General features: G+C 36.2%; 4 protein-coding genes and 2 long non-coding RNA genes across 7 annotated transcripts; 3 read left to right on the top strand and 3 right to left on the bottom strand.

Annotated features, from left to right (window-relative positions):
- Positions 1-16,772: 16,772 nt before the first annotated feature.
- On the bottom strand, positions 16,773-27,458 carry LOC122307472. The gene is made up of 7 exons (XM_043120372.1): positions 27,204-27,458; positions 20,649-20,942; positions 20,056-20,451; positions 19,891-19,987; positions 18,415-18,626; positions 17,886-17,981; positions 16,773-17,756 (listed from the first exon to the last, which is right to left on the bottom strand). Exons 1-7 carry the CDS (start codon positions 27,456-27,458, stop codon positions 16,773-16,775), a joined length of 2,334 nt encoding a protein of 777 aa, XP_042976306.1.
- Positions 27,459-27,508: 50 nt separating this feature from the next.
- LOC122306767 (calcium-binding protein CML24-like) lies at positions 27,509-28,414 on the bottom strand. The gene has a single exon (XM_043119280.1). It carries the CDS (start codon positions 28,306-28,308, stop codon positions 27,874-27,876), a length of 435 nt encoding a protein of 144 aa, XP_042975214.1. The 5' UTR covers positions 28,309-28,414; the 3' UTR covers positions 27,509-27,873.
- Positions 28,415-39,134: 10,720 nt separating this feature from the next.
- LOC122308280 lies at positions 39,135-42,066 on the top strand. The gene is made up of 3 exons (XR_006241969.1): positions 39,135-39,348; positions 39,477-39,580; positions 41,809-42,066. It is a non-coding gene; the product is annotated as an uncharacterized LOC122308280 (long non-coding RNA).
- Positions 42,067-45,522: 3,456 nt separating this feature from the next.
- Positions 45,523-47,815, top strand: LOC122307470. Its single transcript, XM_043120370.1, has 4 exons — positions 45,523-46,351; positions 46,502-46,655; positions 46,816-46,903; positions 47,012-47,815. Exons 1-4 carry the CDS (start codon positions 45,523-45,525, stop codon positions 47,813-47,815), a joined length of 1,875 nt encoding a protein of 624 aa, XP_042976304.1.
- Positions 47,816-49,023: 1,208 nt separating this feature from the next.
- Positions 49,024-50,501, top strand: LOC122308450. The gene is made up of 5 exons (XM_043121778.1): positions 49,024-49,061; positions 49,156-49,365; positions 49,477-49,569; positions 49,824-49,919; positions 50,034-50,501. Exons 1-5 carry the CDS (start codon positions 49,032-49,034, stop codon positions 50,421-50,423), a joined length of 819 nt encoding a protein of 272 aa, XP_042977712.1. The 5' UTR covers positions 49,024-49,031; the 3' UTR covers positions 50,424-50,501.
- A 10,018-nt stretch (positions 50,502-60,519) lies between these two features.
- On the bottom strand, positions 60,520-62,992 carry LOC122306966. 2 transcript variants are annotated; one of them, XR_006241596.1, is made up of 2 exons: positions 62,034-62,992; positions 60,520-60,830 (listed from the first exon to the last, which is right to left on the bottom strand). It is a non-coding gene; the product is annotated as an uncharacterized LOC122306966 (long non-coding RNA). The 2 variants fall into 2 exon arrangements; XR_006241597.1 differs by having other exon boundaries at positions 62,038-62,992.
- Between the last annotated feature and the right edge of the window lie 9,097 nt (positions 62,993-72,089).

Genomic DNA, 72,089 nt, shown 5'->3' with positions numbered 1-72,089 from the left:
TCATCTGGTCTACATAAAGCTAGCTAGCTGTTGCAGGCTGTAGTTCCCTTGGTCCCATGCGTACTGTCAAAATTATCTTTTCTTTACCAACATAGTTTAAATATATAAACATTTATCGACTTCAATTTTTTTTTAATTATTATTTAATTCTTATAATTTTTTTAAATATTTAAATAAAACAAAAAAATAATTCAAAACTTTAAAATTTTAAAATTAAAAAAAATATATATTAAAAAAATTATATTATAATAATATTTTAACTTTATAATATTTTTATTTAATTTTTACTTTCTCATTTTTCAAAATTTAATAAAATATATTAACTCAAGTTATTTCATTCATATTTATTGATTATCTAAGATACTCTTAGTATCCAAACGGAATTTGAAGAAATACTTGGAGAGAAACATGAGATAAAAATTCTGTAAATAATAATAAAATAATCTAAAGATAATTAAGAACAACTGTATTTCCAAACATGTCCAAAATTTCTTCTTTGCATATCAAAATATTCAGCTACAAAATACATAAGTAGGGTATTTAATTAATTTCAATATTATATATATGTATATCTATATAAGTATTTCTTGTGTCAGTACGCAGATACGCTTTCAAACCTACTAAAAAAGGCGAACCTATTTTTTGGGCAAATGTATTTCAATGATTTAGATATCTAGCTTGTGCAGATGTTTCATGTCAAAACAGTTATAAGAGACCCCAAAATCATTTGTTCACTCAAATCAAATGATATCTATACTTAATTCTGTTTGTTCGCACAAGACAAATTAAATGATATCTATACTTAACTCTGTTTGTTCGCATGAGACAAATGTGTATTCAATTTGACATCTGGGTGCACTACTAGCAGTCCCACGTCGGCTTTGGAGTCCTGGATCTCCGACAATTTTTTAAAATTTTAATAAAAAAATTTAGTTACAAATATAATTGTATATTAATATGTATATTAATTTAATGTAATTAGTTAAAAAGTAAATTTTATTAAAAATAGTGTTAATTTAAATTTTATATATGAAATAATCAGTATTAATATATAAATTAGTACGCAATTTTAGTTCTACTAATAAAATTCAATTTTAATATACATCTTAAATTTTATTTATTGTTTTATAAATAAAGAAAATAATTTTAAAAATTTATAACCTTTATTTTTAAAATTCATGGATGCCGTACTGGCGGAGCCACGTTGACTTTGGACGCCCACAAATTTTTGAAATTTCAATATGTCGTCTAAATTTTATCTATAATTCTATAAATAGAGAGAATATCCACCCAAAATTTATAATCTCCATTTTCTAAAATTCTCTAAGATTTTAACATATTTAGAAATGTCTCTTTAATTTTTTTCTATAGTTTCAAAATTTTGTATCATTTTTATATATTATTTATTTTTTCTAATATTAATTTAAATTAAGTTTAAGAAAAATAATAAATTTATTAATATGGATTCTAAAGTGTTTTGTTTTCTAATATTAGACTTTTTAATTTAGAATTCAATATAAAAATACAGGAAAAATTATTTAAAATTAATAATTTATATAAAAAATAATTGAAAGATTTTATCTCTTGATAAGTAGCTAGATAAACCTGACGTGCTTCTTCAAATCGAGCGAGTTGACATCAATTAATCTAGTACCTTACGAATGTATAATAAAAAATTTAGAAATATAATTATAATATATATTAAATTCTCATTTTATTTTTTTTCACTCGGTATTTATAATTATGTGACTGTATTGTCTATCAATTAGTACAATAACTAATTATATGATCGACTCTCATGTCTTAAAATAATAAAATGAAACATTTGTATATAGATGATAATGCATGCATAAACATTAAAGACGTGGTCAATTAATTATTTTTAATTTATTTTAGACAAATAGTAATGTGGAAATTGATTGGTTCTGCATGCCCGAGTCCCGGCCCTTTCAATATAATTTGACCTGGCCTGCTTGCAAGTGGAGACATATACATTTAATAACTACTAACATCAATCAATTTACATCATGCATGCTTTTTCCTCATATTATATATGAACGTTTGAAAAAATTAACCCAGAAATTAGTAATATGAGTTGGTAATCAGTACTTATCATAGCCTTGCGTGGATATTAATTATTGGCTTGTACATGTGTCACTTAAATGATAAATTAATACTAGTACTACAACTACTTGATGATTAATACAGCTATTACATGGTGCTCGATCTGATCTCAATGGCTATAGGGGCGAGTCCATGAATACCCTAATATCTTAAGATCATTTTGATAAACTAATGATTATTAATCCTGAATTTAATTAATTAATTGATTTATTAATTTCAAAATAATCCAACCAAGTTTCAACATATAGCTAAGGGGGAAACAACTAAGATTAAGTTTGGAAGATGAACTGAGATAAGATTAGTTGAGATGAAAGTTAAAAGTTAAATAAATTGAAATTTAAAAAAAGTTAAATTATTTATTAAATTTTACGTGCATAAAAAATTATAATGATAAGATTAGATAAAATGAAATAAATTGAGATACATCCTAATCCAAACGAGCCTAGAGACTAAAAGAAGGTGGCAGCCCGTTTTTCTCACCTAATTTCCAGCAAAACATCTAAGACTCCTAGCCTATATCTTGGCGCTTTAAAAATGTGCAAACTCATGCAAAACTTGAAAAAAAAAAGAAAACAAATAATACAGTCAAAATTAAATTGAGATCTCAAATTTATGTTAAAATTGAAGTGATGTTAAAATTTTACAAAAAGGAGAAGTGAATTGAAGAGTGGAAGAGATCATGGATATACGTGGTGTGAGACTGAATGTATAGAACGGCAAAAAAGGGTAGCACTGTAGCCATCGATAATGGATTTGGAGAGATTCTTCTTATCAATACATTTCTTGTTTTTTTTTTTTTTTCATATAAATTTTTAATTGTCTTTAACATTTAAAAAATCATAATATCATTAAAATATATTTTTTAATTATTCAATAAAAAAATAATTAAAAATTAAATTTTTTTATTAAACCTAACATTTTATCATGAGCCGAAACATTTTCGGAAGGATAATAGTAGTGTTACTCTATCATATTACTAATTTACTATTTTTTCTTGTATTTAATTTTCTTTTTATTTAATAGTGAAAAAAAATGATTATTAGTAAAATTTTATATATTTTTTTAATTTTTTAATGATTAAAAATATTAAAAAAATACTTAAATAAAATGATAAAAAATAAAAAAAACTTCAAATACATTCTAAGTAGTAAATTCGAAAACTTCAAATACATTTTGGGACGATATCGTAGCACAACTTTACATTTAAATGGTATTCACCGTTATAGTACCGTATAGTATCTAGAACCTTCCCAAAATTGACCTACGTGTTAGAGCATCCATTGCCCAATGCAAGTCCAAAATGGAGCACAAATATGCAGAAATTCACTGCAACGGCCTAGCTAAAACTTTAAAGTTTAACATAATTTCTACAATTATTATATCCGTTCCTCCAAACTTGGCCAGCGATTGCAGCCTAGCCAAATGTTATTTTATTATTTCCGCTCCCCCCTCTCTTTCATCTCCCTCTATCTGCTCCACATTTCCATTTCTTTCATTTCTCTCTTTCTTTCATTTCTTTCTTCTTCTTCTCTATGCCGAATTCAGATGAGGTAGAAGTTGATTTCCAGAATATTATTTCAGCTCCCCCCAATTTATGTTTATTTCTAAATTGAGGTAGAAGTTTATGTCCAATGATTTTGATGAATATTTACCTATTCCGATAGAATTGAAAATACTTGAATTTGATTTAGTTGGTCAAATTATCTATGTTTCAATCTCATAGATAAATCTGAAATTTATATTGCAAGACTGGTGGTGTAATTTTTTGTTTTGTACAATGACCTTTCGTTTGTTCGAGTGAAAACCTGCCCATAGCTATAGATCATTGGACCGCTTCTGTAGTTGTAAGACTAAAGTTATGGAACACATCGTGCTGTCATTGACCAATGACCTCTGTTTTTAGGAAAGAAAAATAGAGCATGTGTGAGCTCCACATCGCTGCACCGTTGCATGTGTGACCTCTATTTTTAGGAAAGAAAAAAAGCTCGTTGCACAATTGGAGCCTAGCTATGCCACTGCACCTCCATATTACCTCAGAAGATCCCGTCGAGTACTACATGTCAGCCCCACTAACGGTCGCGTCTCACGGTGAGGTTCTTCCCCTTGACGCCGTGCCCACTCTCTCCTTTCTCTCTCTCCATTCTCTCTCTCATCACTCTATCTCTCTCTCAGTTACATGGCCATGCAGATCGACAACAATTTCATCTAGCGTAGCTGACCTTCGTCCAACCACTTGTGAGCCCGCCCAGCTCCGTCGCATGTCAGTGTTTTCATTTTCATCTTTGGAGAAGCTCTGCCGCTCAAATGGAGTGTTATTTCGTGTGCATTTGTATATTTAAAATTATTATTTAAATATGTAATATTATATTATTATTTTTACTTCAAAATAACTAGTTCAATGTGGATTAACTTAGCTAAAAGTTTTGGCTCTAGCTAAAACTTGAAATTCTAGCTAAAATTTAGACAATGCCCTTAGGGTGGACAACAAGGCTTCACCCCTGTCCTCCGCTCCACTATGTATATAAAAGTATATTTAATATATTTATATAAATATTTAAATAAATAAATATATTATACATAGATATGTATAATTTGTTCGAGACTTGAAATCGCATTCAAGTCGTTGGATTGACTTGACCCTTTAGGCCAACAGAAATAATTTTATAAATTCAAGAACTAGGGTGTCATGTACGCTGCAAATGCAAGTTCATGTTTCGCTGTTTATTAAAGCAACTTAGCTAGGTAATTGGTGGGGGCGGGGGACCATGTGAAGTGTTGCTCGTATATCTAATAGTGAGTCTAATATTGTTTAAATAAGACTCTTGTGATGATCCGCTTTCGCGTGTATTTTCGCTGAAGGGTTGTTTTTATTTTAATTAATATATTAGTTTATTTATTTTAATTTATTGCGTTTTAATATTGGTTTTTAATTTATTTGATATTGTGTTTTATTTATTTTAGTCGTTTTGAGGTTTTTAATCTCTTTTTCGGCGGTGATGTTTTGTTTTCCCGGAGTGAGGATTGGACCTCATCTCTTTCCTACATCTCTTTTTTTTTCATTTTTTTCCTTTTTCATTTTTCCTTTTTCCTCTTTTCTTTTTCTTCTTTCTTTTTCTTCTTTTTTTTCTTTCCTCCCCGCGTCGACCTCGTCTCTCTGTCTCTCTCCTCTCCCACGCCGTAAACCACCTCACCCCTCGACCCACCGCCGTCCGGCCGCCATGCGGCACACCGCCTCCACCGGTCGAACCCCCTCCCTCCGGCGCAACCCCCCACCAAATCCCAGCCCCATCCGGCCAGCCGTTTAGCCGGAAAACGCTCTTGAAGCTCACACGGTTTTTGCCTCGATCCGCCGCCGTCGCTCCACCTCCGGCCACCATTTCTTCACCACTTCATCACCGGTCCCTTGCCGTCCTAACCCACCCATTTCCGGCCTCCAATAGTCACCGGAACAGCTCCCACGAGCTAGCTTTTCATTTTGGAAAATCCGGCCATCAACCTCCATTTCCGCTGCCACCCACGGCCAACCACCACTTCCAATAGCTTCATAATCATCCCTAGACCATTCCCTATCAATTTCAAGCCCTGGTTTGTCCCCGTTCAAAAGTGGGTATTTTACAACCCACGACCACAGTGAATTTTCACTGTTACGTTACTTTCCTTTCGTCGTTTGCAACGCCGCAAGCTTTCTAAAAATACCATATAGCGCTGTAAGTATTTTCCAAACCCTATTTTCAGATTTAAAAATATATTGCTCATTCAATAATTTTATCTGCTGGTTGGTTGATTCCGGACTGAGTCCGAGGAGTTCGGAGGTCGGATGGATGGAGGACGGAGTTGCTTGTTTTATTGATTTATGTTGGTTGATTATTTTTGTGCATTGATATGGCATTTACATGGTGCATGCACGTGCATTTTTATTTAATTGAGAAAAGCCTGTTTATTGGCGTAAGTGGACTTACGGGTGCGTGTGTATCACGACCCCAAGCCGGGATGAGGTATTATCTTGGTGGAGCTCCTCTGGTCACTCGGGAGCGAAATAAACTGAGTGATGTCTTCTGGGTTGTCGCTGGGCGACAACGGGAGTGGGGCCTAGGGGATGCTTGGCTACGAACGCGCCGGGCACGGAACCGGGCATCACCCTATGCACCGACTCCATGGCCCTTCGCTGGTGAGGGCTAGAGGATGCTTGGCTACGAACACGCGGGGCGTGGAACTGAGCATCACTCGTTAGGTGTCACATGCGTGGTGGTACTCTGCGGTGTGGCACTGGAGCCAGGGTGTGCGGATGACCCCTAGGGGAGGTCATGGTGCATACAGATAAAATAGATAATGGTTTGAGTTAAATAAAGGCCAAAGGGGATTTTTGGCGTGTGTAGAAAAATATGTTTTTATGGGTTTGCGCATTGGCATCACTTCATGCATATTGTTTGAGTTCTATATGCTTTTATCTGGTGGTGTTTGGATTTTACTTACCTGTGGTACTATTTTTGGTTCCGTTGATTTTGATGCAAGATTCGAGGAGGATGAGGAGGCTGAGCCTGAGGATGCGGCTCCGCCGGAGTTTTGAGTCGAAGTTATGCTTTATAGTTTGGTTTAAAACTATATTCGTGTTTTGTAATATTTTATTTATGTATGTTTTAAACAGCTTGTATTATATTAAGAACATTCTGGTACTTAGTATATGACTTTCGTTATCCGTTGCGTGTTCTTTCGTGCACATTTGTTGCTTTCGCACACACTTGGCACTCGTCGATAGGGTGGTGACCCGGGTTGTCACCATCCGGACGTCTCGATTTTCCCGTGTTCGTGCGTGGGGATTTGGGGGCGTCACAGGTGGTATCAGAGCAGTTTGACTCTGGGTAAAACCACATGTCCCGTAGGTAGTACCAGAATGCTTTTAAAGTTGTGTTTTAAAAATTATGTTAAGTACAGCTATTTAATTTGTTTTATTTGTTTGAGCTTGTTTGTTTGTTTTTATTTATTTATTTAGTTATGTTTTTACAAGTTGGTTTCTTTTGTTTTCTGTGATGTGGTGTTGGTCTGTGGTTCTGTTTTATTTATTGTTGGTTTTATTTGTTTTTGTTTTCTGAAAGGGGGTTAAAGGTTGTGGTGACAGGAAAAAAAATGGGGAGACCAAGGAAATCTACTCAGGAGCCACGGGGCAATACCTCAAGAGATGACTCCATAGCCGAAGCAATACGGCAGATGACAGAGTTCATGTAGCAGAATATTAAGCCACAACAGACAGGGCCTTGGCCACAACAAGGAGGACCTTGGCCACCACGGTCCACAAGGGGGTCCCTGGCCACAACAAGGAGGGCCTTGTCCACAACAAGGAGGGTTTTGGCCACAACTAGGAGGTCCTTGGCCACATCAGGGAGGGCCTTGGATGTACCCAGGAGGGTCCAGTAGCATGGTGCAAGCCGGATGCACCTATGAGCGCTTCCTGGCGCATAGAACCCCACACTTCACTGGAGAAGAGAATCCACTTCAAGCTGGAAAATGGATCAAAGACCTGAAAAGAACATTTGAGGTGTGTGGATGCACCGAGGCGCAACAGGTACTCTACGCCAGCTATCTGTTGCAAGGTACCGCGTCTGATTGGTGGGATACCAAGAGGGTGATGCTGGAATCAGAATTGGAATCTTTCGCTGCTGTGACCTGGCAGCGCTTCAAGAAAGAATTTAATGACCGCTTCTTTCCCGCAGTGGTAAAGAAGTAAAAGGCAAGAGAGTTCTCAAATCTGGTCCAAGGGGGCGCGACAGTGGAACAGTACGCCCGGAAATTCATAGAACTTGGGCGATTTGCTCCCCACCTTATCGCCACAGAGGAGATGCGAGCTGATCGTTTTCAGGAGGGACTACGCCCTGATATACGCCGTATGGTGGTCAGCCATCGGATATCCACTTTTCAGGAATTAGTGGATGTGGCCACCCTTGTGGAGCGAGAAAATAATCTGAGTATGGGCTCCCCTCCAAGACATAAGAGGCGGAGTTTTTCTGGTGAAGGAAGCAGCTCGGGTTCACCTCAGAAATTTGTTCAGCGGACTGGAACTCGACCTTAAACGTCCTCAGGTGTTCGTATGGGAGGACGGGTGCCAATTTGTGGAGCATGTAATAGAGCTCATGAGGGCGAGTGTCGGCTGAGTAGTGGACCCCAGTGTTACCGGTGCGGCCAAGTGGGACATATTGCTCAGGAATGCCCCGTCAGAGTTCAAGGAGGCCGTGGAGGTAGACACGGTGGAAGAACCAATCCGAGACAAGCAGTGCAAGCCCGGGTTTATGCTGTCACACCCGGAGAGGTGGATGATGAGGCGCCAGCGACCCATGATGCTGGAGTAATTATAGGTATGGAGTAATTTAATTTTAAGTTGGATTTAATTTTTGGTGTATTTGGTTTCTCTTTTGTTTTTTGGATTTCATGGGTTGTGTGTTTGGTTCAGGAAGAGTCCGTTTGTATGAGTTTTATGCTTGCACTTTGTTTGATTCCGGTGCGTCACAGTCGTTTGTATCTTCTACTTTTGCTCGGGTGTGTAATTTGGTCACGGAACCGTTGCCGAAGTCTATGGTAGTGGCTCTACCCAATGGTGAAATGGTGTGGTGTTCCAAGGTTGCTTTGGGATGCCCGTTAAATTTTGATGGAAGGTTCTTGGATGCTGATTTGGTGGTGTTTAAGTTGTTGGGTTTTGATATCATCCTCGGGATCGATTGGCTATATCGATATTCTGCGAGTATTAATTGCAGAAGTCGGATAATTAGCTTTCAGCTTCCAGATGGTGATTGTCTGGAATTTGCGGGGAGTACATTGAAAGAAAACCGGTAATTATATCGGCAATTCAAGCAAGAAGGGAGATTGCATGGGGAGCGGATGCATTCTTGGTTCAGATGGTGTCCACGCCGTCCGAGGAGAAGTCTTTGGAAGACATTCCAGTTGTGGAAGAATTTTCCGATGTGTTTGTGGATGACTTGCTCAGACTACCCCCTGTGCGGGAAATAGAATTTGTTATAGACTTGGAACCTGGAGCGGCTCCTGTGCATAAAGCTCCTTATCGCATGGCACCGGCTGAATTAAAAGAGTTGAAGACTCAGTTGTAAGAGCTGGTAGAGAAGGGATTTATTCAGCCTAGTACTTCACCGTGGGGTGCACCAGTTTTGTTTGTTAAAAAGAAAGATGGAACCCTCCGTATGTGCATAGATTATCGGGAATTGAATAAGGTGACCATAAAAAATAAATACCCTCTCCCGCGGATAGATGATTTATTTGATTAGTTTCAAGGAGCAGCCATGTTCTCTAAAATTGATCTGAGGTCGGGATACTACCAGATGAGGATCAGAGACAAGGATGTGCCTAAAACTGCCTTCAGGTCGAGGTATGGGCATTATGAATTTAAGGTGATGCCGTTTGGGTTAGCTAATGCCCCTGCTCCTTTCATGGATTTAATGAATCGAGTATTTCGACCTTATCTGGATTCCTTTGTGGTAGTATTCATCGATGATATTCTGATTTATTCCCGAGATGTTGAAGAGCACGTGTATCATCTTCGTCTGGTACTTGGGAAATTGAGAGAACACCAATTGTACGCCAAGCTCAGCAAGTGTGAATTCTGGTTGGAAGAAGTTAGATTTCTTGGGCATGTAATTTCCCGAGACGGAGTGGCTGTTGATCCTAGTAAGGTAGAAGCCATTTTATCAGGGCAGCGCCCGACTACAGTGCGCGAGATCCGGAGTTTCTTGGGACTCGCCGGATATTACCGAAGATTTGTGGAGGGTTTTGCTCGCCTATTCGGACCTCTCACAGCTTTGACTTAGAAGAATACAAAATTTGTTTGGTCAGATAACTGTGAGAGAAGCTTCCAAGAATTAAAGAACAGGTTGACGACGGCACCAGTGTTAGCACTCCCAGAACCGCATAAGCCATTCGTAGTCTTCAGTGATGCGTCTAAGTTTGGTTTGGGTTGTGTCCTTATGCAGGAAGGACGGGTTGTTGCCTATGCATCTCGTCAGCTAAAGGACCATGAGAAGAATTATCCGACGCACGATTTAGAATTGGCTGCGATTGTTTTTACTCTCAAGATCTGGCGGCACTTCTTGTATGGGGAAGCTTGCGTGGTATTTATTGATCACAAGAGTTTGAAGCATTTGTTTTTCTAGAAAAATCTGAACATGAGGTAGAGGCGATGGCTAGAGCTAATCAGTGACTATCAGTGTGAGATCAAGTACCATCCGGGGAAGGCTAATATAGTTGCTGATGCTTTGAGCCGAAAGTAGCACTTGGAAGATGAAGCCGAGCCGTCAGAATTGGATTCGTTGCTTTGTGGGATGAGAAGGCTCCTTATTGAGAGTTCGCAGCAAGAAGAGATTTTATCTTCAGTTCTTGATATTCGGGTAACTGATTTTGAAGAATTGAAGACTCTTCAAAGGAAGGATCCGAAGCTGCTGAATATCAGAAAAAGAGTCAGAAAATCTCGAGGGCCATTGCATTATAGCATGGATAAAGATGGGATACTTCGGTTCCGAGATTGCAGAGTGGTCCCCAAAGATTCAGAATTCAAGGAGCGGATTATGGCAGAAACTCATGCGGCCCCTTATTCAGTTAATCCCGGCAGTACAAAGATGTATCGGGACTTAAAGAAAAATTACTGGTGGAATGGAATGAAGAAGGATATTGCCTTATATGTTGAGAAATGCCACACATGCCGTCAAGTGAAGGCAGAGCATTAAAGACCTGCAGGTATGCTCCAACCCCTCCCTATTCCTGAGTGGAAATGGGATGACATCACGATGGACTTTGTAGTGGGTTTGCCGAGAACGCCTAGTGGGAAAAATTTTGTTTGGGTGATTGTTGACCAGTTAACGAAAAGTGCTCATTTCCTGCCTGTTAATAACACCGATTCCTTGGGTAAGTTGACCCGCCTGTATGTTAAGGAGATAGTGCGGCTGCACGGCATACCAAAGAGTATAGTGTCGGATCGAGACCCGAGGTTCATGTCGCAGTTCTGGAAGAGTTTGCAGGCAGCTTTGGGTACTAAGTTGAAGTTCAGTACTGCATATCACCCGCAGACAGACGGCCAATCAGAGCGCACGATTCAGACCCTTGAAGACATGTTGCGAGCATGTGTCATGGAATTTCAAGGGAGTTGGAAAAACCATTTGTCGCTTATTGAGTTTGCATATAATAATAGCTTCCATGCGACCATTCAGATGGCTCCCTATGAAGCTCTTTATGGGAGAAAGTGCAGGTCGCCCTTGTGTTGGGATGAAGTCGGGGAGAGCAGGATAATTGGACCCGAAATAATTCAAGAGATGCAAAGCCAAGTCCGGATCATCAGAGATAAAATGGCGGCAACTCAGAGTCGCCAGAAAAGCTACGTTGATACCAGGAGGAGAGAGTTATCTTTTGAAGTTGGTGATTAGGTTTATCTCAAAGTCTCTCCCATGAGAGGTGTTAAGCGTTTTGGTAAGAAGAGGAAGTTGGATCCGAGGTATGTCGGCCCTTTTCAGATTCTGGAGAAGGTAGGGTCCACCGCCTATAGAGTTGCTTTGCCAAGATATTTTGGGGATATTCACAATGTCTTCCACGTATCATCCCTGAAGAAGAGTTTTGGACAGCAAGAGCCACGCTTCGTCGACCCAGAGGGTATTCAGTTGCAACCGGATCTCACTTATGAAGTTGTTTTGTCGCAGATCATAGATTGGAAGGAGCAACAATTGAGGTCCAAGACGATACCTTTGGTTAAGGTGGCGTGAGGAGATCCGTTAGCTCAAGACTTCTCTTGGGAGCGAGTAGCGGACATGAGGGAGCAATACCCGTACTTGTTTGAATAATGAAGGTATGTATCTTAATCTTGGTCACAGCTGGTTTATGTGTTTTTATGTGGCTTGTTTTAAGTTGGTAGTTGATCTTGTAAATTTCGAGGACGAAATTTGTTTTTAAGGGGGGAGGATGTGATAACCCGCTTTCGCGTGTATTTTCGCTGAAGGGTTGTTTTTATTTTAATTAATATATTAGTTTATTTATTTTAATTTATTGCGTTTTAATATTGGTTTTTAATTTATTTGATGTTGTGTTTTATTTATTTTAGTCGTTTTGCGGTTTTTAATCTCTTTTTCGGCGGTGATGTTTTGTTTTCCCGGAGTGAGAATTGGACCTCATCTATTTCATACATCTCTTTTTTTTCCTTTTTTTCCTTTTTCCTTTTTCCTCTTTTCTTTTTCTTCTTTCTTTTTCTTTTCTTTCTTTTCTTTTTCTTCTTTTTTTTCTTTCCTCCCCGCGTCGACCCCGTCTCTCTCTCTCTCTCTCTCTCTCTCTCTCTCTCTCTCTCTCTCTCTCTCTCTCTCTCTCTCTCTCTCTCTCTCTCTCTCTCTCTCTCTCTCTCTCTCTCTCTCTCTCTCTCTCCTCTCCCACGCCGTAAACCACCTCACCCCTCGACCCACCGCCGTCTGGCACACCGCCCCCACTGGTCGAACCCCCTCCCTCCGGCGCAACCCCCCACCAAATCCCAGCCCCATCCGGCCAGCCGTTTGGCCGGAAAACGCCCTTAAAGCTCCCACGGTTTTTGTCTCGATCCGCCGCCGTCGCTCCACCTCCGGCTACCATTTCTTCACCACTTCATCACCGGTCCCTTGCCGTCCTAACCCACCCATTTCCAGCCTCCAATAGTCACCGGAACAGCTCCCACGAGCTAGTTTTCCATTTTGGGAAATCCGGCCATCAACCTTGATTTCCGCCACCACCCACGGCCAACCACCACTTCCAATAGCTTCATAATCATCCCTAGACCATTCCCTATCAATCTCAAGCCCTGGTTTGTCCCCGTTCAAAAGTGGATATTTTACAACCCACGGCCACAGTGAATTTTCACTGTTACGTTGCTTTCCTTTCGCCGTTTGCAACGCCGCAAGCTTTTTAAAAATACCATATAGCGCTGTAAGTATTTTTCAAACCCTATTTTCAGATTTAAAAATATATTGCTCATTCAATAATTTTATCTGCTGGTTGGTTGATTCCGGACTGAGTCCGAGGAGTTCGGGGGTCGGATGGATGGAGGACGGAGTTGCTTGTTTTATTGATTTATGTTGGTTGATTATTTTTGTGCATTGATATGGCATTTACATGGTGCATGCACGTGCGTTTTTATTTAATTAAGAAAAGCCTGTTTATTGGCGTAAGTGGACTTACGGGTGTGTGTGTATCACGACCTCGAGCCGGGATGGGGTATTATCTCGGTGGAGCTCCTCTGGTCACTCGGGAGCGGAATAAACTGAGTGATATCCCCTGGGTTGTCGCTGGGCGACAACGGGAGCGGGGGCTAGGGGATGCTTGGCTACGAACGCGCCGGGCGCAGAACCGGGCATCGCCCTATGCACCGACTCCGTGGCCCTTCGCTGGTGAGGGCTAGAGGATGCTTGGCTACGAACGCGCGGGGCGTGGAATTGGGCATCGCTCGTTAGGTGTCACATGCGTGGTGGTACTCTACGGTGTGGCACTGGAGCCAGGGTGTGCGGATGAGTCCTAGGGGAGGTCATGGTGCATACAGACAAAATGGATAATAGTTTGAGTTGAATAAAGGCCAAATGAGATTTTTGGTGTGTGTAGAAAAATATGTTTTTATGGGTTTGCGCATTGGCATCACTTCATGCATATTGTTTGAGTTCTATATGCTTTTATCTGGTGGTATTTGGATTTTACTTACCTGCGGTATCATTTTTGGTTCCGTAGATTTTGGTGCAGGATTCGAGGAGGAGGAGGAGGCTGAGCCCGAGGATGCGGCTCCGCCGGAGTTTTGAGTCGAAGTTATGCTTTATAGTTTGGTTTAAAACTATATTCGTGTTTTGTAATATTTTATTTATCTATGTTTTAAACAGCTTGTATTATATTAAGAAAATTCTGGTACTTAGTATATGACTTTCGTTATCTACTGCGTGTTCCTTCGTGCACATTTGTTACTTTCGCACACACTTGGCACTTGTCGATAGGGTGGTGATCTGGGTTGTCACCATCCGGACGTCTCGATTTCCCCGTGTCCGTACGTGGAGATTTGGGAGCGTCACAACTCTCATATGACATTGAAGTCCTATATAAAGATTAGTCTAAGATGTCAATATTATGTATAATCTTGTGAAGAAATCTTACATATTTATAAATAAGTTTAATAAATTTAAAATTTAATAATATAATTTTTATGTTATCAGTTATTAAATTATTGTTATATATATAAATTTTGATTTACTATTTAAATTATATAATAATTTAGATTTAACTCAAAAATAATTTTTAGACCCAATAACATATTAATACTTTTGAAGTGGTCAGGGATGGAGCGGATGTCATGTTTGCTCCCACCTCCTGATACTAGGATGGGGCCTGCCCTCGCCTCCTAGCGGCGGGGTGCGTGGATGGAAATATCACCTTCTGCATATGTGGGGGTGGGATGATTCCGATCTCGCATATGTCAGTATCACCCCTACGGAGAAAGATCCACTCCGCTCGGCACATGCCGGAATCACCCCGACATGTAATAAGGGCATGAAGCATGTTGGGAATTGGGTACGAGGTAAGTATACGGCCCACATGTGGTAATCACAAACTCATTAACAAAGCAAAACAACAGTACGTGTGGGCCCATGTACTTTTTAGCGCCTATAAAAATGGAAGATCGATCGGTTAGGTAGTACTGCTAGTCTGCTACATCATGGTCACTAATTTGGGTTTGAGAAAAGGCGCATGGACTGCAGAAGAAGATGGATGTCTGAGAAAGTGCATTGGCGAGCATGGAGAAGAGAGAGAAAGCCCAACTATTTAGTTTGCCTTTTTCTCTGGAATATGGCTAAGAAAAGTTGTTTCTTCTACATTCATCCTTAACCAGTAATCCTAGAAAATGGAGAAGTACTAATTTTGCAGGTTTAAATAGATGCCGAAAAAGCTGTAGGCAGAGGTGGTTGAACTATCTACGACCCAATATCAAGAGAGGGAACTTCTCAATAGATGAAGTGGACCTAATAATCAGGCTCCATGGTCTCTTAGGAAACAGGTAAGTGTCTCATACGTACGTAAGTATAACTCCAGCTGGTCAAAGATTGAAAACTGATCCAAATATAACTCAAAAAATGCATGCTTGTGTGATTGTGATTGTGGCCCACAGGAAGTTTAGGTCCTGGAATTTCCCCCAAGGGGAGCGGCTCCAGTCCCGCTCATGTTGCGTTATCTTCTTCTCGCTTTTAAAATGGATGATCATGATGATATCTTTGTTAGGAACGCTGAGAGGAATAAAATAGTAAATAAAATTAGAATCAATAACTCACGATACAAGATTTATATAGTTCTACAATGTGTCCATGTTCACATAGTTGTATATAATTTTATTTGGATGAAAATAAAAAATATTGTGCAACTACTGTACAAGAATTTAATACAATATATAATATGCCTTAATTAGCGGATGGATACAAGATTAAGAGTAAAAACGGGTAAAAAGAACTTTTCCCAGGGTTGAAGTTGGATAAAGAGTCCAAGTCTCGTTGAAAATCCACAAAAAATTGCAATAGGTCCTTGTTGGGTCGTGTCATCAAACCAAGTTGCCATAAACACAATCAAACTCCACCCAAAGAAGCTCAACAATTCTCCTACTTGAAAACTAATATAACCACAAGTATTAGCCACATGTCTCCAAAACTAAAATCTCCTTCCCTATGGTTCGTCACTCATGTCATCATATTAGAAGACAAATTGACATTGCGTATAATTTCAATTTGTCAAGTATAACATCCTTAGTCAACATATTTGAAAGAAGGTTATTATTTTCACAAACCTTCTCAAGTGTCAATTGTCCATCACCAAAAAGAGATGCGATCAAATGATATCTAATCTAGCTATGTTTATTACTGGAATGGAATGCTAAATTCTTAGTGAATAATTTAACACTCTGATTGTCATTATAAAGAGCATAATCCGCATTCTTCTTACCCAATTACTCTAAAAGATCAATATGTTTGGCAAGGAATTATATCGCTCTAGCTTGGATGTATCACCTCAAGCGTCCACTCCATGACCCAAATCTCATTGACAATCCCTTAAAAATGACAACGGATCCATATCAAATCGGATCATCAAACCGAATTGCCACAATTAGACTTCAAACATAGAGCCCAACAATATTGTCTACACGTGAATCCTGCAAAAGTGATTTTATACGTTGACGTGTCAGTCAATTTGATTTTGAGTTGAATTTTTTATTTAATCTTTTGTTGAGCAAAAAATGAAATTGTTATTATCAAGTTAGTACAACTTGCGTTTTGTAAGAGACTTATATAGACATAACAGTAATAACTAGCTAGCTAGGTGCCTTTCCCAGCCCCAAACATTTTTCTGTTATTTTCAAAAAAGTTTAAATTTTTTATTATGAAATATTTTACATATTTTTTAACATAAAGTATCAAGAAATCTAATTTCCAAAGGAAAAAAAAAATGATTCTGTGTATTGTATTCCCAAATGTAATTACAAGTCTGCTTTATATACAAAACTATCCTCCGCTCTCATTGATCAAATATATTAATAGTAAGCTAACTACCTTTCTATATATACACGTGTAAAAATAGAAAAAGCAAAAAAACATATACTGTAAAAACTTAATACTCCCTCTTAAGATGGACTATATATGTTTTCTAGTCCCCATCTTGCCAATGAGATGATTAAACTTATACAAACCGAGTACTTTAGTTAAGATGTCTGCTTTTTGGATATTGGATTTGACATGAAACAGTTTGATAATCCCAGCTTGTAGCTTTTCTCTCACAAGATGACAATCCAATTCAATATGTTTTGTTCGTTCATGATATACTTGTTTTGAAGATATGTGAATGACAGCTTGACTATCACAATACATTAGAGTAGCTTGAGGATGTATAATATCAAAATCTGCTAACAAATTCTTCAACCAAATTATTTCACAAATAGCTGCTGCCATTGCCCTATACTCTGATTCAGTAGAAGATCTGGAAATGATATGCTGCTTCTTTGATTTCCAATTGGCCAAACTATCACCCAAGAACATAGTGTAGCCAGTTACAGACTTTCTAGTGTTAGGGCATGCAGCCCAATCAGAATTTGTGTAGATCTTTAGTTGAAGGTCAGGTGAAGAAGCAGAGAAAAACAAACCTAATCCAATGGTGTTTTTAATATATTGGACTACTCTATGAGCTGCTGTCATGCTTAGCTTTCGTGGCTTGTGCATAAACTGACTTAACTTCTGGACAGAAAAAGCAATATATGGCCTTGTAATAGTCAAGTAGATCAATCTCCCAATTAGCCTTCTATACTGAGAGGGATCTTCTAACTCATCACCATCACTTGAGTTAAGAATCAAATTCTGTTCTATCGGAGAACTAGCTGGTTTACATCCAAGTAGACCACAATCTTCCATAATTTCTAAGGAATATTTCCTCTGACAAAGGTGGATTCCTTTAGAAGATCTAGAAGCCTCTAAATCTAAAAAATATTTCAAAGGACCTAAGTCTTTCGGCTTAAAATGAGCATTAAGACATGCTTTTAGAGAAGCCATAGCTATATCATCATTACTGGCTATTAAAATGTCATCAACATAGACTAAAAGTATGATAACTGATGTGCTTTCAATCTTGGAAAAAAGAGAATAATCTGATTTCGATTGAGTAAAACCAATGGACAACAAAGTAGAGGAAAATTTTGCAAACTACTATCTCGAGGCTTGTTTTAAGCCATACAATGATTTTTTAAATTTGCAGACCAAGTCAGTCTCCCCCTTACTGTCAAACCCAGATGGCAAAGACATATAAACCTCATCATGAAGGTCACCATTCAGGAAAGCATTATTCACATCCATCTGAATAGTGTTCCAATTTTTGACAATAGAAATAGACAAAAAAAGTCTAACTTATAAGTTTAGCTACTGGGCTGAAGGTTTCATATTAATCAAAACCTTCCAATTGAGTGTAGCCTTTGGCTATTAGTCAAGCCTTGCATTTTTCCACACTGCCATCTGATTTAAGCTTCAGTTTATACACCCATTTACAACCTATAGGGTGTTTTCCAGCAGGTAAATGAACTAAGTCCTACGTGTCATTTTCTTCGAGTGCTGAAATTTCTGATTACATTGTAATTCTCCACTCAGGGTAGGAAATGGCTTGAGAAAATGAGTTAGGTTCAATCAAGGTGGAAGTAGCAAGAACAAAGAGCTTATGGAAAGAAGATAATTTGTCATAAGTCAAATAGCTGCTGATGGGGTGATAGGTACTTTGAGGAGAAGACCCAACAACTTGTTGATCAGAAGAATGAGAAGATTGCAAAGCAACATGTTGACAATGATATGACTGAAGATAGCTGGGAGGATGCCTAGGCCTAGTTGATCTTCGAGAAGGATCAACTTGAGTAGGTGAGGAAGGAACTAGAGTAGGAGGTGAAGGAATCTGAGTACGAGATGAATTGACATGAGTAGGTGTGATGACAGTTTCAGAAGTAGGTTCTGAGACTGAAATTGGTTCAGAAATGAAATGAGGAATGGAAAGAGACCAGTTAGAAGAATTAAGCTCAGAAAATGAAGATAAAGAATATTGAGCAAGAAATGGTGTTGAGGAAGAAGTGTCAAAAGGAAAAACTTCTTCATGAAATACTATATCTCTAGAAATGTAGCAAATCTGAGTCTCTAGATTCAACAATTTATAACCCTTAACACCAAAGGGATATCCTAGAAAAATAGATTTTATAGCTCTTGGAGAAAATCTGGATCGATTGTGAGAGTGTGGAGCCAAAACACAAGCAACCAAACACTCTAAGATGTGAATAAGAAGGAACTTTATGATATAAGAGTTCAAAAGGACTTTTATTTGAAAGGGGAGGACTCAGAGTTCTATTCATGAGATATATAGCTGTAAGAACACTGTCTCCCCAATAATAGATAGGAAGTTTGGCATGGAAAATAAGTGACCTTGCCACATTGAGAATATGTTGATGTTTTCGCTCTACAACAAAATTTTGTTGTGGAGTGGCAACACAACTTAGTTGGTGAAGAACACCTTTAGAAGCAAAGAAATATTTCAAGGCAAATTCAGGTCCATTATCAGACCTAAGGACTTTAATTTTGGTAGAAAACTGAGTCTCTATCTAAATGAAGAAGGATTTCAAAAGAGGACCAGTTTCAGATTTTGACTTCATTAGGTATATCTTGGTGGCTCAAGAAAAGTCATCTACTATGGAAAGAAAATACCTAAATCCATCTTTAGTGGAAGTAGACAGTGGACCCCATATGTCACAATGCACTAAATCAAAAGATGCAGTACATTTATGATTGCTAATAGGAAAAGGCAAACATTTCTGTTTAGCAATAGGACAAGTTGTACATGAATCAAACTTAGAAGACAAACCAGGAATGTATTTATTCAAGAGTTGTAATCTAGAAAAAGATGGATGTCCTAACCTAAAATGCCACAAGGCTACATTAGATTGGACAGAAAAACAAGTAGAGAAAGAAAGATCATTGTGTGTAGCAGATAAATTGGAAGTAGTCAACTTGTACATGCCATCTTGCAATTCATCCATCCCAATCATATTTGAAGTTGCTAGGTCCTGCAAGAAGCATTTGTCAGCTTGAAGAATCAAACAACAATTTAAAAATTGTTTTAACTTGCTGACTGAAATGAGGTTGAAAGAAAAGGTAGGCTCACAAAGGACATTGGTTAATGTAAGGATAGGGCTTAGAATAATGTCACCAATGTGTGTAACGGTGGCATAAGTACCATTTGGCAGCTTCACAGAATTAGATACAGTAGTAGGTGGACTGGTGTAAAAACTTGGAGAATAAACCATGTGATCTGAAGCTCCACTATCAATTATCTAGGAAGATAAACCAGTAGACATAGCAGCAAGACAAAAGAGGTAGAGTTACTTGAGAAATTAGGAACCAAAGCCATATTGGCTGAAGGAGTAACAACAGTAGTAGTTGGTTTGAGCAAAGCCAGTAATTGTTGACATTGATTGACAGTGAAAGGCAAGGTGCTGGAGAAATTGTCAGCAATCATAGCAGACTGTTGGATTGAATTAACAGATGTAGATCCACTTTTGGACTTGTCTTTAAACTTATAGTTAGGGGGATAACCATGAAGTTTAAAGCATTTGTCTACAATATGTCCAGCAAGACCACAATGACTACAAAGAAGTCTACTACGTGCATTCCCTTTGAAATTCTTAAAAGAATTGTTAGATTTAGCAGCTAAAGCTACTGATTCAATAGAGACAAGAGAAGAATTACGATGACTAATAAGTCGTTGTGTCTCTTCTTGTACAACAAGAGAAAAAATCTTGTTAATGGAAGGCAAATGATCCATTATCAAAATTTGACCCCTCACATTTTCAAAAACAGTATAAGTCCCATTAGAAAAGTCATGACATAAGTCTGGTGATGATAGGCAGCAAAAATCTTTGAGGAATTGCACTTGCAGCCATGACAATGACAGATAGGTAATGGTTGATAATTCAAGAGTTCATCCCATAGTACCTTTAAATCTGTGAAATATGTGCTAACATCATTCTGTTCTTGACGAAGAGCAGAGATTGCAGTCTGTAATTCAAAAATCCGAGGTCCATCGCCTTGTGAAAAATGCTCCTTCAACTCCAGCCACATTGCACGAGAGGATTCAATGTAAATAACACTTTGAGCAATTTTCGAAGACAAAGAATTAAGGAGCCAAGACAGCACAATTGTGTCACATTTACTCCAAGAAGAAAACAGAGCAGCAGCTATGCCTGGAACAGGAAGAGATCCATCAATGAAGCCGAGCTTATTTCGCGCCTTTAAAGAAAGGAGCATTGAGTGAGACCAAGAATGGTAATTGTTGTTACTTAATTTCTCAGTTACCAAAAACACACCAGGATGATCAACAGTAATGAGGAACTAAGGACTATAGGGATCAGACTCAACATTCACAACGGAATTATTAGCAAGAGGAGAATCAGCCACAATCGAGAGAGGAAATTAGAAAAAAACCTAATTTCTCTCTAATACCATATCAAGAAATCTAATTTCCAGAGAAGAAAAAAAATGATTATGTGTATTGTATTCCCAAATGTAATTACAAGTCTGCTTTATATACAAAACTATCCTCAACTCTCACCGGTCAAATACATTAATAGTAAGCTAACCACCTTTCTATATATATACACGTGTAAAAATAGAAAAAGCAGAAAAACATATACTGTAAAAACTTAATATAAAGCTTATATTTCATAGACATTTTATTTTATTATATTTTTTGGTAATATATATATATATATATAACACTTCAAAAAATGTATAAATATATATCTATATGAAAGATAAACTTTTTCTTGTACTAGCAGTATGCCCAGTGATGAACGTTGGACTGAATAGTATTATCTATTAAATATTTCCATTCTTTAAGTGGGAAACTACAATCAAAGAAACCAGCTTTCGTCCAAAGGATGATGTAATTAGAAACATTTATCCAACAATGACGTCGTCGACGGTGAATACATGTCAAAGGTGGACAGCGCAGTTAATTAGATAACTTCCAAGGCAACGAAAGAACTACATGTACAATAAGTGAGCTTGAGTGAGCTTGATGAAGAGCCCAGATCTTTGGTGGAAAAACATGTTAGATGACTGTGAAATTAGTGATGTTCAAAGAACCACATGCACCATAACTAGTGAGCTTGATAAAGAGCAGAATCTTTGGGAGAAAAATGTTTTAAATGACTGTGGAGGTGATATCCAAATAGCCGCGTGGAGCATAAGTGGGTTTGATGATCAAGAGACGAATATTTGGGAGAAAAATCTTTTTAAATGAATGAGAAGGGGATATCCAAAGAGCCGCATGTAGTACCATAAGTGGGGTTGATGATCAAGAGCTGAATATTTGGGCGAACAAAACTTTACTGACCGAAGCACACTTTGTTGGGGCCACTTTTGACGGGGATGACTCGATTAGCACTGGGGCTGATTTCTCTTTCGATAATGGTCTGTGGGATTTTCCCAATACAAAATAATGGATGATCATGACCAAATGGTTGTGTGGTGTTCATACTCCAGCTATGTCGGTCATTCCCATTTATTTGCGATATTTATAATGTTCTGATGAATGTGATGTGTTGAGTCCAAGTACTGCGCTCTAGCCATTGCCTCGAGTGAAACAGCGCCGACCGTACGTGCTTAATTAATTCAAGTCTAGCTTCAACTTTAAAAAACGAGAAATAAATTCTCATGGAGGAACTAATATTCTTTCACCACCGAGTAAAATATATGACTTATACCCTACATTTTCAATTGACGTCAAAGAAAACTACAAACTCAATTCTAAATTTCTAATATCACATTTAGAATTTAAATTAATGTTAGTACCGTCATCACCAATTTTGGTAGGAAATACAAAGGGAAAAATGTTTATTTCCTAGCTACGGTCACTTAATAGCTAGAGTGCTTGTAATGGGCGGTGTTATTGTGATAGGGTACTAGACTAGTCGTGCTTCATCGCAGCTGTTTCATTGAAATCTAAAGGAAAGTGTGGCAGCTTATAGTCTACCTTTTTATAAAAAAATAAAATAAAAACTTAAGGATCTATGTAATGTATTTATACAATTAATTAATTGTGCTATAATTGGGTCCGCGCATGCAAAGCTGTGGCGTTCAATATCATCCGCACGTCCATCCCACAATAACAATCTACCTCCTAATCATTACGGCATTCACATTCCAACATCTCCTCACAGTGTTATTATTATTATTATTATTTTTTACAGTAAACGCTTTCTACAATATGTAAAATTCTATAATATGTACGACTCGAAAATAGAGGATTATATGAATGTAGACTTGAATAATTCTCATTACTTTCATTCAGATAAAACTGTACAAAAATTCTATTTATACACTGCATTTACCCTATTATATCACTTACTTAACCAACTTAACTGCTTATTTATATATGAAGCTCTCTGTTTGGCTTCTAGAAATTTTAACTCTAATTTCTCTATATGATTTTCTATATTCCAACATCCCCCTAAGATGAGAATGTATATTAATTAATCTCATCTTGTAAATAAAGTGATGAAAATTGAGAGAACCAAGAGGCTTAGTTAATATATCTACTATTTGAAATCTGGAAAGAATTTGAATGATCTTTATAAGACCTTCATGTAGTTTTTCTTGAACTAAATGGCAGTCCAATTGGATATGGTTTGTCCTCTCGTGGTGTACTGGATTGATGCAATCTTAGAAGCAGGTTCGCTGTTTGTATATAGCAGTGCAGCTTGAGTATGCTCAATGTTTAAATCAGACAGTAGGTATTTTAACCATTGAAGTTCACAAGTAGTTGATGCCAATGCTCAATAATCAGATTCCGCAGAGGACCTACTAATTGTGGGTTGCTTTTTTTTATTTCCAAGAGATGAGAGAATCTCCTAATTTTGCAAAGCCAGTGATACTTTTTCTTGTATCAATGTAGCCGCACCAATCACTGTTTGATTAAGCCTTTAGATGTAATGTAGATTTAGCAAATAAGAAAATTCCTTGAGTTGGTGTTTCCTTGATGTATATGAGGACTCTCTTAACTGCCTTGATATGGAAGGTCAAGGATTAGCCATAAATTTACTCAATGCCTATACTGAATAAGCAAAAATAGGCCTAGTAATTGTTAGATACAATAATCGACCCACTAGTCTTCTATAAGATGCTGGATCAGGTAAAGGATCTGATGAGTCATTTGTAGTCGACTTTAAGGTCGATTCCATAGGAAAAGCAGCTGGTTTACATCCAGAAAAGTCATTATCTTGTAGAATATCGAGGGCATACTTTCTTTGACATAAAGTAATGCCTTTAGCTGACCTAGCTACCTCAATCCCCAAAAAATACTTCAATTCACCCAAGTCTTTTATTGTAAAAGATTTATGCATAAAATCCTTTACAGCAAATATAAGCTCTAAGTTGTTGGAAGCAATAATAACATTATCAACATATATCAATAGAGCAGTGAAACTATTTTCAGTTTTCTTGATAAAAAGAGATGAATTTGACTTTCCTTGAGTGAAACCAAATTGAAGTAATGAAGTGGACAGTTTTGAAAACCACTGTCTTGAAGCTTGTTTGAGGCCATATAAACTCTTTTTGAATTTGCATACTATAGGTTCATTAGGTGTAAAGAAATCAAGTGGTAGCTGCATATATACTTATTCATTTAAGTCTCCATGCAAAAAAATATTATTTACATCAAGTTGATGTAAATACCAATTGTTTGATGCGGCTATAGCTAGTAAAGTTCTCATTGTTGTCATTTTAGCAACAAGTGAAAAAGTGTCAAAAAAATCAAGTCCCTCTTGTTGAGTGTAGCCCTTTGCTACCAATCTTACTTTATATCTATCCAATGTGCCATTAGCCTTAAAGTTTATGCGATAGATCCATTTGCAACCTATTACTGTTTTGTTATGAGGAAAATTGCAAATTCCCAAGTTTTATTAATTTCAAGGGCTTTAATCTCATATGCCATAGCTTGTTGCCATTGAGGTTGTGAGATGGCTTGTATAAAAGTTCTAGATTCAAATATAGATGAGACAACATGAATAAAGGCTTGTGATTATGGGAAAGTTTAGAATAAAAAATGAAAGGCAGAATTGAGTAAGGTTTACTTGAAGAAGGATAGTCAGGAGGTCCATGAGCTGTTGAAATTCTTTTAGTCAAAGTACCACAATAATAGTTCTACAAATATTGAGGAGAATGTCAAATTTTTTTCAGTTCTTCTTAGATTTGTAGGTAATGGATTTGTAATATTTGAAGATGGTAATGAAGCAGAATTTTCTGTAGAAGTTGAAGTAGAATTTTCTGTAAAAGTTGAAGGAAATTTTTTTGTAGTAAGGTAGTCATATGTTTAAGGAAAATTAGAAAAGATAAATAGTATATAAATAGAATTAGGGATAGATGGAAAAATGGATTAATGAAATATGACATTTCTGGATATGAAGGTTTTGAGGGTAAGTATCTCAAGTACTTTGTTTCTTTTGACATTTGGTAGATAACCAAGAAAGATGCATTTGGAAGCTTTAGGTGAAAACTTACCTTGATTATTTTTAAGTCTGCTTGCAAAACACAAACATCCAAATACTTTGAGGTATTTGTAACTTGGTTGTTTGTTGAATAAGAGATAGTATGGTGATTGATTATTTAAGATTGAAGGAGTACAATTAATAAGATGGGTAGTTGTTAGAACACAATATGTCCAATAGGATAAAGGTAAATTGCTTTAAAATAAAAGGACTCTAGCAATATTTAGTAGGTGTTGATACTTTCTTTCAACCTTGCCATTCTATTGTGGAGATTTAACACACGATAATTGATATATTATTTCATGCTCTTGATAGAAAAGAGGCATGTAAAACTCCTTACCATTATCTGTTCGAAGAGTTTGAATATTTGTGTTGAATTGAGTTTGAACATATTTGATGAAACTGGTGAGTATAGATCTTGTATCAGATTTTGTTTTCATGAGATATAGCCAAGTAAAACGAGTATGATCATCTATGATTGCAAGAAAATAGCTATATACAGAATAAGAAACTATAGAAAAGGGACCCCAAATGTCAATATGAACTAATTGAAAATTTTTATTTAATTGACTGTTTGATACAAGATAAGGAAGCTTCTTTTGTCTAGCTAGTGGGCATATTTCACATACATGATTTGGAGAAGCTTTTACAAAAGGGATCAAGATTACTAATTATCTGTAATCTTATAGATGGAACATGTCCTAATCTAAGATGTCATATGTGAGGATTGCTATTACATGATTGAACTAAGGCACTAGAAGAAGAACCAATATATCAAACATTGCATATTTATTTGAAGCAAAAAAGATAAGTGGTATAAACCATATTTGACTTCAGCAAGCTTAATCATCGTTCATTTACTCAAGTCCTGCAAAATGCATTTGGATTGAATAAAGAACAATCCAATAGAATTATCTTTAGTCAATCTTGAAGCAGAAATCAGATTGATATTCAAAGAATGAACAAACAATGCATTTTGTAGGGTTATGTTAGAAGAAAATGTGACATTTCCAGAGAAAACAATAGGAATACATTGTCCGTTTGGTAGATAGAGTTTAGAAGGGTTGTTGAGTACGCTTATGGAATCAAAAAGATGGGGAGAACAGATCATATGATCTATTGCTCCTGTGTCAAGAATCCAAGTGTATGAGTTCTTTGAAGAAGAAACAATATGACAAGAAGAAGATATACCTGAAGTGGAGGCAACATTAGCTGTGGAATCAGTATTAAGATTTGAGTTGGATAGGCTATTTTCTCGGGTAAGCAGATTTTTTATTTGCTCGAGAAAATACCATATTGGAAATACTTGAATTTTGTTCCAATAGGATGCATTGTTTGCAATGGGTTTTGCATATGATAGATTTCCATATTGTACATTGAGAGATCTTTTCCCTTCAGGACCTTTCCATCCAATAGGGTATCCAATGAGTTGAAAACATTTGTCTACAAGATAGCCAGATCAGCCACAATGAGAACAGACCAAATATGTTTTTCCTTTCTACTTCGTGTATCTAGCACTAGTAGATGATTGTCTTTGTGGTTGAGCAGCAACCATGACTTGAGAATCCAGGGAAATTCCAACACTGTTAGAGATATTTGACTTTCTTCTTATAGTAGCAAAGAAAATACTTTGTTCATTGATGGTAGAGGGGATTGAAGGAGTAATGGAATCCTGATAGCTGAGTATGAATCATGCAATCCAACCAAGAATTTGATTACAAAATTAGACTGTTGTCAATCTGTAAGATTCCTACTAAGATCTCCACATTTATAACTTGGAATAGGTCTACAGCTGATATATTCATCCCATAAGGCTTTAAACTCATTGAAATACTCAGTAATAGTTGTAGAACTTTGAAACATAGAACTGAGGGATTTTTTTCGGAACATCACTTCTAAGATATATTGTCTTAAGTTCCTCCCAAATATCCAAAGCAGTTGTAAAATCAAGTTTGGAGATTGAGTTCATTAACCATGGTAACACCATATTGTTGGCTCTTACCCAAGCAATTCGAAACTTAGGATTAGCATCAATTCTAGGTTGAAGTAAAGTTCTATCAATGAAGGAGATTTTATTCTTGACAGTGAGTGCAATTGAAATAAATCGACTACTTGCAATATAATTCTCACCTGTAAAGATTTCAGTTACAAGAAGTGCTCCTGTATTGTTAGAAGGATGAAGATAGTACTGGCTTGAGGAATCATCACAAGGATTCACCATAGAAGAGTTTTCATAAAGTGTTTCAGAGGATGCCATAGAAGCAAGAAAAGAAAAAAAACATAAGAACGGAATCAAAAAGGAAAGAATTCAGCAGAAGACTTCTCTTTACTCCAGAGATTTCAACTCTTATTTCTCTATATGATTTTCTATATTCCAACAACAATTTCGAAGGTGCCTTTAATTAACACTAAAAAGGAAACAGCCATGCATATGAACATTCATATCCAAGCAAACCTACCTTAGCTAGCTAGGACGTTCCATTCCTATTTTCGCTGCTTTCACAACTTCACTGATCAAGCAGCTATCTAGAATAGTGTCGGAAAACGGGAAAATATTACAAGTCCAAACTAAACTACGTTAATCTAGCATATCTCTAATATATGCTAAATATTTTTAGAATATTTTTCATGATGAATACATATAACCTCCCTTTGCTTCAGAGACGATCGATCTAAGCACGTTTCATCATTTTCTTGAATTCCTCGAAGTTCACGTGGGCATCGCCGTCGGTATCGACGGCCCTGATCATCTTGCAACAGTCTACCATCGTGCACTTCTCACCAAGACGCTTCAGCACCGAGTGGAGCTCGCTGGCTGAGATTAGCCCATCCTTGTCGAGGTCGTACAATTCGAACGCGTCGCGGAGCTCCCTGGTGGAGTCCTGTGTGGAGCCCGACGACGATCCGCCGAAGTGGAACTCCACAAACTCGTCGAGGTCGATGAAACCGTCGCCGTCCTTGTCGACCTCGGACATTATGCGCTTGACCTCGTCGACGGACGAGGTTCTCGACCCGAGAGCATGGATAATGTCTTTGAGCTCATCGCACGATATCTTACCGTCACCGTTCTTGTCGAACTTGTTGAAGATGTTCTTGACCTCGTCCATGGAATGCGTACAGGCTACAGAGTGGAAGACCTGCTCGAGTTTCTCGACGCCAATACAAAGAACAGAGGCACGGAGACGGAGAAAGAGAAATATTCATAGCATCCGATCGGTGGGCTTATTTATACTGGTGATTCATTATCCTATACTATATATTTTATATATTAAAATATTATTTTTTATTTTTTTATTTTTTATTTTATTTTATTTTTATTAAATTAATTAAATTATTCTATTTATTATTTGCATACTATATATTTATTATAAAAAAAATAAAAAAAATATGATATGTGATACATATTTATTATAAATAAATAAAAAAAATAAAATATTTATATTATAAATAAAATAAAATAAATATGATATGTGATACATATTTATTATAAATAAATTAAAAAAAATAAAATAAATATTATGTATAAAGTATGAGAATGATAAAAAAATTTTTCTATTTATATATGCATTAAGATATGTACTTGAATGCAAAGGTCCACGCGGTTGGGTGTACGCGTTTGGAGGCATTGAGTGTCAAGATCACCAAAAGATATTTTACTTCCACATGATGTGCCAAGGCACTGATAAGTGTGATTGGTCAATCGTTGGAAAGTAATAACATTTTGACACGTCCGGATTTAAACCAATAAAAGTAAATAATATTTACAATCTTGATTATTTAAATATTTTGTAATTTTTTTTAAAAATAAATTAATACAAAATTTATATAAAAAAATTAACATTTTAATTATATATCTCTTTTTTTTTAAATAATTATACAATATTTATATATTTTATAATTTATATAAAATTACTCTAAAAGTAAATTATCGAGTGTTGGCAACGGGGATGGATACTAGCGTGTGGGCATTATACTTGGAAACGCGTGCTCTGGTTTTGGGAAGGCAGGTAGCCAACTTGTGGCTTAAAACAAAGGAAGCAATAGATTGAGAAAAGGACTCGACTCTCGAGGAATTAATTGCGAAACGCGTGATTCGTATTATATATTATATGGAAAAAGATTAGTGTTATAGAGACTTGCTTTATTTATATTATTATTTATAAGATTTATTTTTTTAATTTTTTAAGTATATTTAATATTTTCCTATTATATATTTTGCTATGACAACTTGGAGTCTATTTGAGTTGGGAACTTGGGACAGTTAAATGTAGCTGGAAAGCAGTTGAACCACAACGTCCTATGATATTTCTCAATTTGCCCAATTTTTAAAACATAAGATTAATGCATACGCCTATATATATATATATCAAAATTATTGTCGATTAATGCATACTCCTATATATATCAAAACTATTGTCACCTTCACTTGTTTAGATATGTGTGTTAGACGTCTCTCTCTCTCTCTCTCTCTCTCTCTCTCTCTCTCTCTCTCTCTCTCTCATTGTGTGTATATACATATATAAGCCAAGCGGATGAAATTGAAGAAGCAATGAGTTTTTAGCAAACTTCTTATTTTATAGTCGATCGCAGCTATATATTGAGCAAGCATGGTTAGGTTTCGGTACTACTCTTGACGCATAGAGATTTTTATTTCAATCGGTTATATATATGGATAGAGATTCTCTTTAAAACAATCAATGCAGTTAAATAATTTATTCGTAGAGATTGTTGAATTGATCATTGTTTGAATATTTGTTATCCAAGCATTGCAAGAAGATTATCTCTCTCTTGTTAAAATGGATTTGTTAATGTGTGTGAGAGAGAAAGAGAGAGAGTAATATGCGGATTAACATCTAAGTATGTAGCTTAGTGTCAAAGTCCTGTTGCCTATGACATAACTTTTAGTCTCCAAAATGAAAGTATGGAGTTTAAAACCCTCATCTTTCATATATATTAAAAAAAAACATGTAGCTTTGTTTTGCAAACCCATGCACAAGAAATTTCACATGAGAGATGTCATATGAAAGTGACTGATCATCGTGAAGGAGCAAAACAGTTGAGGGGTTAAAAATTATCTATGAATACTAATGTACTAAGAGCATCCTTAATGGATTATCTAAATGTTAAAATAAAGTCTCATTTAGCTATTAGAGTTGAAAAGTTGCTTGCAATGGTTTATGCAAACTCAAATTTATTGGCTTTGAGCTGTAGTATATGCAAAAGTAAAACGAAATTCGCTTATTACTATTTAAGGAGCAAATTTTTATTTTATTATTTCATATTACTTGTTGCCCAGATGACTAACACAAGAGGGGGGGTGAATTGAGTTGTATTAAAAAAAATAACAATTATAAATCAAATATATAATATAAAATATAAACAAAATATGAAATAACAATAAATATAAAGAGTAAGGGTAAGAGAGAAGCAAACTCAGTATGTTAACGAGGTTCGGCCCCACTGCCTACGTCCTCGCCTCAAGCTACCCCTTGAGGATTCCCAAATTCACTATTCAACCTCCTTCAGGTGGAGATAGAAACCTATTACACCTTTGAACAACACCGCTACAAAGGATCCGTGTAGAACACCCTCTACACTTGCAATCACTTTACACGTGGTGATTCAACTATTCCCTGTGTAGAATACTTTCTACACACACAAGGGTTATACACACCATTTTTCTGATACAAAAGCTGATAGTGGGTAGGTTATCAGAAAACACTCCTCAACGAGTGAAATAAGAACAATACAGCGCAAGCTATATCTCTCAAAATGAACAAGGATTAAGGCTCAATGTTTAGAGAAGAGAGAATGAAAGCTTTGAATGAATGTTGTATGCTCTTGGTGTTGTGAATGTGAAGCTCTCAAATGATCTATTTATAGGCATATGAGACTTTATATTCAAATTTAAAAAGATTCACATGTCAAAGACAACATCATTCATTTTTTCAAAAAATTCAAATAAAAGGTTCTTCTTTTTCAATTGTCAAAGACAACATCATTCACTTTTTCAAAGAATTCAAATAAAAGGTTCTTCTTTCTCAATTGTCAAAGACAACATCATTCACTTTTTCAAAAAAATCAAACCTAATCTTTTACTTTTGGCATATGACAAAATGAGCACACTTTCATTTTCAAAAAATTCAAACCTAATCTTTTACTTTTTGTATAAGTCTAAAAAAGCATCAATCACTTTTGAAAATATTCAAATAAAACATGCACATGTGAAAGATGACAATCAATCATCTTTAATATTTTCAAAGTTCAACCCTTTAATCAAGGCATGCACATGCAAAAGATGACAATCAATCATCTTTCAAAATTTTCAAATTTAATTTTCAAAAATATTCATGCACATGTGGAAAATGTATTTTAATGCTTTATGATAAAATATTAATTTTGAGCATTAATCCTAATTTTGAATTTTGAAGAGATTTACAACATTACTCTATAATTTTAATGTGAACTTGTTCCCTTCTTGCTCATGCTTGTTTCCTTGATGTGCTTGACTCCATTGTGTAGACAACTTGAGCTTGAGACTTCTTTATTCTTTGAATTCATTTGTTATCATCAAAATCCATGTGTAGATTTATAATCACATGAAACTTGAAATCTTGAGTTCAACAATCTCCCCCTTTTTGATGATGACAAATATTTGATAGAACTTGAAACCTATATTAATACTTAAGCTCCCCCTGAAAATATGCGTTAGTTTTTCAAGCAAAAGTATAAATATAATTCCAAGCATATATAACAAGTTTAGCAATTTAAACAATGTTAATGTTCTAGTCTAACACTTCTCCCCCTTTTGGCATCATTAAAAAGGATCCGCAACAAGAAAATAGACTGAAGAAAACGATGCGTTTAATAGTCACTGTAGATAGTTGAAAAATGGAGCCGTCCGTGACCCGACAAGTGCTGCAAAGCCTCGAGGCCTAACTCTATGAATTTAATACGGCTGAAGATTTAAACAATCGCCTGATGTTGTTGACAAACGGGATTGAAGGCTCCGAGTTTCTATAAAAAAATGATCATTTTCATCTATCGGATGCCAAAAAAATAATCACTTCTTGATCTGAGTTCTGTTTTTCCACAACGATAGAATGGCTGAGCAATTCTCTTCCACTAATGTTCCAGACTTGAATCAGGAACCCTTGACGCATCAATCATCAATCTTCTCTCCTGAGGCCGTCAATACCATGATAGGAGCAGTGAACCGTTTTTCTAGTAAGGCTGATTCTGAGATTATTGCAGAATCAAGAATGCTCAGTAATCAATATGCTGCCTCTGTTACGATCATGTCTCGAAGGTTAATGGCGAGGGTGAGTGAGATTGATCATCTTAACATGCAAATATCTGAGTTACGACAGAAGCTTGCTAATAAGGATAGTGAGAATAAAAGGCTAAAGCAAGAAAACCAAGAGTTGAAAAAATTTGCAGATTGGTATGCTCATGATCTGCAACCACGAATAGAAGAGCTGGAACGAGAAAGGGTTCAGATACAAGGTCAACATCGGCAGATAACAGCAGAGGTTCATCGTTTACTAGAAAAATAGGGACAATCTACTGTTAATCTCGCTGGCTTAGTAAGAAAACTTTTGACAATGTGTGTCCAGCATATCTTGTATTTCTTTTGACTAAATAAGATTTGAAGAGAAAATAGTTTGTCTTATTCTTTATGCTATCTCTATAAAATCAGTCCTGAAGTTCATCTAATCCGCATCAAGTTTTCATCTCATCTCTATAACTCATCTGCATTCCTTCAGCATTCTCGTTTTAAGCCTTCTATTCTTTTCTCAATGGCTCATTCTTCTAACATTTCTCTAGATCCATCCATGAGGCATTCTGCATCTCAACCTCCTGTTCTTTCTGCAGCTACCATTGGTGCCATGTTGCAGCAAGAAAATAATAATCTGACTAATAAGTCAGATTCTGATGCTATTTATGACTTGGTGAGTCTTGGGACTCGCTACTCTTCCTCTATTGTGGCTTTTTCTCAGCGGCTACAAGCCAAAAATCACGAAGTTGAAAAGCTCAAAGAACAAATTGTTGTACTTCAACAAATTGTTCAAGAGTCTCACACAAGGGAAGGAATCATTCGGCAGAAGAATAAACAGTTGAAATCTTTATTAGATTTTTCATTCCACTTGCCGGTTCCCATGAATAAGAATGACATGATATTGTATGAAGAGAATGAGCGTCTCAAACATGAGGCTAAGAATCTCAAATTTATGTAAAAGTATTTAAAAAAATCTATCTCTATTTTTATTGACTCTGGTCTATCTTTTAAGAGATATTCATAACATGCATCATACCTATTTCTCTTCTGATCATACATAATCTATCTTCTGGTAAAGGTTTTGTGAAAATATCTGCTAACTGATCGTGTGTGTTTGTGAACTCTAACATTATATCACCTTTTTGCACATGATCTCGAAGAAAATGATACCTTATTTCAATATGCTTAGTTCTAGAATGTTGTATTGGGTTCTTTGAAAGATTTATAGCACTTGTATTATCACATTTGATTGGAATGTGATTATACATGAGTTTAAAATCTTCAAGTTGTTGCTTCATGTAGAGAACTTGAGCACAACAACTACCCGCAGCAACATATTCTGCCTCAGCAGTAGATAGTGCAACAGAATTTTGTTTTTTACTAAACCAGGAAACTAATGCATGACCTAAGAAATGGCATGCTCCACTAGTGCTTTTTCGATCTATTTTACAGCCAGCATAATCTGCATCTGTGTAGCTGATTAGATCGAAAGATGTGTGCTTAGGGTACCATAACCCTAGGTTAATTGTACCACTAAGATATCTAAGAATGCGCTTAACTGCAATTAAATGTGATTCTTTTGGAGATGATTGAAAACGTGCACATAAGCACACACTAAACATAATATCTGGTCTACTGGCTGTTAAATATAATAAGCTACCAATCATACCTCGATATATCTTCGAGTCAACTGGCTTACCGGATTCATCTTTATCAAGTTTAGTTGATGGGCTCATTGGTGTTCCAATTTCCTTAGCATTTTCCATCCCAAACTTCTTCAGTAATTCCTTAATATATTTTGATTGATTGATGAATGTCCCACTTTTTGCTTGCTTAATTTGCAATCCGAGAAAGAATGTAAGTTCACCCATCATGCTCATCTCAAATTCTTCCTGCATAGTCTTAGCAAAAACTTGACACATATTTTCATTAGTAGCACCGAATATTATATCATCAACATAAATCTGAATCAAAAGAATATCATCATTTTCATATTTAATGAAAAGAGTTGTGTCGATTTTTCCTCTTGAAAAACCTTTTTCAATCAAGAAACCACTGAGTCTCTCGTACCAAGCTCTAGGAGCTTGTTTAAGTCCATATAGTGCTTTTGTGAGTTTGAAAACATGATTTGGGGAAATATGATTTTCAAAACCTGGAGGTTGCTCAACATATACCTCTTCATTTATAAAACCATTTAAGAAAGCACTTTTAACATCCATTTGAAAAAGTTTGAAATCTTTATAACAAGCATATGCAAGTAGCATTCGAATAGCTTCTAATCTTGCGACAGGTGCATATGTCTCATCATAATCGATTCCTTCTTCTTGATTAAAACCTTGGGCTACAAGTCGAGCCTTATTTCTAGTAATGACTCCAGACTCATCTTTCTTGTTTCTAAAAACCCATTTTGTTCCAATAATAGTATAATTTTTGGGTCTAGGAACAAGTGTCCAAACATCATTTCTTTCAAATTGATTCAACTCTTCTTGCATAGCTAGAATCCAAGATTCATCAAGAAGTGCGTCATCAATATTTTTGGGTTCAATTTGAGATAGAAAAGCAGTATGATTACAAATATTTCTAAGAGATGATCGAGTACTTACACCTTGTGAAGGTTCTCCCAAAATTTGTTCCACTGGATGATCTTTCACAAATTTCCACTGTTTGGTTGCATCTTGTATTAAATTTTGATGATCTTTCCTGATGGCTCCATGTTGAACTTCCTCTATTGCTTTCTCTTTGTTGAGATTGAGACTTTCTGTGTTATTTATACCTTCTGTTTCTTCATCAATAGATTTCTTGGAGAGTGGAGAATTAGATTCATCAAATACTACATGCATAGATTCTTGTACAGTTAAAGTCTTTTTGTTGAATACTCTATAAGCTTTACTATTAGTAGAATACCCGAGAAAAATACCTTCATCAGATTTTGCATCAAACTTGCCTAAATTATCTCTGTCATTCAAAATAAAACATTTGCATCCAAATACATGAAAGTAACCAATGTTGGGCTTTTTCTCATTCCAAAGCTCATAGGGGGTTTTATCTAATTTAGACCTTAACATAACTCTATTTATAACATAACATGCAGTACTTACCGCTTCGGCCCAAAAATAACTAGGCAAGTTGTTCTCATTGAGCATTGTTCTTGCCATCTCTTGAAGAGATCTATTTTTCCTCTCTACTACCCCATTTTGTTGAGGAGTTCGAGGAGCAGAAAAATTATGAATAAAACCGTTTTCATCACAAAATGTTTCAATATTTTTATTAACAAATTCTTTTCCCCTATCACTTCGGATACTTGAAATAGTATAGCCCTTTTCATTTTGAATTCTCTTGCATAACTTGGTAAAGGCATTATGTGCCTCATCTTTATGAGCAAGAAAGATGACCCAAGTATATCTAGAGAAATCATCAACAATAACAAATGCATAATATTTTCCTCCTAGACTTGCAACTCTATTTGGTCCAAAAAGATCCATGTGTATCAGTTGCAATGGTCTAGTAGTGGAAATATGTTTCTTAGTTTTAAAAGAAGTTTTTGTTTGTTTACCAAATTGACATGCATCACAAATTTTGTCTTTAAGAAAATATGTTTTTGGTAAACCTCTCACAAGATCATTTTTTGAAAGTTTGGAAATAAGTTCCATGTTGGCATGACCTAATCTTCTATGCCATAACCAACTAGTTTCATTTTGAGCTGACAAGCAAATAGCATCTTGTGAGGTAATTTCTTCAAAATCAATTGTATAAACATTATTGTTTCTAAAAGCAATAAAACAAATATTACAATCATGATCATTCAAAATAATGCATTTATCCATTTTAAAAGTAACTGTAAATCCTTTATCACATAATTGACTTATGCTCAAAAGATTATGTTTTAAACCTTCAACAAGTAGAACATCTTCAATTATGAGAGAAGATTCATTACCAATTTTACCTATTCCCACGATCTTCCCTTTCGAGTTGTCTCCAAATGTCACGTGTCCTTCTTCTTTAGATCTAAGATCAAAGAACTTAGTCTTGTCTCCCGTCATGTGTCTTAAACATCCACTATCTAAAAACCACTTATTTTTGCTTGTGGATGACTTCATGCGTACCTATAAAAACAATTAAAATGATTTTTCTTGGTACCCAAATTCTTTGGGTCCTTTATTTATTAGTATTAGAAGAAACAAGATTTTTAGGTACCCATATGGCCCTAATAGTCATTGTATGATTTCTTCTAATAGGACAAGTATGATAATTATGACCATTTCTATTACAAAAATTACAAATAGCATGTGACATATATGAAAAACTTGAATGATTATAATAATATCCTTTTTTGACAAAATTATTTTTATGAAAAGAATTTTGAATATTAGTCTTTGAGGTAGAATGATTATCAAAGAAATTTTTATAAGGTTTGTATTTTTGTTTTGGCATATATCCCAAACCTGCCTTGTCAAAAACACATCTTTGACTACCAAGAAGTTTTTCAAAATTTCTTTTTCCATTCGTAAAGTTTTCAACAATATTTTCTAAATCGGTTTTCTTCTTATTCAATTCAAGATTTTCATCTTTCAAAATGATACTTTCTTTTCTTAAAATTTCAATTTCGTTTGTTAAAGAAGAATTTTTCTTTTTCAAAGCAGTATACTTGATACCCAATTTTTCAAATTCCTCATAAATCTCTTCTAAAACATTTTGCAATTCTTCATATGAAGGATTTTCAATATTATCAAGATTTGTTACCTCAATGTCATCTTTAGCCATAAGACAAAGATTTGCTGATTCTTCATTGCTTGCTTCACTATCTGAGCTACTTGAATCATCATCCCATGTAGCTTTCATTGCTTTCTTGCCCTTGTTTCGATCTTTCTTTAGCAGAGGACAATCTGGCTTGATATGACCAGGTTTATTGCATTTATAACAAATTAAAGTGTCGTTTTTACCTGAATCTTTCTTGGAAAACTTTTTGAAAGATTTCCTCGGAGGAGTTCTATTTTTCTTCAAGAACCTCTGAATTCTTCTTGTTATCATCGCAACTTCTTCATCTTTATCGTCATTTTCCTCATCTTCATCACTTTCACTTTCATGAGGAACAGCTTTAAGTGCTAAGCTCTTCTTTGGCTTTCCTTCTTCTTCTCCTCTTTTCAATGTGTACTCATGGGTGATAAGTGACCCGATGAGTTCATTGACTTCGAGCTTCTTGAGGTCTCTAGCTTCAAGAATCGCTGTAACTTTTGATTCCCAACGTTTTGGTAAAGAGTTGAGAATTTTTCTTACTATCTCCACCTTGGAATAAACTTTGCCAAGAGCTGTCAAGCTGTTTATGATGTTAGTAAAACGAGTGTGCATACTAGAAATAGATTCATCATCATTCATCTTAAACATTTCATATTCATGAGTAAGAATATAAATTTTTGATTCCTTGACTTGCGAAGTTCCTTCATAAGTTACTTCCAAGTTATCCCAAATTTCCTTTGCCGTAGCGCAATTCATTATTCTATTAAACTCATTTCCATTAAGAGCATTATATAATAAATTCATAGCAGTTAAATTTAAAGTATAAAGTCTATCGTCTTCACGATCAAACTCTTCTTCTTCCTTTTTGACCTTTACTCCACCAACCACTTTTGTTGGAATATAAGGTCCATTTACAATACATTTCCATATTTCTCTACCTTGAGCTTGAAGAAATATTCTCATTCTAACTTTCCAGAATGAGTAATTATCTCCACAAAAGAGTGGAGGCCGACTACTAGATTGACCTTCACCAAATGAAGCTGCAATGTTAGCCATAAGATCTTAACTCAAAAGATAGTTAATCTTATAATAGAGCTCTTAGCTCTGATACCAATTGTTGCCCAGATGACTAACACAAGAGGGGGGGTGAATTGAGTTGTATTAAAAAAAATAACAATTATAAATCAAATATATAATATAAAATATAAACAAAATATGAAATAACAATAAATATAAAGAGTAAGGGTAAGAGAGAAGCAAACTCAGTATGTTAACGAGGTTCGGCCCCACTGCCTACGTCCTCGCCTCAAGCTACCCCTTGAGGATTCCCAAATTCACTATTCAACCTCCTTCAGGTGGAGATAGAAACCTATTACACCTTTGAACAACACCGCTACAAAGGATCCGTGTAGAACACCCTCTACACTTGCAATCACCTTACACGTGGTGATTCAACTATTCCCTGTGTAGAATACTTTCTACACACACAAGGGTTATACACACCATTTTTCTGATACAAAAGCTGATAGTGGGTAGGTTATCAGAAAACACTCCTCAACGAGTGAAATAAGAACAATACAGCGTAAGCTATATCTCTCAAAATGAACAAGGATTAAGGCTCAATGTTTAGAGAAGAGAGAATGACACTACAAGAAATCGGGGTTATTCCGGCGATTTAATAATCGCCGCAAAATATTTCGTTGGCAAAAGTATGTTTTTCCGGCGAGTTAAAAATCCCCGCGAAATTCATGATCTAATAATACCATTTACTAGCCGGGGCTTATAATAACTATTGCAACGATTATAAAATCGCTGCTATATTGCAATATACTTTTGCCTGCGCCAAAACTACGTCACTTTACCTCTATCTTTGGGCGCGAAGTATTATTTTTCATCCTCGTCCCGCGTCCCCCCCCCCCCTGCAACCACCAAAACCCACCCCCCGATTCCCTACGGCCTGCTCCTTCGTTCTCCACAGCCGAGTAAAACATACTGTCCTTCTCCAAAAGACCACCGACGCCATATGCTTACCTATTTCAGCCGAAGGAAATCTCCAGCGATTTAGCCACACCACCACCACGCCATTTTCTTCCCACGGAGGTTGAACCAGAGTCCATACGGCTGAAAGCTTCAGGTTCCATTCTTCGTCTCTCTCTCTCTCTCTCTCTCTCTCTCTCTCTCTCTCTCTCTCTCTCTCTCTCTGTCTCACACACTATCTCTCTCTCTCTCACTCGTGAAAACCCTCTGATTTTGTAATCCTAGGGCATTCAGTTGTTTCCCCTTCTCTATCTCCACCGAAGATTGAATGGGAAAGTTGGTGCTGCACGGCTTGTGAAGTGCTTGGAGTTCTGAGTTTCCGACCACTGGTAAGCACCTTCTCCTTCTCTGCTTCTCACCACACACCCACGTTCACTTCAAGTTATAATTTTTTAGCCCCATCCTTTTCGTTCGGTATTTAACAACTGATTTTTTGCTTCCTAATTGAACTATAGTTTTAAAATTTGGACTTGAATGTAAAATGGAAACAATATTCCATTCTGAAACCCCCAATTGCAGTTCAATAATGATGCAAATGGTAGCCGACCTGCCAAGATAGATATAACTGGCTTTAGTGATTTTAAATTAAATGCTGCTGGGCTGTTCTCTGGTATTTAGTTTATCTGATTTTATCACTATGGAAAATTAATTATTGAACTGTTTCTTAGTTTTTGGCCTATGCAGCGAGTTGCTTAGGGTTTTTATTTGAAATCTGTGCTTCTCCAGTTTCTGTATATAAGAGTCCCTGACATTTCTTGCTTCTCATCTGTTCCTTTGTATGGTTTATACTTTATTTGTTGCATGGATGATTTGTGTTTTATTGGTTTGTTTCTGTTATAGTACCCTGTGGGGCTGGTTTGATGTTGGTGGTTTGTGGTGATCATTTTCCCTAGCCTTCAGACAGTTTTTAATTTGTATTGTGTTAAGTATTCTTTTTTTTACTTAAATAGGTATGTGATTTTAATTTTGACAAGTATAAAAGAGATAGTATAAGAGAACTCCTCTACATGATTTCTGATGGGACTATTCCATACAAATCAGGGTTATCTCTTCCCTCAACACCTTAAACTTGTGGGCGAGTTATCTTTTAAGGGATATCAACATTTGTAATGTTTTTCTTTAGTTCTGTTTCTGCTTTAGATTGTACTTAGGTTTATTCTCTTGTATACTACCCGTGTACTTGGGCTATGCCTATTTACTATGAATAAAATCCATAATATCTATCAAAAAACATAAAAAACCTATATGTTAGTTAGCTGGAAAATGTTCAACAGAGTTTTTTCCAGCTAGACATTTTTGGATGCCATATGAGTTTTGGAAAACGGATGACAAATTTAGCCTTTTGATTGCTCTATGTTCATGATCACTAATATGATGTAGAAGAGTCTTTGAATCATTATTTTAGAACTTAGATCAGCAAAAGAGTACTCACTTTTGCATCATGCATTTAGAAGCCACAGTTTGTGTTTTTATCAAATAGGCGAATATGGCATAGCATTTTTTGTGTTATTTTGTTAAGAGTAGGTTACACATTTATTACTTGCAGATATCGCTTGCTTTAAGTACTCTATCACAGTTTGTAATACTGTAAATAGTTACAGTATCAACATCAAACTAGTTTTTAGTAAAAAACTACCGGGCTAAAGTAAATCTCTTTGCTAACTTTTAGTGCACATGTATTAAAATATGTATTAAATAAAGTATTAAAAAAAGTTAATTTTTATTCTCTAGAAATACTTATTATAAACTAAAGTAAGTATACAAAACTGACAACTCCATTTTTGGATCAAGATGTATGGGGGTTCTTCCTTTAACTTGAGATATTGAACATGCATATGATTGTTAAATCTATTCTTCCCAAACATTTTATACCCACACCAAAATTTGGCAGATCATACATCAAAGCTATTTAAATTGACCAACTTTATGAATAAGTTTAGAGAAAAAAGATGTGATGCATATCGCTAACATCAATACACCTGTAATAAAGGAACTTCCTCGATGGGCAGTTCCGCTCCAAGGTCTCCACGAGCAACCATTGCCTGCAAAAAAATAAAGAAAACTAGTTCTGTTGCCATAGGAAGGATGATATGTCTTTGAAGGTCACAAAAAGATTCTTTCAGATCCTTAATATGTTTCCTCATATCAAAAAAAAAAAAACTAGAAGATTTGTCCAAAAGATTGCTAATTAGTTAACAGTGAGTACAAGCATGTTATTTTTATGGTTCCCTTTTTTTTTTTTTTTTTTTTCTGGGTGGGGGGGCGGTGTGGTGACCATAAATTCTGTCCTGATTTCTTTTGTACTTATATAATCATCTGTTTTTAATTCTTTGAGAATATTAAGCAGGCAATGAACTTAATGTAAAACTTCCCACAGCAGTTTTTTCTGAGATTAGGGATCACCTGTCAGCACACTTCTTAACTTTTAACAACTGCGAAACACCTGCAGTATTATATGTTTTACTACTAATATTGTTTTAATAATTGGTTGCTTAGGCCCTGTCTCTTTCTTGGAAATAATTGTGTGTTTTAATTTGCATTTGGTTTGAATTTGCAGCAGATTGCCATTGTGCAGCAATAGCAATTAAAACATCACGCACATCCTGCCGCGACTGTTGTTGCTAAATAGGTAACTATGATTTTGTATTTTTGGCCTACTTTCTGGCTTGATTTGCTGTGAGTGGCAGAAAAGTACAAGAACTTAGATCCATGAAATCCTAGATGCATAAACCAGTGGACTTGGTATGGACTTTTTGGTTTTAAAGACTACCATGTATAAAGCGAATAATCCAAAATTTCAATACTATTTTTGTCATCCGTTTGTCTTCCATGTTTAAAACAGTATTTTGATGAATACATATAGAGCTAAAACATTAACGACCAATTCTATGTTTACACTTATATATATGGCCTGTTTAAAACAGCTTGTTTTTCTCCTATGAATTCTTTGTACAATGTGGGATCTGATTATTTATATGTTGATTATAATATCACATATTAGTTATATATATGTTATAACTAGTGTGTGTTTTATATAGAATTATTCAAATTTACTTTTAGTGTGATTAAAAGAATAGAACATCATATCCTAGTATTTTAGATTGTTTAAAGTTAATTTATCTTTTTACTCGTTTTGGGATCTCAGATAACAAAATTGAGTCTTTTGTTATAAAAATTTAATTGAATGGAAATATAGATTTTATTTTATTTATTTTTATTAATAAACAAAAGACTCAATATACTTTTGTTTATTTATATGAAATAGATTAGTTAAACTGAATTAGAAAAATAAATAAATTGATGATTTAAGGATCGATGGCCACCGACCCTATTAGAGAAACCCAACAAATCTAGATTTTAAGGAAGGTCACCCTTAATTGATAGTCATGTCCCTTTTTGTACAGGCCTCTGGATCTCTCTCTGCCATTACTTCAAATCTTTGGGTTTTGCCTCTACCATTAGGCTCTAGCCTTCCTTTAGTGCTGATAAGAGAGGCAGGCCAAGGGCCACATGAGCAGTTTGACATTTGTGTTTGTGGTTGAGTTATTGACCATGCTAACTCAATAAGAAATTAAAGGGTTGACCAGATTTGGGTTTTTTTTTTTTTTTTTTTTTTAAAACGTCAACTATAATTTTTGCATATAATTATAAAAATGTTATAATTCTAAATAAATAAATTTACAAATTGCTATAAATTTGTAACTCGTGAAAATAATTTGTGACATTTTACATATATTAATATGATTATAAATTTATTTTTATAATCATTTTGGTTCTAATAATAATCCACTTTAAATTAATTTTAGATGAAATTAATTAAAGGGTTGTCAACTTGATCATTCATTAATTAATTTCCATTAAAAACAAAAGGAAAGTTGCAGCATTAGTAGCAGTAATTACTTAAGACCTTGAGTGAACTGATGTGAATAGATATAGGAAATTGGGGAGAGATAAATGTAACCATGATCGATGGGGGTACTGGAGGGCCTGAGGCAGGCAGCTGGCCCTGCTGTACGTACTTAAAATCGTGTCTACACAGACAATGACTGCCCCTTTGCTTTGCTTGCTTGCTTGCTTGCTTTATTTGATGTGATCAGAGTCCAAAGTCTGGGCACAAAGCATTAAAAATAGTGCAGAAGTAAAAACCAGCAAGTAAAAAGAACATTTACTTCTATAATGCAGCAGTGTATAGATATATTTATATAGACCGGCCTCCCTAAGTACTTAAAGCTTAGGGATTTTGTCCTTGTCTATGCAAGGTACATGATCATCAGCTAGACAGCTACATCCATCTTTTATAGCAGAAAGCTATTGTTATTGTGGGTGATGTTCTCTAGGAGGCTGGAAGAAGGCCCATCCTCATGAGTCATGCAACAACGAACCAATGAATACTAGAAATCATTGGATTGATATACCAGTTATCCCCCGAAAATGCCTAGACTTCAAGTTAAACATTTATACTCCATTCATGAGGTCCACGCTATGTTCGTTTAGGGATCCAATTGGTAACTAAATTTAATCACTCAATCAAGATTGTGATACCATGTGATCAGAGGCTTCTCTTATAATCTTGATGTCTAATGTACAACTCAAATTTCCTCACTCATTCCACTAACTCAACTGTGGAATGAGTGATACTTGTAACATACACACCTTTCTCATATGAGCAAGGCTTTCAACAGATACACATGCTAGACATATGTGTATGAATTCTACATTTCTTCATGTTCAAATTTCATGTACTATACCCGTCATGCAATTGCATGATGTTCCCAAAGGTCATATATTTTGCATAAATTTTTCCATGTTTGTCAAACGTGACTTCATCAACTACCTGGTAATCATGGGCTCTGTTTGTCTAACTCTATTCCTCACCCACTTTTTTTAGATGGACAAAAGTTGGATGAATGAGCCCGATAGACTATTATCACCTGCATACGCCGAAGGGGTTAAAAATTTCCTGACACAAGCCCAAATTCATGCAAGTGGACGGGATCGCATTCGGTGTCCTTGCCGTACATGCCTTAACAATCTGTGGCTTCCTATACTTGAGGTGGAAACCCATTTGTTCATGAAAGGGATCAATCCAAATTACACACAATGGATATTTCATGGGGAGGAGGATACCACACAATACGTCAGTGACGACGATATCTCGAATGAGGATATACCCGAAGATGATTACATTGATGACATGCAGCAGATGTTGGATGACATGCGTGCAGGCACCTTTGTTGATGTGCCACAAGAGAACACTGGATCATCAAATAGGCCACCAATTCCTGAAGATTCACCTGCAACGTCTTTTGACAAGCTACTGGAGGATGCCCGACGTCCTCTTTTCGACGGGTGTACAACATTTACAAAGTTGTCTTTCATTGTGAAGTTATTACACATCAAATCAATCGGTGGATGGTCAATTAAATCATTTGACATGCTCCTTGCTCTATTGCGGTCTTCCTTTCCTGATGCGCTCTTACCACAATCATATGAGGAGTCAAAGTCTTTGGAGCGCGGGTTGGGTTTCAATTACCATAAAATCCATGCGTGCCCCAACGACTGCATCTTATTCTGGAAGGAATATGCCACGCTTAATGAATGCCCCATATGTAAGGCTTCGAGGTGGATGCCAAATACACACGGATCACGCGTCATACCTCAAAAAGTGTTGCGCCATTTTCCGTTGAAACCGAGATTGCAGCGTCTTTTTATGTCTGCGAAGATAGCAGGTGATATGAGATGGCATAAAGAGCATCGGGCAATAGAAGATAGTAGTATGAGACATCCGGCTGACTCTGAGTCTTGGAAGAAATTTGATGAACATCATAGTTGGTTCGCTGCGGATCCTCGTAATGTTAGGCTCGGACTAGCAAGTGACGGCTTCACTCCCTTCAACAACTTGGCTAAACCTCATAGCATTTGGCCTGTGATCCTTGTCCCGTATAACTTGCCGCCATGGTCATGCATGAAAGACCAATTCTTTATAACATCTCTGATTATTCCAGGGCCAAGGTCACCAGGGAATGAGATCGATGTTTACTTGCAACCGTTGCTGGATGAGTTGCTTGAACTCTGGGAATATGGGGTACCCACATATGATGCCTCAAGTAAGGAGACGTTTACGCTGCATGCTGCATTGTTGTGGACAATCAATGACTTTCTTGCATACGGGAATCTCTCTGGCTGGTCAACAAAGGGAAAATTAGCTTGTCCGTCTTGTAATGCTGACACGGACTCCAATTAGTTGAAATATGGCCGAAAACATTGTTATATGGGACACCGACGTTTCTTACAGCCAGATCACATGTGGAGAAGGAGGAAAGGGTTGTTCAACGGTAAAGAAGATCATCGCATGCCACCAAGGGATTTGGGAGGATACGATATTCTAACTCAATTGCAGATGATTGGGGATGTGACGTTTGGCAAATCTGTTAGGAAGAGAAAACGTACTGCCGAAGAGCTGAATTGGACAAAGTGCAGCATATTCTACACGTTACCTTACTGGTCAACACTTCGACTTCGGCATAATTTAGATGTTATGCATATTGAGAAGAATATTGCCGAGAACGTCTTATTCACTTTAATGAACAGTTCAGGAAAAACTAAGGATAATATCAATTCAAGGCGTGACCTGGAGTTATTGGGCTATAGAAAAGAATTACATTTGAGGCGTGAAGGTTATCATGTAACAATGCCGCATGCACTGTACACATTACATGGAGATGAAAGGAAGAAGTTATGTGAGTGGCTACGCGATATCAAATTTCCAGACGGGTTCTCTTCCAATATCTCGAACTGTGTTTCTACACGTGATAGCAAAATCACTGGGTTGAAAAGCCACGACTGTCATGTTTTCCTTCAAAGACTACTCCCAATTGCTGCAGGGGGGTTTTTAAGAAGTGACATTGCCTTGACTTTGACTGAACTTAGCACTTTCTTCAAAGAGTTGTGCGCTCGCACACTGGATGTGAATCGCCTATCCCAGCTCCAAACTGATATAGTCACCATTTTATGCAAACTGGAGATGATATTCCCTCCCTCCTTTTTCGATGTCATGGTCCATCTAGCTGTCCATTTGCCCCATGAGGCTATACTTGGAGGTCCAGTACAATATAGGTGGATGTACCCATTTGAGAGATATCTAGGCAAATTCAAGCGGTATGTTAAGAATAAGGCCCGACCAGAAGGTTCAATAGCCGAGGCCTACATTCATACTGAATGCCTGACATTTTGCTCCATATACCTCCAAGATGTTGAGACGCGCTTCAATCGAGCTGACCGCAACATTGATGCTGATGAAGAGGAAACTATAGATGGATTCCGAGTTTTTAACCAGAAAGTTCGTCCTTTGGGTATAGCTTCCAATGTGCAATTAGAAGATAAACTCTTTAAGGCAGCCATATGGTATGTGCTCAACAATTGTCCGGAGATTGGACCCTATATACAGTAAGCATCAATCTCTTTTAGATCAAAATCTACTTCCATCTCAAACTTAACAAGTTTTTATATATGCATGCCCATAACGCTTGTTGAACTGTGTTGCGATTATGTGCTCCAAATTCAGGGAACACTACGAGAAATGTAGGGTGCAACACCCAAACAGCATCGTGAGCACGCATCAAACCGAGTTTGCAACTTGGTTCAAGCACTGTGTAAGTTCTCCTCCATACTTATCTATGTTGACATCATAAATTTATTTGACATGTTTTGGAATTATGAAAATAATAAAAACTTGTAAATCTTCAACAATATTGCTATAGATCCAGGAACATCGTACCAAGAACCCGCTTGATGTGTCAGCTGATCTGTATGCGTTGGCTTGCGGGCCTGACCGTTGGGTTGCATCATATGATGCATGCATAATAAATGGAAAGCGGTTTCATACGAAGGGTCGTGAACTTCGCCGGCGTACACAAAATTCTGGGGTTTTGGTAACTGGGGACGAGGCCACAAATAATGCAGACTTTTATGGTTGTCTTAAAAATATCATAGAGTTACGCTACATGGAGTGGCGTCGGGTGTACCTATTTGAATGTGATTGGTTTGACGTTGGTGATCGAAAACGAGGGGTTCGGGTGGACGACCATATGATTAGTGTCAACTTGAGCAGGACTTGGTATAAGGATGAACCGTTCGTGTTGGCAAGTCAGGCTGATCAATGTTTCTACATAAGAGATTTAAGGGTGAAAGGGAATTGGGGTGTTGTGCAGAACTATACAAATAGGAATGTATACAACATTCCGTCCATGTTGAGGAGTAACGCAGATATTAATGATGGCGAATCAAGTACCCATGAGGCCGATCAAGAAAATGAGTCATCATATTATTATGAACCAGTGCAGTGTGATAACTCTGATCCAGTGTCAACTCCACTGGATCGGCTTGATATACCACCTAGCCATATTGATGCACGGGAAGTCATGCATGTGGATGGTCAATGCATAGATTCATCAGACTTTATTAATGATGACATGATGAATTCTGGCTCTGAAGATGCGTGTAGTGAGGGGGAATATTCAGATGAGGAGGACCTATCCACAGACGATGATGTTGGGTCAGATTAAAAAAATATGCCAGGAACTTCTTTGCATTAAGGTTGGTACCACAGATTGTGACATTAAGTATTCAATATTGTTTGTGATTACCAATGTTTTTTTTTTCCACATTAAGTATACTTTTTGATTTCTTTGACTGAACTAATATGTAGAATATCACTCCCTTGTTTTTATATTCTTATTTGCTGTAGTATTGTTTGACTTACAGTTTGTATTTCTATGAGTGATGCTTATTCAGGTGAGGGGAAAACAATAATACGTCACATTAAGGGAAAACCACTGCACAGACAAGTTTTGGTCGGAATTGCTTTCTCCTACTAGACCAATTTATCAAGAAGGCCCATCTTCAAGCTGGCGGCATGAGGAGCGCTATTAATTATCAAGGTATATAATTTATACTAATCTCTTCATGGCCTTTGTAATTATATGTGTATCATAGTGCAAGGGTTAGTCTACTAACATACTGTTGAAATTGGTAGATAATTGATCTTATTTCGAACCACTCTCGTATTACTTTCAGATTTTTGGTGTTTATGGACCTAACGTTTGTTAAAATTATTTTGTAATAATACACACGCAGGTGACCGAGCCGGACCCAGTTCTAGAGGCGGAGGGAGGCTGCGAGGTATTCGGGCTAGGCGCCATGTACCGTACTCGGCTCGCCACAACCGACCAAGGGGAGTGAAAATTGCCTCATATCACAGCCCGGAGGAGTGTAATCCTGGCTCGTCGGATGACTCCACACAGCCCCCAAGTCCCCCACCATCTACCAACCCAATCCCCACACCAGCGCCTACTCGGGAAGCCTCACCAGTGCGCGAACAATCACCTCCTAGAGAAGACGCGAGATTGGAGGACGCCAGTATACCACAAACTGGTATATTGACTTTTTCGATATATATTGAATGCATTGACAAAATATGTGTTTGTTATAATTATGTTTCTTTGACATTACATATACTAAGCTAGTGAGTTTTTCAATACAGTTGCGGACGCCCCCACAGAACCTGAAGTAACGCAGCAACAAAGAAAACGATTTCGTGGGCCCGCTAGATGCATCGAGTTTGAGAAGGTGAGGAAGTACGGGAAAATACTTTTAAAGATAAATGATGGTGAGACTGCCCCGTGTTGTGAGCATGCTTCTATGTTCACGACACGAGTATCCTGGATTGTTAAACAATACTGTGACATGAGCTATGCGCGCTGGACTGATGTCCCAGAAGCCATGAAAGAGGAGCTCATTGATCGTGTTCGGGTAAGTGATATCAATTCGATATCATATGATGAGTTTGAAGTGGTTTATATGTCTCATAATGGTAATATTAATACTAGTTTGCTCTGAATTGTAGTCTGACTTCGTGCTCGACTGGGAACGGGAAAACCACCGATTGACGGTGACAAAGGCACTTCGTAAGCGCTTCAACTCCTTCCATCACGATTTGCACAAGATTTACCAATCATTTGAAAGCCATGAAGAGGCGTTAGCTAGTGGGACAAGCTTGGTGGACCCTCTTGTATGGGTCAAGTTGTGTGGAAGGTGGGGCAGTGATGCATTTAAGGTATATATTAACCAACTCAAATTTCTGTAATAAATCCTTAAATTAGTATGTCTAAAGAGGCAAATATAGTGGCTGTTCAACATAGCTAACCAAAAAACGTGTGCATTGCAGAAAATTTCATCTCAAAACCGGGAGAACAGGAAGAAGCAGGCAATTAATCACACATCAGGACGTAAATCATTCGTCCGAATCCTTGAGCAAAAGGTATGAGAATGCCTCCCAACTGACCATGTTCATTTTAATAATCTTGATCGCATTCCAAACACGTATTTTCTATAAAAACGTTCCTCTACATGTGAATCCATTTTCCTTTGCATTTTTGTGATATAATTACCACAAAGTTGGGTAGTGGTTGAATAACACGATGTGCTATTTGTAATTCCATGCACATAAGTTAAACAATAAACTTATGTTTCTACCTCGAAAAACTTCTTATACGTGTTGCTCATCTTCTGTAGCGCGCTGAGAATGGAAATTTGGTTGACTTCTATAAAGAGACGCGCTGGTCGAAGAAGAAGAACAAGTTTGTGACAGATGCTACAGAAGAAACATACGTGAGTAGATTACATACAGTCCATCTCCCTACAATATACTATTTTTGACAATAATAAATGAGTAATTTTTTAGGAAGAACTTATGTTAATAATCGTTGTTCTGTGCATGTGCAGAAGGAGATGACAGGTAGGTTGGATGGCCTAGAACCAGAGCAACGTAATGATGAGGCAGCAGAGACTGTCTTCAGGGAGGTCCTTGGCCATCGACCTGGATATGCGCGAGGACTCGGGGAGATGGTCATTCCCGAGTCAAGTAGACAACGTGACCAACTTAAGATGCAATGCTACCTGTCTGAGATTGAAAGACACAAGAAAGACTCTGAACAACATAAGAAAGATGCTGAAGCGTATAAGAGTCAGCTGGATGAAATGAGATCAGAGATGCGGGCTCTTAGGGCGCATCAGATGCAGACTGATAGATTGCTTCAGGAGTTCTTTAAGGATCATCCTTCATTCACTGAGTCGTATCGACAGACTCAGTGTAACGATTCCCCCGACCCATAAGGGGGGTGACATGCTCCTTGGTTTTTTGTACTGGATTGGGTGGTTTTTTGTTAGACAATATCACAACTGGGCAATACATATATATATATATATATAGATATATATATATCTATATAAATATATCCATCTCAATATATATAGATATTACTATATCTATATAAATATAACCTGAAAGGATTTGACAGTTTGAGTTATGGAGGTATGATTTCTGTCCTCAGCATTTTTAACACCTAATTTTTGCTTGGGCTTGTTTGGGGGGTTTCAACTTTTAAGGTTTGAAGTGGTGGTGTTTTATTGCTACATTTGGCAGGGGAAATTGGAACAAATTAGATCTGTTTTTACGAGGCTGACACCTTGCATCATATGGTTCCAACAAAATGATGAAAAAAAGGGAGTAAGACTTTTGTAAAAGCTTGAAAGTGTGACGTAAGCTGTTGGAAAACGTGCATGGTAAGTGGGTTTGGTTGTATGTTTCTTCATGTAAATGGGGGAAAACGAAAAGTTACTTTTTCTAAGTTCGTTGTGCTTGTTACCATAAAGTTTATATTTAATTTGGAGTTGTTCATTGATCTCTACCTGTTTTGTAATGAGACCCAGTTCTATTCACGTAGAGGTTGAGATGAGAAGCAAGGAGGACGCGTACAATCTTCCATTTCAGACTTAATCAAAACTGAACAGAGTTTGGAGGAGAGAGTTCCAAATGAATCAGATAAGCTGGAATGGTATTTCTGTATTTACATTTTTAGCTCCCAGCTGATACTATTATGTTTCTAGATCTCATTTATTGTCTTCAAGTATATCATACAGTTATATATAAATGTAAGTTATATTACATATTATCTTAAATAACAGAACTAGTAGCTTCCATAGGGTTTTGGTCAAAAGGAGGATGTTTCATTTGCAACAACAAGGCATTGCAAGATGAAAGAGCATTGAAATTCAAAACAACGGTAAAGAAGGGAAGTATGCATTGATATGTCTTGAGGTTGCCAGTGGAAACCCATACTCTCTGTTAATGATATTCAACAGAGATCAACCATTTCTGCATTAGACATGTTTTAGGTTTTTTCCCCTCTATTATTTTACAAATATCTTGCTTCTTTCTCCATCTTAGGACTGAAGAAACCCAACAAGTGCTGTAGGTTTATTTAAAGTAAAATAAACCTATTCCACGGCAGTTAGAGATTTACTAACACCATCGCTAAGATGGTACTCATTAAAGTCACTTGTCAACTTAATCCCATCTCCTTCGGACATATTAACATATTAACAGAAACCAGACCTGAAAATTAGTTATGAGCGCCCTATATTTTAGATACTAGACTAACTTGTTGATTTGGTTTGAATTACCATGCATTATCAATTGGGGAATAGAGTGAAGGTAAGATCCATAACCAATTCTAATGTCGCTTTTATTGTTATTTATCATTGTATGTTTTACTACTAAAACATGTTTATGGATCTGAATGGCTTCATTCAAAATAGGGGCAAGAGGTTGCCTTGGAACAACCTTTTTAAATTTGTGGCTGCAAAAAACGTGTAACTAAATTTAAGTAGAGTTAATGCTTATCTAGAATATGAGAATGTGGCAGAGTATTTAAGGAAGCCCCGTGGAATCAGATTTATAATCATAGCAGGTTATACACTTTTCCTTAGCTTTCAAGCGTGTGCTGTAGGTTGTATCGTGCCAAGTGTTTAGTTCTTTCAGATAATGTTGGTTGGATGAGTCTCATGTATCAACTATTTAGGCAATGAATACTTCCTTTGTTGGTGTTTTACAGTTTTAAAGGCTTTGAGCACCAATTCCTGAATGATGAAGCTCTTCGACATGTCCCAAATAATGATGGTAAGCTTCATTAACACTGATTGCATACAAGAAGTGATTAAGTTCTGTTACAGTACCCTCACTGCAGTAGTATAACTTAAGTTTTGGTTGTGGTGCACCTGTCATAATGGAAGGGGACAAAAAGCTGGTCATGCCAATATCTCAACTTAATTGCTGAGTGCTGATTTTGCTGCTGACTTAACATATTGGTATGTGAGTCATCTTGCGGTATGTTTTTCCCCCCCAGCCAGCAGTTAGTATAACTGCTGCATGCATATTGGGAATCGACCCATCAAGGGTTGGCAGATACTCTAGGTTAGATATAAGGCCTGAACTTTGCCCACAGTTTTGCTTAAATACATCGTTCAGATTTCCAAACTGATTGGTCATTTAACTCACTCAATTAATTCATCATGTATGGAATAATTTACGGAAATGGTTTGCCTAAGCAGGACACAATCAGGGTTATTTTGACAACCATCGATACACACCTTGCTCATGCCATTCTTTTCAGATTCTGCATGGGGAGTGAGTTAACAAATTGAATCAACATTTTGCTTATTTAAATTGAGTCTTGTTTCATCAGATTTTTGGCCGAGTAGTATAAATTGAGTCTTGTTTCATCATTTTTTGGCCGAGCTTGTATAAATTGAGTCCCCAGGACGTAGTTGTAGCTAAAATTCTCATGCTTCTTCGAGCATATTGCACATGCACCATAGATCAATCCATCCATGGCTGCTTGAATATTAAGCAACTCGTGGTACGGCTGCGCCCATTTTGTACCTGGCGCATGCAAATAGGTGAATTGATGGGAATAACAAGTTTTGGAAAAAATAGTTGGCTAAGGTACATGATTTAAGGATTTTTGCTTTTTCCTTAATGTGATCCAAAACAAAAACTAGAGAAACTTGTAGTGTACATGCAATTACGACATTACAGCCGAGTAAATATATATATTAGCATACAATAGAAACCCCCATATCAATTAGTAATTGCATGCTGCAGCGAGCTATCGGAAAGAACAACTTAATAATAGGGTTTTTCTTGGTCATCCAAATGCTAGGATCAGTTTCTTATTTGGCCAGCGATTCTTCCTCAAACCGCTTATTATAGGATGAGATGAAGGGCACTCTATGGCTTCTGACTTTTTTGCCACTTTCTGTCCAAGTCTTGAATCGCCCGACAGTAAGATTTATATGACCAAATGTTAGTAAGTTATTAGTCTCACCATTAACAACAAATAAATCTCATCTCTGCAAGACTTAATACACTTTCAACAGCATGCCATAATTAGTTAGTTTACCTTGTGCCTCTATGATTAATACTAAATCCACTGCATTTATATTTTCTTAAACTATCTCAATTTCTGATGGGCCTGTTGTCAATTTCTGAACCCTTGTGGATATCTCATGTTATTTTCAGGTGATATGGCCAACCACCTTTATGGGCTGACCGTTGTGGGAGCGGCGTTATCTTGGTGTTCACCACCTTTCTTTGTAAAAGTCATCTTGTGAAAATTGGATGTTTTAATTGGTTGAAAAGTCCTGAACTAATATGAGATGTTTTACTGGTAGTTGTTGGTTTTAGTGAGAGTAGAGTCATCTAGAAATAACTTATACTAGTGATATTTATCTTTTGAGTAATTAGTAGCTCAGTTTGTAATTGATATGATTCGTATAATGCACCACCCAATGTAAAAAGATATTATATGATTGTTGGTCAATTCATTTGATGCATATGAGTAAATTTTGAATTGAATAGAAATGGTTAGCTCAATTTTTGTTTAAGTATGGAAAATTAAATGATCATGTCTATCAGGTGCTATTCGATGAATGGAGAAAGTATAAATGAGACCTAGTAACCCATTAAGAATATTGGGTTACTAGGTTATATAAAATTCGATTTTCAGGTTTCTCCAGCGATTTTTTAATCGCCGTCAATAATTTCAAAAAACCATTTAATACGATAGATTCCCATTAGAAAATCCTATTGCAGCGATGTTTAGTCGCTGGCAAATCATATGGCAGCGAGTTTTATCTCGCTGCCATATGCTATTGAAACAGAAAACCATATAGCAGCGATTAACAAACCGCTGCCATATCATATAGCAGCGAAATTTTTATCGCTGCCATATAATTTGAAAAGTAGAAATGGATTTAGCAGCGATTAAGACAGCGCTGTCATATCATATAGCAGCGATTTTAGGATCGCTGGGATAGCATTTTGAACCAGGCAATGTATATAGCAGCGATTAAGGAACCGCTGCTATATAATTTGGCAGCGATTTTTCTATCGCTGCCATATGATTTTGGAAATTGAAACCTATATGGCAGCGATTACTTTAGCGCTGCAAAATGGTATGGCAGCCATTTTATAATCGCTGCCATATGTTTGTGAAACAGGAAAACTATATAGCAGCGATTAAAAAACCGTTGCCTTACTATTTAGCAGCGATTTTTCTATCGCTGCCATATTATTTTTGAAATGGTTGCGTATTTGGCAGCGATTACAAAAGCGCTGCAAAATAAGTATGGACAGTATATGGCAGCGACTATGGAAGCGCTGCTAATTAATGTAGCAGCGATTTCGTAATCGCTGGAATAGAATTTGACGCTATTCAAATTATATGCCAGCGATACCAAACTCGCTGCGAAATATTACGTATAGAACGGCGATTTTTTTTATTCGCCGTGTTATAGGTAAAGTGGAAGAATAATACCGGCGAATTAGCGGCGATTAGGTAATCGCTGGAATATTACTATAGCGGGGATTTATGCCTATTTGCCGGCGATTTTACAACGCCGGGAAAAGTCCAATCTGTTGTAGTGTGAAAGCTTTGAATGAATGTTGTATGCTCTTGGTGTTGTGAATGTGAAGCTCTCAAATGATCTATTTATAGGCATATGAGACTTTATATTCAAATTTAAAAAGATTCACATGTCAAAGACAACATCATTCATTTTTTCAAAAAATTCAAATAAAAGGTTCTTCTTTTTCAATTGTCAAAGACAACATCATTCACTTTTTCAAAGAATTCAAATAAAAGGTTCTTCTTTCTCAATTGTCAAAGACAACATCATTCACTTTTTCAAAAAAATCAAACCTAATCTTTTACTTTTGGCATATGACAAAATGAGCACACTTTCATTTTCAAAAAATTCAAACCTAATCTTTTACTTTTTGTATAAGTCTAAAAAAGCATCAATCACTTTTGAAAATATTCAAATAAAACATGCACATGTGAAAGATGACAATCAATCATCTTTAATATTTTCAAAGTTCAACCCTTTAATCAAGGCATGCACATGCAAAAGATGACAATCAATCATCTTTCAAAATTTTCAAATTTAATTTTCAAAAATATTCATGCACATGTGGAAAATGTATTTTAATGCTTTATGATAAAATATTAATTTTGAGCATTAATCCTAATTTCGAATTTTGAAGAGATTTACAACATTACTCTATAATTTTAATGTGAACTTGTTCCCTTCTTGCTCATGCTTGTTTCCTTGATGTGCTTGACTCCATTGTGTAGACAACTTGAGCTTGAGACTTCTTTATTCTTTGAATTCATTTGTTATCATCAAAATCCATGTGTAGATTTATAATCACATGAAACTTGAAATCTTGAGTTCAACATTACTCATGATTAATAATTTAATTAAAATATGATTACTTATAAATAGAATAGTAAAATATGATAAAATTAAATAAATTAATAATTAAAAAAATTAAATATTTTTTAATTATAAATTACTCATTATTATATAATGATTAAATAGATAATTTAATGTGAAAATTTGATGTAAATAGCTAAATTTAAATTTATTTTATATTATTTTATTGTTATATAACGAAAAAATAACTATTCTAACATGGAGACTTATATGAATGGAATAGATAAAAGTTAAATTAATCTTACATTTATAAAAAAAATGTCCTTTAACTTTAGATAATTCATTGAGGATGTTTTAAGGGACCATAATTTTCAATTTTAAGAAAATATAGAAAAAATAAAATTGATCATTTTGTTTTTCAAAAATGGTTTTGACGTCTTTTACAAGATTTCATAATTTGAACTTTTACATATATAAGGATCTAATTAAAATAGCAAAAGATATCATACTAAATATTTATGTACGAAATCATCTAATGAAAAAGAATATTCGGGGTCGTACTTCTCCGCCCCTGTCACCGTGGGGATAATAAGAAAAGGAAAATGCTACACATCATCCCACACCACACATTTTATATATTAAAATAATATTTTTTATTTCATTTTATTTTTATTAAACTAATTAAATTATTCTATTTATCATCTACACATTATATATTTATTATAGAAAAAATAAAAAAAAAATTAAAATAAGTGTGGTGTGTGAAGTGTGAGGATGATAAAAAGAATTTTCCATAAAAAAAAGGGGTATTTTTAACAATAGAATTGATCGCAAAGGGTATCCAGAATCGTAGCTATTCACTTTTTTTCGTCGGTTTTTGCATTGACGCATGTTGGATGTCAAAGAAGGAATACAAATACTTTTTACCAGCGATTTGCAAAAATTATTAGAAATAATTTGTATCGCCGGAAAAGGCCCATAAATTCGCCACATATAACTTGTTGAACTATGATTAAGTTCGTCACGATGGCTTTTCTTGCAAATAAGTGTCACCGCAAATAAAGTTTTGCCTCGAGGTTTTTTGATGCAAATTAGTATTAATGGCGATTTTGTGCCGTCAAGAATAGTGTAATAGTTATAAAATATATTTTCGGCGATTACAAATTGTCGCAAGCAAATTAAAAATAAAAAATACAATTAACAGGATACATGAAAAATACATTAAACATTCGTATTATAGCCTTCAAATGCCCAACATTAACAAATCTTTTCCAAAAGCAGGCCACTTGTCTGTTAAATGATCCTAAAAAGTCACAATTGAAAAAGAGGAGAATTAAATTGAAATTCTTTAAAAATAAATGAAATGGCAGACTTTAGCCATGCAAGAGAGTATCTCAAGCTTCAAAACTTTTATTTGATAAGAATCTTAACAACACATGAAGAAGTGTTCAAAGTGCACAGCAAATAAAAAAGACATAGCATTGGGAAAGACGAGAATGTTGCAGACAACCTGAAAAAAGTGAAGTGACATAACTGCCTTACCATCTTCCAGACTATACTGAAAATTACAAAAAAAAAATGTAAGACAATAACCACCCTACCATCTTTCACTAATCACACTTGGTGACTTGACACATTTCAAATGGGTCATTTAAGTGATGGATCGGTCTACAGCTACTGCTGGAGGCTCGCTTGGTTTAGAAATTTTTTTTTTAATTTTTTTTATCATATCATTTTTTAATATTTTTATACATTTTAAAAAAAATAAAAAAATTCATAATAATATTAAACAAAATTTTCTTAATTATTAAAAAAAATTAATAAAAAAAATAAAATACTGGGAACGGTAGGATCCCAGCAGAGGATTTAGTATTTTCCTTTAAGTGATTGATAGGAAAAAAATAAAAAATCACTTGAAATGGGACACACACATGCAACATGTGTGGTTGTGAATGGCAAGGCTTAAGATGAAGAGTGACATTGCTCAACATCAAGAAATTGTACAATTTTACTGTATAGACATCCAAGGGCCCTTAATCACACCGATTCACACGACAAAGATTTGTGTCTCCAAGTTCCAAAGTCAGAGGTATTTTTATTTGACCTTTTTCATTGAAAATTCTACTCAAAAGAGCCCGTTATAAATTATACAGCCGATATTCAAGGCACCTTGTTGCGCATTCAACTACAATTGGATGAGAAATACTTTTTGCAATTAGGAAATATAGTCGGTGTGTAGTCGTAGAGAAAAAAGTGAATTAATATGGGACTTATATGAAAAAAAAATATTTTTATAACTTTTTTTTATTCATGTAGGTCCTCCTGAATATAAAATAATTTTTTTATAATTTTTTATATTCATTCCGTACAGCCGACTGCACGCCGACTGCATTTGCCGACTGTATCTAGCAAACCCTTTTAATTTTTTTAAATCTCAATATAAAAATAATATTAAAACGATATATTTTAATAATATTTTATTTAACTTTTAATTTTAATCTCAACTCATCTTATCTCTAAAATCAAACTAGGTTTAAAGTTAATTTAAAAGGAATATAATTGGCAATCATGCTTTTAAAGATTATTCCGAAATGGAAGGTCAAATAAAGCATGTGAAATATTTTCATCATGAACTCAGGTAATTATAGTTGAATTCATTTCCTAACATGTCAAATAAACACATATGTCTGCCATAATATGTGTATCCGATGCTGATTATCTAGCTATCTCATACAGAATCTTATGTACATCGTTCAAAAGGAATAACACTGACAAAACTCCCGAAAACTTCTCAACCAGCTTAGCTGTTAAAGGTTTAGCAAGGAACGAGTCATCTTTCAATCATGAGCCCTCTCGATCTGCTTACACATACAATGTGATCCACCTCAGGTCATCTTAAATTTTGTACTGATCAATAAAAAAAGGTAAAAGAATCTTCATCATCAGATATATACTCATAATATTATCAAAAACTCTCATTCAGTAAAGTCACTCCATCTGCAAAGTCTATGTCTTACAGATATTCTCCTACTTTTCAAATCCAAAATGGGGAACCCAAACTTCAAACCACCATTAAAAAAAACAAAAAAACCTAGTTAAAGCTACTGTGTAAAAGATCTTACAAAATAAGAAAAAAATCTATCATAAAAGTGGATCGAATAAGGCAAAAACTATAGAAAGCATATAGAAGCAAGGAAACTCATAAAAAAGTTTGCCAAAAAGGTTAAAAGGTGTTTGTACCGCTTTTAATTTTGAAAAAAATTTAGTTTTAAATATAAATACATATTAATATATGTATCAATTTAATATGATTGGTCAAATAGTAAATTTTATTAAAAATAATATAAATTTAAATTTTAAATATGAAGAAATTAATATTGATATGTAGATTAATATGCGACAATAATTATACATAATAAAATTCTTTAATTTTAGATTTACTGGCATTTCTTGACATCCCAAGAGGGGGAATAGCAATCATGTGCATAGAAAGATATTAGTACCTTTTCTTCATTATAATCGTAAAAGCTAACAAGAGAAACACTGATTCCAGAATTATTTTTTAAAAATAACGAATGGATATCGATTTTTAAAATCCCATTAGCCCCAAAATGATAGAACAGCTTGAAGGGTGAATTACTTCCTTCGGCCAAGAACAATGCTTTGGGGAAAATATAATATATTGCAAGAGCTTTGATCTTGTTGTCTTCAGATGGTTTGGTATAAGACGAATAGTTCGTTCATTTCTTATTCATAATTTGTTTTGCAATAGAAAAATCCTTGCCTAAAATAGCATATGATTTTGCATGCAGTTGTTCCTAAAATCTTTAAGGTCTCTTGCCTACATAGTTTAATGAATTGTACCAATTGGCAGCGCAATTGATATGAGTAGGTAGCGCAATTGATATGAGTAGGTAGCCTGCCTGCTTAGAGGATTTGTACAAACACGAGATGGGGTTGGTGTTTAAGTTGGTAGTTAGAAAGGATGGTGCTATTCTTCACAACCTTATTTGATTTTTTTATGTTACAGTTAATGAGAGTGGAGATAAAGGCTTGTTAGGATGGAGATAAAGGTTTATTTGGAGCCGTTGAATAGCTAGACAGAATTGCGCTTTTGATTATTTAGGCAGATGTTGAATATCTAGATACATTCCAATGTTTAATGTATTTTTTGTCATTAAGCTTATGGCTATTGTGCAATCTTCTCCAATGTGTATTGCGGATATATTGTGTAATCTGAGAGCAATCTAATATAATGGCTAATGGAGCTGCTGATATATTGTGTATTGCTGATATAATGTCTAGGAACATGTTTTTTCCATGTAACGTCCATGTAAAGTTGTTTGTCCAGGAACACGTGTTGGCTTTTAATTATTGTGTATTGCTGATGTTATTTTTGTTATTATTATTATTATAATAATAATAATAATAATAATAATAATAATAAGCACAATGGCTTATTTACACAAGAATATCTGGACCGACATTGGAACTTTTAAAGTTCCATTACAACACAAGAATAACGGTCGGTTGCTCCGGTGAATCTCACATCATCGGTCGGCGTCGGTTTTACCCAAAAACCGCGCCGATGAGGTCGGTTTTCACCCCTAGAACTTTAACATAATGCTCATTACATTACAAAACATTAGCATTACATAGTGGAGAAGTACATTTAGTCTTTCATTAGATTTAAAAAGATGTAGATACATTTCAAAAGTACTAGTTTGGATTACAAAATTTAATACAAAATAATTACAGCACAAATCATAACAAAACATAACCATGACAATAATAAAACTGGTCTCTCCAAATCAGCTTGGTCTTTTGCTCTTGAAGTCCAAGAAGTTGAACCAGTACCGCTGTCAGTGTGTTTCATATCGCTTTTTCGTGTGTTTCATATCTCTTCATATGGCTTTCGTGTGTTTCATATCGCTTGAAAAACTAGCATCGCTGTCAATGCAACTGCACGTGTAAAAAAGGCAAAGATTTCTCTGAAGTAATGCCATGACAGGAAATAATCTCACATTGTATGCTCATGACATTAAATAATGAACCATGAGTCCAGAATGACACAAACATATAGGGTAGTCCAGAACCCAACAACCATGAGTCCATGAAAATTAACCTGTTTTATCCCACAAGAGAAACACAAGCAACTCTGAAATAGATAGGATGCCTAAAAAGTATTCTCCTCAACAACCCTTTATTAATTAGCTCAAGAAATACAACAACCAAAACACCACACAGATCCATTGTTTGATACTATATTTATAGTTTTTAATTTGGATATTCTTCAATTTATTTAAAAAAAAAAATGGATATTCTTCAACCAATGAGATGAGCACCCTAATGCCATTATTAAAATAAAAACATCTTCCCAAAAACACAAACCCAAAAGAATCTGGAAATTGTTTTTGAGGGGGAAGAAAAAGTAATATATAAGAAAAAAATCAGTGACGGCGGGTACTAATCTAAAAGGTTGAAGGACAAACATGCATGGAACCTTCATGAAAGATTTCCCACTATAATTGCCTATCAATAATGTATTAAAGGTAATTGATCTAACTAAACCATGCATTGAAGATATATAGCCCGTATAATATTAATTTCTACTTGTAATTATTAGTGGATCCAGATCGATTCAGGCCATATACTTCTTCCATTCAGTGCCATATACAGTCCTGATATATATAGTCCTGCAACAATCTAGCTTCATGAAGAATGTAGCTGTTGTAATGAGGAAGAAGACATGTTCAAAAAGAGGATTCTGGAAGTTGGATCCCTCGAAATTGTCCTTATCAATGCATATGAGTCTATGAGAGCTTTTATCAAACACTTTCTCTATGTATTCTTATTTCTTTTATGCAGCACTTTATTACATTCAGTTGATTCCCTTATTACATTACAACAGCTACATTATACATCACATAGATTTACAAGAAGGTGGAAGATGACACACACAAACACCCTTCAATGGAAACTCAAGTATTGCAAACGGTAAACAATCAACAGAGTGGGTGACTTACGGTGTGAGATAACAAATAGATAGGTTGCAGGGAAAAAAACCAACATATTAGAGAAATGGAAAAAGAAGGAAAAATAGAAAGGAAGAGACGAAATCCTCAAAGAGAGAGAGAGAGAGAGAGAGAGAGAAGGGTGACTTACGGACCACGAAGTGGTTTTGGTTGACGAGGAATCCGAGATCGGGAGTGGGTTTCGGTTCACAAAGAATTCGAGATCGGCAGTAAGGAACAGAGTCGACGGTGGCCCCTGATTCTCGAAGGCTTTATTGGCACAGAGAGAGAGAGAGAGTTTTTGGGGTGGGGGTGCCGGGTGGGGGAAGGAGGACAGAGTCGCACGAAGAGATAATTTTTTTTTTTTTTTTTTAAATCCTATGCCGTGCGGTCTATCTGTTTTTTCATGTGGCTTCTATGTGGCATGTCGCCATTTGACTCCGTTAGTTGAAGAATAACGGAGGCTCCTGCTGAAAGGTTTTCTCTAAAGAATAAATATATATGTTTTTGCATCAGACTAACGTATACAGCTTTAAAAGCGCCACAATACATTTTGACGATAATATTTTCGGCAAATGAATTTGACGTAATTGCTTATTTAAGGCAACTTTATTTACCGACAACAATATTCATCCCAACAGTCTGAAAATATACAGCTTTTGCAATAATATTATTACCGGCAAAAATTGTTCGTCGCAATACCTCAAAAATCATTGAAAAAATAACCTTCGCGGTGGAATTCATCAGCAAAATAATATCGATGCTATTACTGATTTTTTGCGACAAATATAAAATCGGCGCAATAGAAGCTCTTTTCTTGTAATACAATGAAGCAAGTTAAGGCAGTTTGACTCTTGATTTCAGAGGCAACAAAGCCTGATCTTAATTAAAATCTTGGCTTGCTTACATCTGCAACAACACTAATAAAGACTGCTGCAACAGTAATGAGGGCGATTCCCATTATAACTATATTGCCGATCTTCTCATATTTTTCAGCTATTTCCTCTTCGTAAATTGCCATATTCGATTAGGAAGCTAAGATCAAAGATTGATGACAGACACAAATAACTATGATCTGCAGAAGCTGCTTATATTTTCGCGAAATGATAATTAAACCCTTGGGATCAGGGGAAAATCAACAAGAGTTTATATTTCAAAATATAGGGCAAATATGGTAACTTGCTTTTTTTAGGTGTAATAGATACTTTTAGCTATAATACTTTTTTTAGGTGTAATAATAGCTATACTAGCTAGCTCGTTACCGTGTCAATAACTGAGACCATGCATATGTACTCCGGCCATCTCTTTCGATTACTAAAATAAACCTAGATTTTACTTGGTTAATTCGATCTGGAAGGTCAGAGAGAACGACAAAATTATATATGTTTGCATTTTAACTTTCTAGATGAATGGTACACAAAAAAAAGAATCCTCTTTTGTTTGTATTACAATAATACTATTTTACGTGGTAGTGCATGCATGCGTTGAGCTCGCACAACGTGTCGTGCCACATCAACATATAATTAAAAATTATTGATATAACATGATATCAACGTGGCTTAGCTTAATTACAATCCCAACAATGATCATGCATAACTATATCAAAGCTTGTATGCACGTCATAAATCTGTATAGAGTATTACTAATTTGATTTTTTTTAAATAAAAAAAAAAACCTTTGTTTTGAAAAATATTGAAAAAAACAAAAAAAAACCTCTGTAACTTGCATGCCGTACACCCACCGCCTGCTAGGAAACTCGCAGCCCAATCCCGATTGGAATTCTTGTTTAAAACATCAAATCTTGGAATGTCATCGTTACAAAGAAAAATAATTTTTTACGTCATTTAAATTAAATGTAAAAAATATAAATTAGATGCTAAATTTTTTTTCAACCATTTTATATTTTGTGTATCTAATTTAAATGGCATAAAAAATTATTTTTTTTTATAGTACATATTCTTGAAGTATATCGCAAAACTACCGTAAGCAACGTTATCTCCTCTCAACAACGTAAGTGATGACATTTTCTGGTTAGGTTTGAGGAGAGAGATGATAGTTTTTAATTTTAAATAAAAGTTTAAAATATTATATTTTAATATTATTATTATTTTAAGATTTGAAAAAAAGTTAAATTATATATTATATTTTATATGAGAATTTGAAAAATATATAATGATGAGATGAAATGAGAAAATATGAGAATTTTTTGTTTAAACGAAGTTACCAAACCGATAAGCACAATTTTTTTATTTTTATTTTATCATTTTTTGAATTTATTTTTTAAACATCTTTAAATATTTTTTTTAAATATAAAAATTCACTAATAATCATTTTCTTAATTAGTAAGAATTTTTTTTTAAAAAAAAAAAAACAAAACAAAACACAATCGATCAAACCATCGGTTCACTTAGCATTTCTCTTTCTTTTAATATGTAGTTTAAATCTAGTAGTTGTAATGAGTACTGATCAGGATAACAAATAATAATCTTAATGTTGTATTTATAGATCAGAAAACATTTGAAAACAAATCATCAAAAGTACGAATGAACTTTCATTCTCGCATAAAATTTCATGTTATTAAAATTATTCATATAAACACTAATTTTATTACAAATTAGTATACTGTAAAGTAGTGAGGTGGGACACATGTAATATTTTCATTGGATGGTTTTACTGTTACAGTTTTACTTATAAAAGCAATAATACCATTCTTGTTGATTTCTCTTTATTTCTCTTCTTGAACCATTAAAGAAAAAACCTTGTTTATATCTGGTAAAGACTCTATCATCAGAATCTGTCATCTCACATGAGAAAAAAAATCATTTAATCACATCAAGAATTGAATCACATATTGTCTGTCTTGGTAACTCAAGAAAATTCTGGTTGCTCCACAAGATCACGCTTGTAAAGCCCCACAAGAACAAGTTGGAACTTGGTTGTAATTGAGCAATTCATCTCACAAAGATTTAATTATTGTGCATTAATCTCTCACCAATGTATCTTCTTGCATTAAAACTGATAAATCTTTTTGTAGTTGAAAGATTCTTGACCCATTTCCTTGTGTAAATCAATTCTTCAAATCTTGCCACATATTTTTAGCTATCTATGCACAGATAATACTCAAAGAAGAAACAGAAGCTTCAGTGGCCATTAGAGAAGACCCACTAAGGTATCTTCTCTGATACCATGAAACAATGTTCACAAAGGAAGAAGAAAAGAATGAACTGAAGTCTAGAAAACTGTTATTCAAGATTGTAAGTTTTACATTTACAAATAGCTCTGTATTTATACACAAAGAAAACAGAGGATAAAAGTAAAACAGTAAAACTATCCAATGATAATATTACATGTGTCCCACCTCACTACCTTACAGTTTACTAGTCTGTAATAAATTTCTAATGATATATGTACATACTTCTCGATTGGATTACCTAATAAATACTAAAAAATTTTAATTTCAAACTCATGCGTTTTATTTTGGACAGCAATGAAGGTTCAAGCTTCAGAAGCCCATATAATTAAATGCAGGCTTCACAGATACAATCTATGGGATTACTATTTCAATTCGAGAAGTTAGCCACAGGCAACATCAAACTTCTAAAAAAACCTATGCCATGCAACAAAAGATGCGAGACTATCATCCAAAACATCTTGAGGTTAAAGTGAGAGAGCCATCTAATTGCACATTCTTTCCATCACCATCCTTTAATTTAACCTGAAAAGAGATAAATGTTATTTTCATAAGAACAAAATTTAGATGTTAAAAGTCCTCAAACAAACTCCATTCAAAAAAAAGGGGAAGAATCCAAAACTTAGATGTCTAACTATGAACATATACGCGATAGTTGAGATTTAAAATTTATTATCCAATTACCTTTGATTCAAAGACCCTAATTGCTTATTTGCGGTGACTTTATTTCTAGCCGATAATCTTTCACCCGAATAGTCCAAAAATGCACAGCTTTTGTAGTGATATTATTTCTGGAGACAATTGTTCATTGCAATAACTCAAAAATTGTTGCAAAAATCACCTTCACGGTGGAATTCATCTGTAAAATGAACATCGCTATTATTAGTGACATTTTTTGACAATTTCTTTTGCAACAAATTTAAAATTGCCGTAATAGACCTTTTTCTTGTAGTGTGGCTCCCTCATCCACGTTTGCCATGTGACAGCCATATATTTATATTTGAAAAAATAAAAATAAAAACAAAAACGATTCTCATCTATTCTTCTCCCAATCCATTCAAACAAACAAAAATGAAGAGTGCTTACCGAATGGAAAATGAAAGAACTATGCGAAATATGAATGGTTCTTCATCTTCTCAGACTATGGAAGCTTTTTGGACGAAAATTGGTTTTTTACTATATTTAGCAACTTGGGTCGGAGTACTACTACCACACAAAGATTTTGGTTGGACTCATTGTTGCTTCAACCCATCTAAGTGGCTCAACAACTTGATACAATTTTCTTTAGTGTTGGATGCATTATCAACGATATCATAAAATGCCTTAGTTAGTCTATCCAATCCTTATGATTTAGGGTTGTTACCCAAATCATCGTAACTTGATCTAACGAGGGTATACGTTCGCTTAAGGTCTCTCCTCCACCTATCAATGATGTAATATGAAGGTAACTCATCCTTATCATGGAATGTGAGCACACAAAGGACGTGCCTACACAAAATGCCATTGAATTCAAACAAATTGCATGTACACTTTATTTCAAGCTCCTCATCATTGAAATAAACAACAAAATCTACCCGTTTGATTAATCCATCTGTTACTTTTACTTTATCCCTAACTTAGTATGTATAAATTGCACCTTTACAGCTAATCAAAATTTGGCAATAGTATAGTAAGCCTCTAAACTCATCTTGCACTTCTTTAAATTTTGTATTCGTATAGACTTTCTGAATTGCCTCTCAATGGCATAATGGCTTATGTATGGAATCTGGGTGTGGAATGAACTAAAATTAGCTGTACTCTCGTTTTCAATCTTCCATCTTAGGGCATTGTCATACTGATCTACAAATTGCTTCAATGTCATTTTTGAATTGATATAATCATAAAAAAATGCATTCATACCTTCACTTTGTTGCATGGTTGACATGCCTTCCCATAAATGACATTTCACATATGCTGGCACCCAAAGATGTTGCTTAGAATATAGCCACTTCAACCATACATTACAGTGAAGATCATAAGTATCATGCAAATGCAGCCAAGATTTTTCAAGGTTTCATAAACATACTTGTGAACGTCACTCTTAATGGCCTCATACTGGGAATTTGTTGCAATTTTTTCTTGTACTTTTTTCATAATATGCCACAAGCACAATCAATAGAAAGACGAAGGAAACACTTTTGCAATTGCATTTTGCATTGTTTTATCTTGATTTGTGATTATTGCAGCTGGAGCTCAACCATTCATACACTTCAACCATGATTCAAACAACCATATAAATGTGTCTGTATCCTCACCCGATATCAAACCGCATCCAAATAAAATTGATTGACCATGAAAATTGACCCTGACAAATGGACCAAATGCCATTTTATTTGCATTCGTCAAATATGTTGTATTAAATGTGATAACATCTCTAAATTATTTGTATGCAACCCTACTTTGGGCATCCGCTCAAAAAACATTCCTTACTCGAAATTCATCATTCACATCCATCACATAATAGAAGCCATCATTGTGTTCTTGCATTCTAATGAAGTAACTTTGTATAGCTTCAGCATATCCTATCTCGAGTTGAAGTAGTCTTGCCTCACGTATGAAATTATGGGCATCTCTCTCTAAAAGTGAGATTTTCATAACCACCTGCTTCAACAACCATAGAATTGTAGCTCTTGCTTAACCCTATGCCAGCCTTATCATTGTATTCCAATTGTTTCTTGCTCACTGAATCCAACCTCTTGTGACATCTAATATATCTTGCTTTTCTAGGACTTAGGACATATGTGTGCTTGAGCACAACATGGCTCAAGCAAAGCCCGCCTTCAGAACCTAAGATTGCATTGATTCTAGTCTTGCATCCTTTTTTCTCCATATGCCTTAGCTTTAGAATATTAGATGAAGTGCTTTCAAATGTGCCTTGACGTACACATGGAAGCATGAAATCCCTCACCTTCCCATCATCTCTAGTTTTGAAACTCCTTTTTGTAACACCAAAACGAACTTGTTTCGCATATTTTGTATAGTATGCTCTTTTATCTTCTTCTGAAGAAAATGACATTCCCACCTTAGACTCTTCAACGTCCATATTTCCATCTCTCTTTTCATTTATATTCAAACCATCATCAACATTCTCAAAACCTTCAATGCCTTTTAAAATCTTTTTGATTGACAAGGGGTGTGACTTGCAAAATAATCTAGAAAATTTAAATAAATCAAGTAACCATAAGCTCATCTCTTTAATAGCATAGTTCATTAATGTAATACTTAATTTCACATGCTAATGATAAATCAAATACAAAAGAATAAGGGAAAGATGGAGCTATCATTTGATGCTTTTTATTTTTTAAAAAAGAAGAAGAAGAGAGAAGCCATGCAAGAGGTAAAGAGGTTGTAAAGCTGTGGGTGGAGAAGCATTGTGTGTATGTATTTTTTTGTGTTTTATTGCATTTTTTATGTAAACTTAATCGTGGCTTCTTTACATAGGATTCCGAGAAGGTTTGCAAGGAAGTATGGAGAAGGGTAGTAAAATATAATATTTCTTCATCTTCCGAATGGTGCAGAATGGAAAGTAGAATTGGTGAGATGTGATGGTGGAATTTGGTTATAGAAGGGCTCGCAAGAATTCTTGGAGTATTACTTTGTGAAGTCATGGCACTTTCTAGTTTTTAGATATGAAGGAAATTCTCGTTTTTATGTACTCATTATTGATGAGAGTGCAACAAAAAAAGATTATCCCACCCATAGCTCCCAAGTTAAGGAGGAAAATTTTGGTGAAACACTCCAAGTTTCACTTGGAGAAGTTGCCATATGATCCAAGGCCTTAAAAGATGAAGAGAATGCATCCACATGATAAAATAGAGAAAACTCATATTTTATGATTGTCGTGCAACCATCATTAGTGAATTTTGGATGGTGTTCGGTAAGCTTTCAATTTGAAACCCACTTCATCATCACAAGTTCTATCACCTTTAAATTCCAGATGATTTATTATTAAAAGATAGAATAAATTTTTGTGTAGATGCTTTTTTTTTTTAACAACAATGCTACCCAAATCAGTTCTATACTAAATGAGGTTTTTATTACCCATTTTAAGTTTTCTTCTTCTTACTTTCAGAATATACCATCAAAATTTGCAAAGAGATATTTGAATAAGAAGCTTGATGATGTAGTCCTTCGTATTTTATATGTCATAAATTGGTCTGTTAAGTATAGTTCAAGCAAGCACGTGCAAGGGTGGAGAGAGATGAAGGGTTTTGGGGCTTACCAAAGGTTCATGGAGGCTATGTATGTGATAGGGTCCTCGGTCGAGATCCTAGACACCAAGCTGCCGCGCCCCTTCTTGCTCCTTAATGACCGATGTGGGCTGCCACTTGCTTGACTGTGATGGTTATGGGTGGTGTTGGCTGAGTTCGTATGGTTGATCAGTGGTTAATGGTGGGCGAGATTCTAGTGACTGGGCGTGCATGCATACATGTGCAGTAGCTGAATCGTAAAAAATGGTTGTGAGTGGGATCAGGTGGTTAAGTAGCTGGCTGACCAAGTCAGGCACACGTGGCTCCTACTGGTGGGCTAACCAAGTCAGGCACCAGGTGTCTCTTGATGGTGGTTGACCAAGTCAAGCATAGGTGTCACTCGCTTGGGGGGCTGACCAAGTCTCACACAGGTGTCTTCTGATGATGAAGCACACGTGGCTAAGGGTGGTTTAAGTGGGTTGGCCGAGTGGGTGATGGCTGAGCAGTTTAAGGGATGGTTGGTTACTCCCTACAAAGTAGGGGAGCGGTTGTGGCTAGACAGGTGGTAAGGGCTGGGCGTGTGGCTTGGCTGGTAGGTGGTAACTGTCAGCTTGTCCTTGACCTTGCTCCAGATTCGACTAGGGTGGCCTGGTGCAGACCAGATGTCATTCAATGGCAACTCGTGGCTGCCTTAAGCGATGCTTCACTCGAACGGTTTAAAATAATCAGCAAGCAAATGCGAATGTGATGCAATGGACACAATCCAAAATGCTGAAATACCTCAACATTGCATTAATCAAAGGAAAACAATGAAATCAATAGGTTACCCTGATTCACGAATTGCACAGGGTGAGCCTTCTCCTTTGGGATTCACGGATTGCACCCAATGGAGTTTAAGTGACAAAGCACCAATGTGTCTATGGGGGCTTACAAGCCAAATTCGTCCAAATGTTCAAAGATAAAACTAAGTGATAGCCTATTGCCTCACTTATACTAGAAAACAATTAAAACGATTATAAAGGGAAAATGGTTCTGGGCCCACGCCTCTTGGTTAAGGCCTCATGCTGTCAGTGGCCCATGGGTGGCCAGGATGACTCACAGCATAGGCTTCATGCTTGCACGCGTGAGTCTTCAGGTTGGCCTGCCGGGCTAGCCTTGGCTGGTCCATGATCCTTGCATGTGTGGCCCAGGTTGTGTGGGTTGGGCGCCATTGGTGAGTCCCTGGGTTGGACCGTGGTTGGCTTAAGCATGACAGGCTGTTGCATGGCCCAGGCCAATGGGGCCTGGGCGTTGGTCTGCATGGCCCAGGCTATGGTGCCTGGGCATTGGTCAGCAAGACCCTGGCCAAAGCCAGGGTGTTGATCAACATGGCCCTGGTCAAGACCAAGGTGTTGAGTAGCAAGGCCCTGGCCAAGGCCAGGGCGTTGATCAGCATGGCCCTGGTCAAGACCAGGGCGTTGAGCGGCATGCCAGCATGCGTGGGTCTACTGGGCAGCCACACCGTCAATTCCAAGGTGGGTGCGCAAGCGTGCGCTGCGCGGGTGCCTAGGCCATGCATGGGCCTTGTGCCTACGCACGGCCCATGCATGCACGCGGTGTGTGCGCATAGCCCAAGCGTGCCCGCTGTGCACGCGCACTAGGCGTGCGTGCAGTCTAGCTGTGCGCTGAGTGTGGTGTGACAACCTCGCTTGGGTGCACGCGCCAACTGTTCGCTGCCTGATGGAGGGTGACCGTGGTCTAGCATTCACCAAGGGCTCGGTCTGTGGGCAATCAAGCGACGCCAACAGTGCTGCTGGCGTGCTGTCCTGGCATGGGCTGGTGCTGGTCAAGGCATGGCCCGTGGCCTCTTGCCTTGGGGTTTTGACATTCCCCCTCCCTTTTAGCATATCCTTACCCTCAAGGATCAATTGGGGATACTTCTTCTCTAGCCCATCATAGTCCTCCCAAGTTACCTCGTCCCTTGATAATCCTTCCCACAGGATCAATTCTTGCCATACCCTTGGTCTCCCTCAGCCCCTTCGATATAGCCTATACCCGAGCACTTCCTTTGGCTTCATAAGGATCCTTCCCTCTTGATCCACTGTGGGTAACTCCTCCCCAATGAGACTCGGGTCTCCAACCTTCTTCTTGAGTAAGGAAACATGGAATACCGGGTGCAATTGTGAAGTTGGTGGAAGCTGAAGCTTGTATGCAACACTGCCCAGTTTCTCCAACACTCTATAAGGCCCATAAAACTTCTGGTTCAGCTTTGCACTCGCAGTTTTCCTCATGGTCTTCTGCCCGAATTGCCTAAGCTTCAAGTAGATATAGTCGCCTACTTTGAAGGACACAGCACGTCGTCCCTGATCATGGTACTTCTTCATTCGAGTTTGGGCCTTCTTGAGCTCTCTTTTAACTTTGGCCAGTACCTCGTCCCTATCAATCAGCTCCTGCTCTACTTCATTATTACTGGCTGAGCCATTTTCATAGCTAACCAAGAGTGGTGGTGGTTTACCATATACGACTTCAAAAGGGCTTTTCTCAATAGAAGAGTGATAAGAGGTGTTATACTAAAATTCTGCCCATGGAAGGTAATCTGCCCATCTCCTTTGCTTTTCATGACAGAAGCACCTCAAATATTATTCCAACGTCCTATTGACCACCTCAGATTGGCCATTCGTTTGTGGGTGATAGGAGGAACTCGTCTTAAACTTGCTGCCTTGCAATTCAAATAGTTGACTCCAAAATGAACTCATAAAGACCCTGTCCCAATCCGATACTATGGTCCTTGGAAACCCATGCAGCTTAG

The sequence above is a fragment of the Carya illinoinensis genome, chromosome 4 (assembly GCF_018687715.1).
Source record: "Carya illinoinensis cultivar Pawnee chromosome 4, C.illinoinensisPawnee_v1, whole genome shotgun sequence".
Taxonomy (NCBI): Eukaryota; Viridiplantae; Streptophyta; class Magnoliopsida; order Fagales; family Juglandaceae; genus Carya; species Carya illinoinensis.
The sequence above is the reverse complement of the archived record's forward strand: the minus strand, read 5'-3'. Positions and strand labels throughout refer to the sequence as shown.

Excerpts from the sequence above, each read along its gene's own strand:
- LOC122307472 (XM_043120372.1), bottom strand. The coding sequence starts at position 27,458 with ATGGCATCCTCTGAAACACTTTATGAAAACTCTTCTATGGTGAATCCT. Across the intron at positions 19,988-20,055 it reads CTTCAGCCAATATGGCTTTG|ATAATTGATAGTGGAGCTTC; the intron begins GTTCCTAATTTC and ends TTATCTTCCTAG. Across the intron at positions 17,757-17,885 it reads GTAAGGGGGAGACTGACTTG|ATTGAAAGCACATCAGTTAT; the intron begins GTCTGCAAATTT and ends CTTTTTTCCAAG.
- LOC122306767 (XM_043119280.1), bottom strand. The coding sequence starts at position 28,308 with ATGGACGAGGTCAAGAACATCTTCAACAAGTTCGACAAGAACGGTGAC.
- LOC122307470 (XM_043120370.1), top strand. The coding sequence starts at position 45,523 with ATGGGACACCGACGTTTCTTACAGCCAGATCACATGTGGAGAAGGAGG. Across the intron at positions 46,352-46,501 it reads CCATGAGGCTATACTTGGAG|ATGTTGAGACGCGCTTCAAT; the intron begins GTCCAGTACAAT and ends TATACCTCCAAG. Across the intron at positions 46,904-47,011 it reads CAACTTGGTTCAAGCACTGT|ATCCAGGAACATCGTACCAA; the intron begins GTAAGTTCTCCT and ends ATATTGCTATAG.
- LOC122308450 (XM_043121778.1), top strand. The coding sequence starts at position 49,032 with ATGAAAGAGGAGCTCATTGATCGTGTTCGG. Across the intron at positions 49,062-49,155 it reads AGCTCATTGATCGTGTTCGG|TCTGACTTCGTGCTCGACTG; the intron begins GTAAGTGATATC and ends TCTGAATTGTAG. Across the intron at positions 49,366-49,476 it reads GGGGCAGTGATGCATTTAAG|AAAATTTCATCTCAAAACCG; the intron begins GTATATATTAAC and ends TGTGCATTGCAG.